A 72089-nucleotide genomic window follows, 5' to 3' on the forward strand; every position below is an offset into this window, starting at 1 on the left:
TTCCACAGTGTCCGGTGCTGTGGAGGGCTGTGACTGTCACACATTGTATCTCTGTGATTTTTTTTCTTCCTCTTTCAAACAGACACATACTCCTCTGTCCTCCAGTGTGGCAGTCATCCCCTGGGTCCTACTGCACACCATTAAAACTAAAAGATATTTTAATGGTCCATTGTAGCTCGACCAAGTCATTTTTGTATTATAATAAAATAAAATGTATTATTATAATTTTTTGTGAATTCTCAAGAGACCCTACATGTCTCGTGTATCTTATAAAAGATATCCTGGACCATTCAAAGATACCAGATGTTTGGAAGTTTAGCAATGAAAAGTTGTTTCCCTAGGTTTTTGAAAATGGATAACAACATAATTCATTATATTTTACAGAAAGAGGAACATATTGTTTTGTAATTATCATTTGTATTTCAATTGAGTTTCTCATACATAAAGGTCTGAAAAATCTCAAAGCAGAACGATTTTCTTAATATTTCTTCTATTGGTAGCTGCTTGTTATTCCATATGTTGTGGAGACAAGTTGCCCAAAAACAAATTAATATAAAAAATTTATATAAAAAAATATAAAGGTAAACACAATGTAGACAAATAATTACATAAACTTAGTTTAGACAAAAGTTCATGTATGCTTACAAGAAATTGAGATTTATGTGTTAAAATGCTGAAGAGGCTATTAAATGCAGACATGTCTATAATAGTGTGCATACAAAAAAAATCTGCATTTGTGTATTATACAATACACAATTATATTGTATTACATTTAATTAAAACATTGTTTGACATTGAACAGGGGTTGGACAATGAAACTGAAACACTGACCAATATAGTGTTGGAGGTTTCACGCCTGTATGCGCAGCCTGGTGGCGAATCTTCACTGATTTTACATTCCATCAGTAAGACCAGAGTGTGAAGGTTGAATTAGCAGAGCAATAGCAGCTGTACATAAAATATTGCAATCCACACAACATAATGGGAGACATATCAGACTTCACAAGAGGGCAAATTGTTGGTGCGCATCTCGCTGGCTCATCTGTGACTGACAGCAAGTCTTTGGGGTGCATCCAGAGCTATAATATCCAGGGTGACGCCAGCATGCCACCACGTAGGACGAACCACATCCGACAGGACAGGAGTAACTGCCGACGCAAGAGGAAGCTTTCTGAAAGGGATGTCCAGGTACTAACCCCAGGTTGTATCCAAAAAACATAAAAAATGGTCACTTGTGCCAATGCCAAATGTCAAGTGCCAATGGTGCCAACAGTGCAAATCTTGGGCTATGGATAATGCGAAACATACTGTTCTTTGATGAGTCCACCTTCACAGTCTTTCCCACATCCATGGGAGTTTCGTTGTGGAGAATCCCCCAAAAAAGCCTCAAAACCCAGACTGTTTCTGCTCAGAGTGAAGCACGGCAGTGGACCAGTGATGGTTTGGGCTGCAATATCATGGCATTCACTACTGTGCTTGATGGGCGTCACTGCCAAGGACTACCGGACCATTCTGGAGGACCATGTGCACCTAATGGTTCAAGCATTGTACCCTGAAGTTGGTACAGTGTATCAGCATGATAATGCACCAATACACACAGCATGACTTGTGACAGATGGTTTGATGAATATAAAAGTGAAGTTGAACATCTCCCATGGCCTGCACAGTCACCACATCTGAATATTTTTGAGATGCATTGATGCTGTATTGGCCGCAAAAGGAGGCCCTACACCATACTAATATATTACTGTGGACTAATGCAGGCGTTTCAGTTTTTACTGTCCAACACCTATATATATATATATATATATATATATATTTATAGACAGAGAGAGAGAGAGAGAGAGTGTGTGTTTTCAAATTTATTTATATTATATGAGCCTTTTTTGCACATTTTGTCATTTATATTCTGTAACATAGGGTCAGGTGAAATTACTGTAATATTAAATATTAACTCTGTTGTTAGGTTGTATTAAATAGGCATATATGGTTATTAAAGAATGTAGGCAAAAACTGTCATTGTACTGCTGTCTTCACTTCAGCTCAGAACAATATATGTATTGATTATAAATGCACATATAATGTCTAGCAAATTATTAATTTCTATAATGAAAATCTAACTAAAACCTTTGTGAACAGTTTTAACATACAGTGCTGTGGATCTAATGGGACATGCTTAATAAAACCACCAGCTTTTCAAGCATTTTGAAAAGTGACATCTACTGGTTAAAAGGAGAACACAACAGTACAAGTATATTATAATGATTTATTATCTTCAGGGGTTTTTTTTCAGTACTAAGCAGTTACATTAACATTAACTTTACTTCAAAGCTCGCCACAACATAAAAGAAAAAAAATATATAACAATGAAATAATATCTATTAACTGTGTAGTGCAATAGGATTATATAAAGAGCTTCAAACAAATGCTTGATAAAACAAACATCTGACCAAACAAATATAAAGGGCCATATTAGCATTAGACTTCCTTCATAAGCCGTGCTTGTCAGCCATGTATGAGCAGCTTGCATGCATATAATTGCATGAACATAAACTTAAAAGAAATTACAATTTTAGAAAAAGAAAATATACTCTTAACAAAATGAATTAGGCTTCAATCATACTTTAGAAATATTTTTTTAAATACTCTTAGTCTGTGTAAAATAAGACTATTTAATTCAATGGGAAAAATTCCAAACAAGCTTGAAAAAAGCAATTACAATATTTTATATTCTCTTCATTTTAGCCCTTTTTGAAAATGTTATGCTCTTTAAAATAAAAATGCACATTTATTCAACATTTTTCAAATGTTTAAAGGTGAACATACTAACTTGTTTTTATGACAGTACAGAAACCTGCAGCGACGGTTCTAATATGAATAACAATAAGAAATGATAGGAAGTACAGGCTACACCAACCAAAGTTTACAGTACATGATAAAGATGTAATGTAATAATCAAATATTTCTTAGACATTCTGACTAATTAACTCAAACATTCAATGCTTTTTACAGTATGTGAGCATGAAACCACATAGCATAAGTGCCATTTATAAGAAGCTATATATGTAGATACAGTTCCATGTTTTCAAATCAGCTCTAGTAATAATTGAACTTCAACTCCAGGAGGTATCGGATGCGACACTGGCTTTCCTTATAGATGAGATACTCACTGTTGTAGAAGGAACTTCTTTCGTACTGTGGCTGTTTTATGACTTTTCCCTGAGGAACTTCCACCTTTTTACCATCAAACTCAATGAAGACATTTTTCGAGGGATCTGAAGAAGAAGAAAAAAAAAGACTGAAATTGCTAAGACCTAATGTTATGCAGAATTTAACAAAATGTACAAGTCTATTAAGAGAAACAAGTAATGAGTTTTGATTATATTTGGAAAAACCTGGCTCTTGGCTTCCGCGTGCAATTACGCTGTCATAGCCAGCGGGGGCCTTCCTTAAGCTGGAATCATCCTGCGTGATGGTGTACTCTTTTCCCAAAGCAACTTCATTTAGAAACATGATGCCGATGTTGTTGGATGGATGCACTGCAAACACAATAAAAAAATATTTTAGAGATAAAAAGTGCCTAATAATGCCTACGACATTACCAATGTTTCCTGGAAATGGAAGGAATGCAGGGAAATAATTACTACAAGCTAGGGCTGGGCGGTATGACCTAAAAAAAAGAAATCCCAGATTTTTTCACAATAATTCCGATGCACGATTTAAATTGATTAGCAATACTCCTCTATAGCTTTTTTTTTAAGTCCAACTAACGTGCTATGGTCATTAAATGGCTTTCCTGAGGTAAATGTAACGTTGCGTGACATATTGTTCTCCAGCTGTTTTATGGACCTCTTTCCGCGGTTGAAAAATACTGATTGATCGATTTTATTACATTTCGGTAAGTTGAACTGTACCTGTCAAATTACCTATTGATCATTCGTGTTTATTTACTATTAACTAGTAACAGATGATCGGTTCACGTGCCACTTGAACTGAGATCTGTCATGTCACATTTATAAGAGCCAAATCTGAGACAGATCTGAGAGCTGAGAATTTGTTTCATATCAAAAGTAACCTTCTCTGTCTTGTCTGTCGGTGTCAGTGTCCTCTTTGCTTCGTGATTTTTCTCTGCGTGAGAAAATGGATGTGTGTCGTGAGAGCGTGTAAAAAGTGATTGCGTGAGTCTCATGCTGAGAGTTGCCAGCCCTGCGGATTCAGTTTGTAAATGTTTTTGGCGGGTGTGCTCGTGCTGCCACGGTCTTGTTCATTTGCCATGTTGTTTGTGTATCTCTATGGCAAACGCTGAGCCCGTTCGGAACTACGGGAGCCCAGAGGGGAGCATCAGCGGATGTTAAAGAGAAAACAGATTTTCATTCCAACAAGTCGACGTAAACTACACATTCGAGTTAATTGATCAAATCGATTTATCGCCCAGCCCTACTACAAGCAATCCTTGCCATTGTGTTGCCATGTTGTATCTAATCAAACTTTATATGTGTTTATATTCTTTTATACTGATGCAAAGAAGGTCCCGTTTCTCACCATAGCCAGCAGATTTGATGTTTTCAGAGGCAAAATAGATTCCCCTGCCCACACGTCCACCAGAATGAGGCATAATACGAAGTCCGCCCTTCAGAATGGCTGCAACCACGGCCACGCTTGTTCCATGCCAAAGCAGCTTCCGGTTCTCCAATGCATCATTTTCCCTGAAGCGCTCAGCCTACACAAGCAAATGCACACATGCACGCACACACACAGGATTTAATTAGGATAATAGGACTCAGTAATGAACAGAATTCAACACCCACTGAGGCCGAGTGCTCACTGCTGGTTTGAAATGAAATTAGGAATCTAATGGGAACCTAACAGGAGTTCTAATGGAAAAAATTACTGTGCATTTGCACTTTTTTGACATTTACTGTTACGAGTTTACTGTTTACTTTTATCGTTTACTGCTTACTATGCATAAACTTTAAACTTAAATTACGCAATACTATTCACCTCTGTATCTCTGTCAACTTCCCAGACGTCCAGTAAAGTGAGTCCTTCGCGTCCAGTGGCATTCAAGTACTTCTCAATTATCTTAAATACAAAAAAGAGAGATAAAAAGGAACTTCTGAGCATACTGCACTTATTTCAACCCATTTCTATAAATCAATTTATTTGATCAAGCTTGGTAAATGTCCATAATTGAACTCATAACTTAAAGACTTAAAAAAGCAAAGGTTAAATAATATAAAATCATTAATTATTTTTTCAATATATGTTCATGAAAAAAATCTGGAAATTCTGCATTTAAAAAAAATGTTTAAAAGTTGACAATACGTTTCAATATTTACAATTTTGCTATTATAATATTTCTAGGTCATATTCTTAAGTAAGACATTCTGACAAAAAATGTCAGTGTTATGCTGATAATAAACACTGCATCATTTATTCTTTTAAAAGTTTGTTGACCAGATTTAAAATAGATTTTGAATTCCTGATATCCAATGTGGACTATAAATGTTGCTGTGCATTGAAACCTCATATTCCTTCGATTTCTTATCCAGCAAACTTAGCTTGCATTTCAGAGACTGGTAATTCTGGTCAACTGGATGAGGCACCACGTCCTTCATTTCTTCTGTGGCTTTCTCAGATTCAGCTTTAAGACTCTGGGCAACCTCGATGTCTGCAAGAACCTACAAGATACAAGCAAAAGAAAGTTCATTCTAATCGAGATGGCAAAGCACTCTATATTGGCCATTAAAAACACACACAAGATCAATGTTTATTTTTGTAGCCAAACATTGTATGATTTAACAAATAAATCTATTCTGAGAAATATTCACATTAAAAAGTGTGACAAATAGCCCCTATTTCATGAAACCGAAACATTCTCAGTGCACAGTAACTGCTATGTATCTCACCAAAAGCATCTCCTTCTTGCCCTGAAGAACAGAATCATCAGAGATGATAGGGGGTCTGTTGCGGCCAAAGTTATGAGGAATAATGGTGAAGAATTTGTTGGTGAGTTCTTCTAACTTGTTCCGTTCCCCCTTCTTTATTGCGGCATCAATCTCCTCCAAAGCCTCAAAGCCTTTGGCTATCTGCTGCTTGCTGAGTTTCCCCAAAGGCATCTTCTTAATATCTGACAGAGAAATATGTGACACATGAAACTCCTTCACAAAAAAATGGATCGTATCCATCTCCATCTTACAGATGGAGCTCAGAAAAGTGGTAGATAGGGCTCAAATAGGCAGCAAAAAGTACCATCTTCAGTTTACAATCACAATGCAAAACCCCCCTGTGGCTTTCAGAAACACATGTAAAATGGGAAATGAATCCCTGAGTGATCTGAAGGCTATTTCATTGAGGTTTTAAAATATTACTTTTTTTTCCCAGCTATCAAAAACAAGTTATAAAAGAACCCCAGTAACATGCCTATTGAAAGGAACAGAAGAACTGGGACTTCTCAGATATTAGCTTAAATGTAGTGTGTAATTCAGCTGTTTATGAATGTAAAAGGTCTGCAAAGCTTCAAAGATCAAAGTGCACGACAAATTGCGTTATTGTATCCCAAAAAAAAATCCGATTTTGAACTGACTGAAATGAGTCCTCAGTAATTCCAATATTACTTCCTGCACAAACCTACGTAGTTTTGTATAAAATTTGCATAAAATTTAGAGAGGCCGAATCTTTGATCGAACCGTTTCAGACAGTGAGAAAAGAGTTAATGCTGCAATGAGAAAATTAAAGACCTTGGATGCATGTAAACCTACTGTTGGAGACCTCAAAAACAAAAAGGAACCTTTAAAATAGCATAAAAGGGCACTCTGAGGCCATGTGTCCACCAAAGCGCTTTTTCCCGCAGCTAGTGTATTTTTCCAATTGTTTTCAATTGGAGCGCCATGTTTTTAAAACGCCTAACGAGGCACTGATCGTCTATTTCACGCTGAATCGCTCTGCATTTTTGAACGGATGACGAGAGTTGAAGAATGTTCAACTTTGGGTACGCAGCGCTCATCACTGTCACTTTTTACCCAGCCGTCCAATCGCAGCGGAGGAGGGGCGGGACAAAAACAACACTGACCAGTGTCAACAGATGACAAGCATAATAGAAAAAAATTATTTAAAACAAGAGCCAGAGCAAATACTTTACATTGTATCAACATTTTTATATAGAAACAATACAGAAAAAAACGATCTGTAAAAATAAGATTCTATAAAATGAGATGTTTCGTATCATAGCAGGCAAAGCGTCTAAACGGAAAAAAATGCTCTCAAGCGCCCACAGCTAAGTTTTCAGCTGGCTAAAAACGCTTTGGTGGACACACGGCCTAATTATTCAAAGCTGTATCACAATATACTAACCCAGGTTCATGCTGGACATGGCTTCCTTGAACATGTCATTGTCGAAGATGAATCGGATGAGCCTTTGAGTTGCCACATCCAACGCACAAGGCAGAACGTGTTGTTCGCTTTTCACCTTCACATCTCCACCGTCTACAGTATCCACCTGCAGGAAACACAAAACATTAGAAACTGTGTCTTTAGTCTTTGGACAATAACAAGGACACGGCTTCAATTGAGGGTGTAATAAAGTAAATTCATTAAATGCTGCTTTAATGAACAAGCTAAATTACCTTCACTTCTGCATCCTGGTCCCCATCTACCTCTATCAGTGTGTACTTCCCAGAATGCGAGACAAAGTTTTCTCGATCGCTCCAGTTATTCTTGGTCTTCTCTTTGAATTTCTTTTCGAAACACTTAACGGCTGCATCAGCGGTAGATGGACCAGCTAAATTGTTCTGGCCTGACTCTCCCTGAAAACAGTGAAAGACAGGAAAAGTACATCATCCATTAGAAGCTACAAGAGCATTTATGCACATTGTGTTGTGACATATTCGATGGACAAAAGCAACGTACCACTCTGCCCCATCTTGTCCAGCAATAGTACTTCCCTCCAGACACCAAGACTTGGGTTACATAGAATTTGTTGTTGTTGTTTCCAATGTTAGTTTGGTTTAGCATGCAGTCGTAATCTTCATGAACCTGTTGGTTAAGATCACACAAGATTTTTTCGGTGATTCAGGGCAAGCAATAATTTGCACGAAAACTCACAATTCTCTCTGAACCAAAGACATCAATGGTAGTTTAAACATGATCAATTGTTGTTTAACCACTTGTTCGGTCTCACCTCAGCATTTGATAGATGACAGAAGCTGTCAGGGTTCCTCGTGGCCCTCACTCGCGATCCTGTTGCCTTCAGGGCCTCTTTGGCAGATGTGAACTTGTCCTTTGGTGGAGCTTCAGGCTCCTCCTTTACCTTCTTCTTCCCTCCAGCTTTGGTGCTTGATGTTGCCCTTCTCTTAGGTGCCATCCTCTTTCCTCTTTGTTCATAAATATAGTATATAAACATTCAATCAACAACTGATCAGCAGTTATGGAGTCAGTTAAGTAAGACGTAGTGACATACTGCAGCATGCATTACTTAATACGTTTAAAATTCATTTAAAAATTATTTTAGTTTACTTTTATTGCAATATCACAATTAATTTAAAATATAGGTGAATTTATTTCACCTTTGAGAAATGTTTTGCCACGTGTAACTTCTAACATGGACACCTGAAAATGTATTAAGAAAATATACCAGATGTTTCTTTATTTATTGTTATATCTAATCAACATTTTTCAAACACACTGTTTGGAAATTATATGACATCAAATTTTTAAATATGGTAAACAATAAATCAACACAGTCCTGCTGAGACATGTTCGGACATGCTGGAGTTTACTGTAAGTGACGTAGATCTTCCTGGCAGCCTATGAGAGGCACTGAAAATGGATTCATAGAAATCAAGGGGTGCGTCTAATAAACAATAAGAACATTTACTAACTGACAAATGTGTGCACAAATAAACATATAATGTGAAATACGTGAAATCAGAAACGCGGCGAGCTATTATTATGGCGTGTTTTGACGCACACTCCACCTGCAGCGCTATAGCTGTAGCAACACATAGTCTACAGAGCAATATAACGGTTAAAAATTATTCGAGATGTTATTATTAGTCAGATAGAATGATTCTTACCTGCTAGTGAGGGTGCTGATAAAGTTTGCAGATTCACTCTCTCACTTCGGGACTGTCTGCAGCCTGACTTCCGTGTTTCTGACACTTTACGCCACACCCCTTCCCTCACATGTCAGTGATTTCAGATATATTTTTTATTTTGAATGACAGCTTATGTCACCAAAGTTGTAGATAATGTTTTAAAACAGACACATTTCACAATTCATAAAATACACCATTTGAGATGCGATGAAAATGTTCATAAATAAATAAACATTGTTCTCATTAGTACAATTGTTTTTAGTGTACTTCTCTGACACAAAGTTTCATGGTCTTTGTGTATCTTAAAAGGGACATCCTGCAAAAACAAAATAGTTAAAATTATTTTTACTAGTATTCTATTTTTATTTTATTTATTTATTTATTTTTACATTTTTTTGCATCACATGTTGCTTCAAACACTTTAATAGCCCCAATATAACATGAGGTTGCGTAAATAATTTTAGTCCAACGTCCAACCTTTGTACTTCTCACTTAATGTAAGCTATAATGCTGGCATTGTGCTTGAATGGAAGCAGTTAAAAAATACTTGTATGTTGTAAAAGAAATGAAAATCCTCCTACTATGGACACTAATAGTCCTAATGTTTACAAATGCTAAAAATATTAAGGCAGAAAATGACTGCAGATATAACCATCACACAAAAAGAAAAATCAATTTTTTTTTTTTGTCATTTCACCACCAGTGATTGAGTGTGCAATATATCAATTACCCTTTTTGTAACATGGGTCAGTGATAGCCTATGTGGACATTGTTATTATTAAAGTATATAAATATGATGTTTTGTCTATGAGACATGATCCTTCGGTAGACTGATGAATGTGCATTACATTTGTAGTGCAGTAATAGCAGCATATGCAGTATTTTGTCTTTATTTTTCCTACTGGTTTATTTATCTTCTAACATGGTAGCTAATGAAATGACTTTATGCGTATTGAAATTAGGGACATCATTTATTGCACTTGCAAATCACCTGTACAGCGCAACAAATTAGCATTTAACATCTAAAAAACGAATTAATATTAAAACCCAATTGCCCAACACTTGATCATTTTAGTTTAACCTCACCCAATTTGATGTGATGAGCACCTACATCCTCTAGATGGAGACAATGCACAAGTTTCTGTATACCATAAACATTGCATATAAATATTTAATTCTTTTAAAGCTGATGTGTGTAATTTTCTTAATTGTACAAATGTACAATATAATATAATATAATATAATATAATATAATATAATATAATATAATATAATATCAAGTTAAAATGACCAGGAGGAGTGCTTGTATTAATATAAAACACATTTTATTTACATAAATTACAAGAAAGCACAAACCAGAATCACCATAAATCTACATTAAAAACATCTTGTATATAATACTTTAAACAGATTTACTATATCTTAACTCCATATCTCAAACAAGACTTTATTATGGTTTCCATAAAAAGAGTTTAAACTGGCATCCCACTGATATCATCTAACTAGTCAGAGAGAGAAAGAGAGAGAGAAACAAAATGGGATATTGTCACAGCACGTTGAGAACAACATAACAGGCATTCTTTATTCCGAATAGCCTCCTCAACACTAGCAAACACTTGATTTCATGACTAGTGAAGATAAGATTTATCTGTATACTGCATTTGGCAAACAAACAGGAATCCTGTTTCTCAGAGTGACGATGTTGTTGAGTCCACTACCTCTCTGCCATTACATACTGTAGGCACGACGTTGGAGGCCGAGGCTGTAAAGACATTTTCAATAATATGAAGATATCGTAAGTTGCAAAATCACAGTGTATCGCCATTGCCATTCAATAGATGTTTTCAAGTATGTGGGTGAATCTCATTAAAACATATTTTTATTTTATTAAAACATTGCATAAATAGAAAAAAATAATAATATATATATTTTTTTTTTTTTACTTTTTTTTTTACTTTTTGACATTATTTTCATCATAATTAACCACTTTTTTCCACCCAATTTTATATATTTCTTATAAATTCTCCTTATTTTTTATTACTGTAATACATATTATATATATTTTTTTGTAATGCAGCACTATCACAAATACTACCATGATGTAAATTAAAAATGTTCAATATATTTATTAATGTCACATAACATTACTGAGAATGAGTATTTTTGCATTACAGTAATGAGAGGAATTATCTGTCATTATGCAAACAAATATTTACATCATAATGCTAAATATTATTTATTTGTCACTTGATTTTGAGGTGAAATACCCATTTTAAGGGATTCACATATGCACTCTATCCTATAAGCTCATGGATGTTTCAGTGCTACAGTAATATCAATGTAATCTAATAAAGCCACATATCTGCACTCACAGGTCCAATGATACTTTATGTTCTGCTCCAATATTGCTCTGCCATCATACAATACTGAATATTTTGATCAATATCTTTCATTTCTAAAGGCAGTTCAGACATTGCCAATCCATATTTTCGACACAAAATTGATGAATATGCTTGATTTAAAGCGTAACTCTCGCCAAAATGCAACCTAGGGTCTTTTTGTTAATCTACCCGAGGCAAACTTTCATTTAAAAGCATAATTACAATGAAAGATTGACCATATTTTCGTTTTCGGTCAAATTGCCTTTTGAATGGGAGTGCTAGGGGCACTACTATGATAGTATCAAAATCGCTATTTTTAAAACACTAAGAAGGCTCGACACAACATGAAACTTTGCTCAAAGTATCATCAGGGGCTCTACACATGAACTCGAGCACTGAGAACATTGTTTGTGTACATAGAGTAACTAAAAGAAAGATTTTGAACAACTCACTGGAGCTGTTGTTGTTTCCGGCTGAATTTTGTCAGTCAAAAATAGTCGATCTCCGAATGCAACGTAACAGGGAGGAGAGTAAAGATGGAAAGCTCTTAAATCTTAGTTCCATATAAATTCACGGATAATTTGTTATTTTGTCGTTAGTGAAAATCAATATTGACCTTTGACAATATTGATATTGACTAAAATTCAGAGTCAGTTCATTCGCATTCGGAGATCGACTATTTTTGACTGTCAAAATGCCGGCGGCCGGAAACAACAACAGCTACAGTGAGTTGTTTAAAACCTTTCTTTTTAGTAAACTCTGTGTACACAAACAATGTTCTCAATGCTTGAGATCATGTGTAGAGCCCCTGGTGATACTTCCAGCAAAGTTTCATGTTGTGTCGAGCCTTCTTAGTGTTTAAAAATAGCGATTTTGATGCTATCATAGTAGTTCCCCTAGCACTCCCATTCAAAAGGCAATTTGACCGAAAATGAAAATACGGTCAATCTTAAAAGTGGCATTTCCATCCTAATTATGCTTTTAAACTAAAGTTTGCCTCGGGTAGATTCTCAAATATACCCTTTTGGCGAGAGTTACGCTTTAAACAGCTGCAGCTGTTGATTGATTATATTTACGATGATGCTAGTATATTAAAGACAGAGATCATAAATTATACTCTACCTTGAGAGAAGCTGGAGCCAGGGCCAGTGGTCACACTGAATCGAGTGGTGGCCACTCTGAGCGTGGTGACGTTCTTCTGGGGCTGGAAGAGGATGATGTGAATCTTGGGAGCGAAGAGGCAGCCCAGCACCACTGAACCACTCAGACTCACAGAGATGCACATGGTAGTGGTCTGTACCTGAGAGAGTAGACACAAAAAAAGCGATTACATTTATACCGTGATACCACCTGACTGGCGTATTCATATTCAACAGGGATGTTAACATGGGATTGAATTTATTTTTCCATTGAACTCAATTCCAAATGTGTTGCCAAAGCCTAGCGGCTAAAGATGTATCTTAAGAGGATGAATCCATGTGCAAAGCAGGTGTGTGTGCCGTGTATAAGCAATCTCATGCATACTAATACAGGTATTAGAGACATGCATCGCCAAATAACATTTTGATGAGAGAGGGGGTGAATCAACAGGAACCGTTTCTAAGATTTTCTCTGTTTTGGCTGAGATGTTTGCTTTGTATCCGTGTACATTTCATTTGGCAGGTACTTTTATCTAAATCGATGTGCATTCAAGCTATACATTTTTATCAGTATGTGCATTCCCTGGGTTTCAAATCCACGGTCATGCCATTGCTATCCTCTTTCAGTTGGGCAACAGATATTAAAAGCTGTGGTTAACAATCCTCTCAGGGTCAAGCATCGGAAAAACTTCAATATGACCTTTGTTAAATAATTACAAAACATGGTTCAGCTGCACTGAATTAAATATATTTTTTCCTCAATACCAAATGAACAAAGAGTAGCTCATTCTTTCTTCAGTACAATAGATTTAAAAGTGTTTATTTGAGTGCGGCAATGCGTCAGAATGAACCAAAATGCTTTAGGCCTTAAATAATGCATCGTTCAGAGAGATGTGCTTGGAAAGGTCTTGTATGCTTTCCCAGCAAGCCTTGCTCTTGTCTCCATAAACATGCACTTTTTTTTATAAAGAATATCACACTGAGTGAGACATGTGTTGTAATCTGATTTTCCTCCATAATTGATCATCATTATTCTTGAACGACTCAGCTACAGTAAGTACACAAACAAACACGCAGACGAGAACCCAACTGCAAATGGAAATCTGGTTTTCAAAGAGACTCAAAAAATATTACATGGCTCTAGAATAATTCATTTGGACCAATCACGGTATTCTGTTGTTTGTTGTATATAAACTAGCTACTGTTCAAAGTATGTTTTTGTAATGTTTTTGAAAGAAGTTTCTTCTGTTCACCAAGGCATTTATTTGACCAAACATAACAAACATAATTATGTGAAATATTATTACAATGTAAAATAGCTGTTCCCTAAATTAATATATTTAAAAATGTAATGTATTCCTGTGTTGGCAAAGCTGAATGTTCAGCATCATTACTCCAGTCTTCAGTGTCACAAGATCCTTCAGAAATCATTCTTATATGATGATTTGCTGCTCAAGAAACTTTTCTTATTTTGATGCCTCATTTTTTTCCCTTGATACATTTAATTGAAATGATTTAATGCGTCCTTGCTGAATAAAAATATGAATTTTTTAAAGAAAATTGAAAGGATTCCAGGATTTTGAATCCAAAATTACTTAGTATAGTCTCAGATTTTTGTAGCCGACTATTTTTTATTTTGGTTCCGCATTTGTGATTTATGTCTGATTCTGAAGATCAAATATTTATCATATAAATCTTACAAGTAGCATGTGCTTTTTCTTCTGCACATCAGTGCTGTAGTTGGTGGGTGAGAAGCAGAAACGATACAACTAAAAATGATATCTGCAGGATGAATGAGGCTGTTGCATTTCCTGTGAGTCTCTGTGTGTGGGATTGTGGCGAGGTCTCGGTCTCTAAGGCACACCTTGCTTTCTCAGCAAAGGCCCCAGCTGGGAATCATTCTCCCATGCTCTAACACATCACCTCACACACACACACACACACACACACATATATATAAAACGCGGAAACCCTGAACAGAGAATGACATCCTGTCCAATCAGAACTCAAGGAGATTCCCTTCTCTCTCCTGAGGCCTTCTGACTTGTATCTTTCTGTATCCTTTGATGGATGATGTACAACTGACCCTTACAGAAGCCCCCTACAGCCATAGCATCTCCGGATCATGTTTCTATCCTCTTTTTTTTGCTCACTGGAGCATCCAAATGCCATGTACAATGGTCGTTTTAACCAGCAGTGCTGGCTATATGCACCAGTTAGACTATTCTGGATGCACATATATAAAAATGATATATTGCAAGTATGTTTGTGCTGCACTGCAACTCATAGATTGAATTTTGACCTATCAAGGTGTAATGTTACTTCCAAACTATGTGTGAAAATAAATAACAAAACAAAATGTAAAAAAAAATAACTATTAATAATTAATATTAATAATAATTAATATTAAGTTTGTGTTGCACTGTGACCATTTAATTCACAACAGTTGAATCAGGGTGTGATGTTACTTCTAAACCACCATGGGTAATGAAATACATAAATAAATAAGCATTAAAACCTTTGGAAATTATTATATTGTTTTTGAAAATAAACATTAGGACTTTTTCTTTCAATTAAATAATGCATGCATCAAAGTGTTAAAACTGTAAGAAAATAAAACTAAATTGTTGTCAAATGTAAGAGTGTTTAATGGTGTCTGTCCTGAGGCACTTGACTGAAGGATACTCAGACCAATTGAATAGCATGTTTTCATAGGCTAGTCATTTGCCAGGAAGAAAGATCCCCACTTTCTTTGTTCTACACTGAACAGCTTTTGAGCCACATGAAATGTGAGCTTCTCCTTTCATCAGTGCAAAAGACAGGTGATCAAAGAGATTTTTCTATCTGCCATCTGAATTGGCAGGTATGGTAACAAAAAAAATCAATCAGGCAAACTCTCAGTCTCGCGCTCTCAGGGAAATTGTATATATGCTAAAAATAAAGGATAAAGTCAGTGTCGGGAAGTGATTAAGGGTTATAAGAGAAACTCATTATCTAAATGATGAAAAATATTCCATGCTGTCATTGTGTGTGCAGTGTGATTTGAGACAGCCCCTCTGATATCTTTTCCCAGAGGAGAGCCGGTAATATCCCCCCGGCACAAGATTTACTTCTCAAAGAAATCACATTGTTATACAGAACACTCAAGCACGGCATTCATTAACAATATGTCAGAAGATAGCATAGCCAAATCTCAACTATGTTGAGCATAAATTACATTTAAAGATATGTTCGGAGAAACTGTAAAATTATATTGTGGTCCTCACATACAAGATAAAAAACCGTATACCACTATATCTGTACTACTCGCTCTTGCAATTAAAAAAGAAAAAAATCGAAATGATTTCGCATAAAGTCAACTAAAAATCATTCATTAATTTGTTCATTCATTCATTAATTTTTGTTTTTGCTACTGGTCCTGGTCTTATTGTGCACAATTCATCAGAGCACTTTACAAACATTTGTACACATTCAAAAGATTGTTAAGATGTTCAGATAGCTGTTGAAAATGCTGTTGTTCTGCTTAATTTTTTTTTTTGTGGAAACCATGATATTATTTTGATGAATACAATTTATAAAGTAATTCAGGGGAACTGTTACCACAAGTTAAATAAATTCATGTTTGCAAGTTAACATTTCTTATTAATTTAATTTAACGTTTTAAGTTGCAAACATTATTGTGTTGAGTTCTGCTGACATAATAATGTAAATTTTTACATTAACTTAATATTTTGTGAAATTTCAACTCATATTCTGCATTATTATTATTTTTTTTATTTTTTTTAATTAAGTTGTAGGGATTTAATAAAGTCTTGATGACTTGGGAAATTGGGTAGTGGATTTCTAGTTCCCACCATGCTTTGCATAGGACTGGATACGGAGAATAAATGTTGAAATTAAGTATTATTTATTTGTTTTTGTTTTTTGATTTTTAGTAAAGGGAAAGACCTTGTGTTTAATGCTGTTATATTTGACATTTAAAAGAGTTTCTGTTCTGTTGAAGTTTATGTGGTTACAATTATGCTGAAGAGAAGACGACATGAAGGTAAACTACATTGGTTATATATGCAAAGATTGTGCTAATGCAAGTGACAAGTAATATCTTACTTGTTTATTAAATTGGCATGTTAAATAACATTTGCATTTAGCATGTGTTATGTGAGCTGTGGGTTGAACTGAAATAGATAAGATTAATCCAGGGCTACAAATCAAGTATTTGTATTCAACTTAAAAAAATTGTGTTTTTCTCACAAATTATTAAGTTCCTCTAACTCAATGTAGTTTGTTGGTTGAATATATGGTTAAATTGTCATAACTCAAAAAGATTGATGCAAACTGTTATAGTAAAAAAAATATATATATAATTGTTGAGTCAATAACTATTTTTTAGAATGTAGATTTTTTTTTTAAATAAAAATCTTTTATAACATTTTATAACAAAATTACTTAATGATATAATATAATATAATATAATATAATATAATATAATATAATATAATATAATATAATATAATATACTCCACAAATCCCTCTTAGTTTCAATGCTTCTACAAACCACCTGGCTCCGTTCTGTTCTACAATACTTTTCACAATCCAGTAACTGAATGAAATTCCTTCAACTTTTACACGTTTTCATCCTGCTGAATATCCTGTTGCACTCAGAAATACGCCACATTATGGAAGTAAAAAGGGTTGCAAAAGACATTTCATTTTGACTCGAACGTAAATCTTATTTAGAGGCTATTATTTCCATAGAAACAAGCTGACAAGCTATTAAATGCCATTAGGGAGGTATTGCTATGTATTGTCACAACCATGCATTGTACAACTCATATTTACTTACCCTATAGTCACTGGCAGTAACATAGAAGATTGGCTGGAAAGCCAGCCAGATTATGCACGTGGTGTACATGGTGAAGCCGATGAACTTGGCTTCATTGAAGTTCTCTGGGCACTTTCGAGTCTTAAAGGCGTAAAATGTACAGAGGATGATGAGGACACAGTTGTAGGTTAAAGACATCAGCATACTAGAATCCTTGCTGTTGCACTTCAATGTCACCACGTCTCTTCTTTCAGGACTGACCTCCTTTCTCACCCCTGGAGCCTCAACCAGAAGCCAGACCACAACCACCAGGAGCTGACAAGAAATCAGACCAGCACAGATGGCCACCTGTGAAGCTGGACTGATGAACCTCGGCCTTTGAGCTCCATCTTTAACGCCGTTGAAAATCCGAGCGATGCGATTGGTCTTGGTCAGCAACGCAGAGTAGCAAACGGCGAAGGAAGTGCCCAGGCCGAGCCGCCGTAACGTGCATACTACGGCAGAGGGTTTGCTGATGTAGATGAAGGTCATGCAATAGCAAAGGAGGACGCCTAGAAGAAGAATATAGGAAAGTTCACGTCCGCTAGCTTTCACCACCGGTGTCTCATTGTTCTTTATGAAGAGGCCGATGACAAAGAGTGTGCAGAGCATGCCAAGGCAAGAGATGGTGACCGGCCCAATAGCCCATGCGTCCTCCCAATGAATGTACTCTTCCGGTAAGTTGTAGCAGCCCGTGAGATTGTCCAGAGGCCATAGTCCAAAGCCACAATCCGCACAGGTGAATTCATCCAGGAGGTACTGGTAGGGCTGGCAGGGAATGCAAATCCAACAGCAAACGTCACCGGGCTGCATGCTCTTTATTTCGTTTTTCCTACATGGGTCGCTGCATTGGGATGTGGGCACCACTTGGCTTTCCCAAGGAATCAAGCTTGTGTTCAGACTTAAATCCCGAGCCCAATACCCTACTTTCCTATAGACATAGCCATCATTCTCTTTGTGATAATGGAAGATGTTGTAGCGGCCCAGACTGTCTCCATAAGCATCAAAGTGAACATTGTTCTCTGTATCTGCGGGGCGAAATGGAGCTGCGGACACAAAGGGCATATGATAAACATAATTTATTTCCATTCTTGGCAACAGATAAATAGATATTTTACAGCAACAAAGTGTTTTTCTTTGTAAGCAGAACATGTACAACCCAGAAAGACCTTCCTATGTCAGTCTACCCTACTTTCTTCAGCGTTCTGCCCTGACCATTTCTCATTAGGTTTTAGATGCAGTGGACTCAGGTGCGAATGGTACATTTACATAATGGAAGTCAGGAGGTTGATACATCGCCTGGTTTCTATGATGTAATTTGTCATTCTTGGAAGAACATTATAATTATATTTAGAAATAGCTGAAAAATAGCTATAGGAACCTGGCAGTCTGCCATCAATTCACTAATACAAGCAATTGACCACTCGGCACAGACATTTAATATACATCCCTTGTACTTGTTTAAATCATTTAGAAGTTAGCAAGGGGTTAATGAGGCTAATGCATGTAATAAAACACTTAGACTGCACACAGGTCATTTGTTGGATTCATGCATTAGTGTAATCTATTTTACAGCAGCAGTTTTCCCCTTGGGGAAACTTCCTAGATCCGTTTATCTTTTAAATTGATTTCTTTGACTAAACAAAGAACAGACATAAATTTATTAAGATATACTGATACAAAAAAATAATACAAAAAAATAATAGTGTCTGTGTGTGTGTTGAGATTTAAACTACTATATGAGTGCAATTTTTTAACTTTATTCCTTGCATGCTATAGTGATAACATGATAATAAGCCAGCTGGAATCCCAGGATTCAAAATGATTGAAGACTGCATAAGGGAGTCATCCATAAATATAACGATAGCCAAATCAACTAAAAAGGATGTTGAAATTGTTGGACTTGTATATTGTTTTATTTTTTATTTACAGGTATTGCCTAATGAGATATATATATTTTTTACAGTATATATATATACAGTAAATATTTACCAAAATTTTCAATTATAGAGCTTATGCCTTTATCTTATATCTTTACTGACGCATCACAGCCTCAATAATTGAAGATTTTGGTAAATATTTACTGGGTGATTATATTTTAGTCTGTTCCTTGCACTAATCTTTAATATGATTTTAGATGACTTGAAATATAGGACCAAGTCATATGAACCATCTTTATTATAGGTTTAAGGTGCTGTTTAGTCTTTTCTGCTTTTGAAAACGAACAGTGTGAACATTTTGCAGCATGAACCATCTTTTGTTTTCATAGAAGAAGAAGAAACCCTATTGAATTGAAATGACATGAAGGTGAGTTAATTACAGGATTTAATTTTGGGGTGAACTAGCTCTGATTATAAAGTGAACATAAATTATATAATCTATCACTTAAAAAAAAAAAAAAACTCACAGTCAAAATTTATCTTCAGGATGTAGTCCTTGTACAGCTTTTTTCCATTCACTGGTTTCAGGGCACTGCAGAGTTTGGTGGTATTTGAGCACAGTGCTTGTCTCATGTTGTGAAGGGCATGGGCCATAGCGTAGACAGCATTGACCACAAACATGATCTTGGACTCCTGCTCGAATTTGCCGTCCCGGAGAGAGTATTTCCCACAATTAATGTCGTGCAGGCTACACTGAAAGCGGTTTTCCCAGAACTCCCTGAACCAGGGGTTACGTGTGTTGTTGTAAGGATTGAGGTTTGTGAAGTACGCTGCGAATTCAGGGATCGGATAGGACGCCAGCTCAATGGTGAAAGCTCCATCCGCTACATTCTCGCTCCCTCTCACCACACTCTCCTGCGCCCCCCAGCCATCGCTGGCCACCCAGATGAAGGAGACGTTCATGCGCTTCGCTGCAACCAAGAGCTCTCTTGCGTCTTCACTTCTGGTGAAGAGGATTACTACTTTAGCGTTGGACTTCTGCAACAGAGATCTGATTACTCCATCGTAACTGAAGCGGTCCATGGAACGACTGACCTTGGCGGACGTAGCGATGCAGATTTGCAAGGCTCGGGCCTCTTGCTGAAAGGCGTCGATACCCGTCTCGCCGTAATCGCCCTCTGAAGCAACGGTGGAGACGTAAGTCCAGTTGAAATAGCGTAGGATCTCAGCAATGGCTTTGGCTTGGTAGAAGTCTGGGGGTACAGTCCGGGCAAAGTAATCATAACGGGATTTGTCACTCAGTTTCGCACTGGTGGAGGCATAACTGATCTGAGGAATCTGGAAAAGACGCAGGAGATTGGCCACCTGCAAAAGGACAAATGAAAAACTGTGATGAAAAACTACTGAAGTGTGTAAATGGCCACACTATTTCACTGTGATTCATGAGTGTTGGCTGTCAGTATACAGACCCTTTCCAAAAAATTAGAATATCATGGAAAAGTTTATTTATTTCCATAATTCCATTCAAAACATTAAACTTCCATAGATTATAGATTCAGGGCCCACAACCTAAATGATTTCAAGTATTTAGTTGTTTATTTGTACATAATTTGGGCTTCCAGCTCATAAAACCCACGAAAACAGGATTTCAAAAAATTTGAATATTACATGAAATCACACAGTAATTACACAGTGATACCATGGTCATTGAACCAGGTTTTGGTTATTTTGGTAGTGTGGGCAGGTGCAAATCCTGCTGGAAAATGAAGTCAGCATCTCCATAAAGCTTGTCTGCTGAAGGAAGCATGAAGTGCTCTGAAAATGTCCTGGTAGACGGCTGCGTTGAGTGGACAGCACAGTGGACCAACACCAGCCGATGACCAACACAGACTGTGGAAACTTCACACTGGACTTCAAGCATCTTGGATTGTGTGCCTCTCCATTCTTCCTCCAGACTCTGGGACCTTGGTTTCCAAATGAGATGCAAAATTTGCTCTCATCAGAAAAGAGGACTTTGGTCCACTGTGCTTTATTAAATCCAGAGTCAACGCCGCCATCTACCAGGATATTTTCAGAGCACTTCATGCTTCCTTCATTTTCCAGCAGGATTTGCACCTGCCCACACTGCCAAAATAACCAAAACCTGGTTCAATGACCATGGTATCACTGTGTAATTACTGTGTGATTTCATGTAATATTCAAAAATTTTGAAATCCTGTTTTCGTGGGTTTTATGAGCTGGAAGCCCAAATTATGTACAAATAAACAACTAAATACTTGAAATCGTTTAAGTTGTGGGCCCTGAATCTATAATCTATGGAAGTTTAACGTTTTGAATGGAATTATGGAAATAAATAAACTTTTCCATGATATTAAAATTTTTTGGAAAGGATCTGTAATTCTCATAAACGGCGTGATCAAAATGATGTTTACTTACACCCTGCAACCCTGTGGGGTTTTCATGTTCAGCCCAGTACTCAGAGTTACAAAAGATTTATATTTCAAATAAATGCTGTTCTTTTGAACGTCATATTCATCAAAGGATCCTGAAAAAGTGTATCACGCATGGTTTCAACTGAAATTTTAAGCCACACAACTGTTTTCAACATAGATCATGAGAAATGTTTCTTGAGCAACATATCAGCATATTAGAAAAATGTCTGAAAGATCATGTGACACTGACTGAAGACTGGAGTAATAGCTGCTAAAAATGTATCTTTGCCATCACAAGAATAAAATACATTTTAAAATACATTTGAATATAAAACAGTTATTTTAATATTTCAATACTACAGTTTTTGTTGTTGTTTTTTATCAGTAGGCTATATGAGGCTTCTTTCAAATATAAAAAAAAATTGTACTTACCACAAACTTCAAACAATATTGAATACACACATTTATAATATAATACTTCATTGTTCTTATGACTAAAATGGTTCAAATAATGTTATTCAAAGATTAAAAAAACATCTACACTCAAATTAAACAAAATAAAATAAACACATGCAAATCTCTAACCCTCTAACCCATTTGTATCTTTCGGTGTTGTCGTAGTTACTGTTTTGCCATAGTGCATACATCAAAATAATTAATGTAGCCTACCATCATCTGCATTTACAGAAAACGTTAGGCAGTTAAAAAAAAAAAAAACTGTAGTTAGGTCTGCCTGACTCTGCCACTTGTGTGTAATGTAATTCCTCTGATAACACAAATTATGTCCACACTTAGCATAGTGATTAGTTAGTCTCACCCTTCTCACTTGTCTCATCTCTGAGAACCCTAATGGCAACACTTCACATTTCCATTTTCTCAATAAAATAATATCATCCCAAAGGATATTACCCCAGGAAACTTGCATCCTTCTTTACATCTTTCATGGGTGCAGCATCGTCTGCAGCAATTCATGCAAGAATAGAGCAACAACTCTATTATTGCAGTTATTAAACTTAAAAAAAAAAAAAAAACTCTCATAACAGACATTTCTTTATGGAATACGCATGTACGCAAACTGTAGCTCTGTGAGAGAGTTAATTCACTGGCTAGGTGTTGATGGACACTGAAGCACTAGATCTATATGGTTTTGCACACCAATTTTTTTGCCAGCAGTATGTGAGTGTTTTTTTATTTGTGATTATGTGATATGCAATAGAGCATGACTCTCTTTGCCTCAGGCAGTTCCTTAGAAGCCTGAGGGAAAGTCAGCATGAAGACGGCAGCAGCGAATAAGAAAGCTCTTCAGGATTTCTCTGTATTGTATGTCAACACTGCATTACATGTAATTGTCATCTGACTTACAGCTTAACTCAACATCACGTAAACACAAAGTGAATAGTCAATGCATATGAATACACATCTCATACGCAAAAGAAAAAGGCTCATAAAAAGTGCTTCCCAATCCACATGGGACATTTAACAGAAGTCATTTGTAATGTAATTATTGTTGAAGCTCAACAAGTATGAAATGTCAAAGCAAATCATATCCACACAAATTGTTACATTTCCTTTGTAAAAATCTGACGAAAATAATTATATTCTTTACAATTAGGTAGTATATTAGGCCGTCTGACTGACATGTAAACCAACCAATCACAGTTCGTTTTGTTCCGCATTATGTTTAGGGGAGTTGATGTTTCTACAATAACAGGCCGGCGTGTAAAACTCTTGGAAGTAATTTAGAGAGTCTATACTGCGAACTTTACATACTTCACATAATTTTGAAAATCCAGCATTTAGTTGATCCTGATAAGCACTCATTGTCACAGTTGTAAACACAGCGGTTGTTTCCAGATGGACCGTTTAAGAACGCGACACACACGTCTCCTGGAAATCCTGTAGAATTCAACCAATCAGAAGACAACTTCGAAACTCCTGAAGTGTTTCCAATTTGTGTGCCATATACGTACATCAGACGTTCAGCCAGCGGTCCATGGGAGTGACGTCTAGACTGGGACTAATTTATCCCTAACAAATCTCCTAATAAATATCATTATAAGTGGAATCACAAACTAAGTATGTGCACGGTAAAATAAAGCAATTACCGACCACTGTTTTGGAAACAAAAATGGAATAAAGATATTAAGCACCAAGGCCACAACCTGCTCTTCACATCCTCCAGACTCAAGACTAGCTTTCTCCTTCAAACAAAAGGCAATCAATTATTAATGTAACTGCCTTTCCTCGTGTACTTTCACTTAAACGGCCACTTACTACCTAAGAACAAATACTACATTCCTGCTATGATGTCAGTAAAATTTCTATTGCACACTGCCCTACTTACTGTAAGTGCTGTACCTCAAGAATGCATAAAAGAGCAATTTTCATGTCATTCTGTGGTTACTAATGCATGGCAGTCTGTTTTGCGTCAATATTAATGTCACTTTTGACTATGTGGCACTGCTGGGGCCAAAACTAATACTATCTATTACAAAGCTCATGCTGGTCATTAGCGCAATATAAACCACAACAGGGTGATCAAGTGCTTAAACTTAAACGACTGCTCGCCTAATTAATTAAAACGTGGTCATTAAATAATGATTTTAAAATTATTTAAAAATCTTTCATGGACTGTATATTGTAAGCTAGGACAAATATAGTCCATTCTCAGCAAACAAAAAATTTTGCCACAAATTTTTTAGAACATTTTGCTAACATACCCATTAAGTTATGAAAACGTAATTTCGGAATGTTCTCTGACCATTAAAAATGTCTTGAAAAAAAAAGAAATCCTGGTTATGCAAACATTACATTTTATCTTTTTGCAGACATTATGGGAACATTCATTTTTAAATAATTAATTTACATTTTATTGCATGACATAAGTATTTGATCACCTACCAACCAGTAAGAATTCCGGCTCTCACAGACCTGTTAGTTTTTCTTTAAGAAGCCCTCCTGTTCTCCACTCATTACCTGTATTAACTGCACCTGTTTGAACTCGTTACCTGTATAAAAGACACCTGTCCACACACTCAATCAAACAGACTCCAACCTCTCCACAATGGCCAAGACCAGAGAGCTGTGTAAGGACATCAGGGATAAAATTGTAGACCTGCACAAGGCTGGGATGGGCTACAATAGGCAAGCAGCTTGGTGAGAAGGCAACAACTATTGGCACAATTATTAGAAAATGGAAGAAGTTTAAGATGACGGTCAATCTCCCTCGGTCTGGGGCACCATGCAAGATCTCACCTCGTGGGGCATCAATGATCATGAGGAAGGTGAGGGATCAGGCCAGAACTACACGGCAGGACCTGGTCAATGACCTGAAGAGAGCTGGGACCACAGTCTCAAAGAAAACCATTAGTAACACACTACGCCGTCATGGATTAAAATCCTGCAGCGCACGCAATATCCCCCTGCTCAAGCCAGCGCATGTCCAGGCCCGTCTGAAGTTTGCCAATGACCATCTGGATGATCCAGAGGAGGGATGGGAGAAGGTCATGTGGTCAGATGAGACAAAAATAGAGCTTTTTGGTCTAAACTCCACTCGCCGTGTTTGGAGGAAGAAGAAGGATGAGTACAACCCCAAGAACACCATCCCAATCGTGAAGCATGGAGGTGGAAACATCATTCTTTGGGGATGCTTTTCTGCAAAGGGGACAGGACGACTGCACCGTATTGAGGGGAGGATGGATGGGGCCATGTATCGTGAGATCTTGGCCAACAACCTCCTTCCCTCAGTAAGAGCATTGAAGATGGGTCGTGGCTGGGTCTTCCAGCATGACAACGACCCGAAACACACAGCCAGGGCAACTAAGGAGTGGCTCCATAAGAAGCATCTCAAGGTCCTGGAGTGGCCTAGCCAGTCTCCAGACCTGAACCCAATAGAAAATCTCTAGAGGGAGCTGAAAGTCTGTATTGCCCAGCGACAGCCCCGAAACCTGAAGGATCTGGAGAAGGTCTGTATGGAGGAGTGGGCCAAAATCCCTGCTGCAGTGTGTGCAAACCTGGTCAAGAACTACAGGAAATGTATGATCTCTGAAAATTCAAACAAAGGTTTCTGTACCAAATATTAAGTTCTGCTTTTCTGATGTCACATACTTATGTCATGCAATAAAATGCAAATTAATTACTTAAAAATCATACAATGTGATTTTCTGGATTTTTGTTTTAGATTCCGTCACTCACAGTTGAAGAGTACTGTACCTATGATAAAAATTACAGACTTCTACAAGCTTTGTAAGTGGGAAAACCTACAAAATCGGCAGTGTATCAAATACTTGTTCTCCTCACTGTATATAATAAATATATAATACAATATATAAATATATAATAAAATATAAAAATTTTGTGATAATTATTAAATTGAATTAACATTAGATGTGTATTAATGTTAATAGGTGACACCAGAATTGTTATACAGATATTAGACATAACCTTCTATCATAAAACTCTCTCTCTCTCTCTCTCTCTCTCTCTGTAATGCATAGCATAATGACATATAGATTCAGTCATCTCATATATAGGAATTTCCAGGGGCATTATTTTTTATTATTTTTTTTTCGATTCTCAGAGAGACGCAATATGAAAAGTTCAGCATACATTTTTCATATCTGTTGCTATAGAAACAAGTTTGGGTTGCATATGAAATGGTGCCTTTGAGAAGCAGAGGTTAATGTTGTTACTTTGTTTCCCCAGAGGTTTCCTACCTCACTTTGAGATCAGCCTCTCTTATGATTCAATGTCATATAACATTAACTTAAACTAAAACCCTGTGTTTAAACATATTAGAAGACAGCTGTCAGGTTTTCCTTCATATCCTCTAGAATGACACACCTTTACTTTGAGGCCAAATTGCAGGATTTGAGGAAAAAACACAAGCAAGGTGAAATCCACAACATATTTATTTAATATTGTATTATATATTAATGGTTAAAATGAAGCAATATAACATGTATAAAAGTAAGATATATAACTTCATGGGTGTTGCAGAAATATAACTAGAGAATATCAGTAATTATCTAAATTATAGTCTATGCTCTAATCACCTCTTAATTATAGTTCATTTTCTAATTTGCTTCTAAATTAGATTTAATAGCAGTCTTGTTTTAATTAGCTGGCTTTGTACAATAGCCGCCATCAGTCTGAAGTGCATGCAGGTGCTCACATATTTATTTATTACAGTTCAGGATTTTTTTATTCACATGTTGCTTCTGCCTGATGACATTCTAAAAGCTGCCAAACACAATAAGATGATTTTCACCAAGCCAGTGTTTTAGTATACAGTGCAGCTTGATAAATAGCAAGGATCCAGCGTACAAACAAGTTACAAACAACTTATGATAAAGTACCATGTTTTTTTGGGATAGCACGGTGAATCATTCATGTCCGCAGCACAAATGATGTGGGACAAGTTAAACACTGTTTTATACTATAACTTAAAGTATGATCAATAGTAGCAATATTGCTTGTGTTAGCAAGTACCGTTAATGAATGAATGAGATTAAATATTTAAAAACAGATGGCAGTGCACAGACACTAAAAGATCATCAAAGGTTTCAAAATGGTCACAGTTACAGTACCAGCTTAATGTTCTCAACAGGAATTTCAATCATATTTTGAGGAGCATTTCAATCCAATTGATTAGCGCTGATTAGCAGTGGGTCGCTTTTCTATTATACCAAATGGCTTTGTGTGACTTAAACACATTAGATATGGAGCTAATGCCCTTTTTCATAATGTCATGATGCAGAGACTCTGCCTTCGAGACACAGGCTAGGATTTAATTAAGAAAATCACCAGCCACATGGATTTGCAGACGGAAGAGTAAAATGGATTAATTATTCTAGAAGAGAGTCTGGCTTTGAACAGCGGGATTTGTTTGACGGAAGAAGTGGACATATTGTATGTTTGTTATTTAACACATCCAGTTGTTCACATTTCCATGTCTCCATATGTCTCAACATATTGGAAAAATATTGAATAAATTATTTAAGATGAATTTGAAAGTGTATTTAAGTACACTTTTTGAGTATCTGTACTTTACTAAAGTATAATTCTTTCTTGAAACTTTTTACTTTAACTTCACTACATTTGAAAGACAAATATCATACTTTTTACTCCACTACATTTCTGTCAAGGTCCTTAAGTAGAAAGTAACGTCAGTCAGATGAAGATTTTGGTTGGAAATAAGTTGGGTTGATGTCAGAACCCGACTGATGTTGGGTTCTGACGTAAACCCGTCTGTCCAACGTTAGAGATTAACGTCAATCTGACGTTGGATTCTGACATCAACCTGATTTTAATTTTCAACGTTGGCTTTGGTCTTCTAAATGCAAATTTTGTCATAGTTTTCGAGCACACTAGCTTATAGATCACAGCAGGCTAACATATTCATACTAAAAGCCAAAAAAACTTTAAATAGGGCAATATTTGAGGGAACAGCCAGTTGGGTGTCTAGAACCATTGTGGACGTTATTGAGTGCATTTATTCAATCTCCCATTCAATCCCACTACTGGAACTGTGTTCTAGAAATAAATTTGATATTGATATGAGGGTAGGTAGGCAGGCATAGATTCAGAGGCATAAGGTACTGTAAGTATACATACAACAATGCAACAATAATAAAACAATGCATCGACACTTACTTTTTACATTTGATACTTAAGTTCTTTTAAAAACGAGTACTTCTGTACTTTTACTTAAGTAAAAATAGGTCTTTACAACTTTTACTTGTAACAGAGTAATATTTGACCAGTAGTAGGCTAAAAGTACTTTCACTCAAGTAACTTTATTTTGTCCACCTTTGCAATCAACTCATTAGTCCCTGTTCAGTTCATTGTCCTGTCTATGTTAATGTTAAGGTGTGTTTGCAGCTATCTGTTTCCCTGTATTTTCCCTGCCTGTTCTGTGAGTTATATATATTAAAGTCTGTTTCCTGATCCCTTTGTCTTTGTGAGCTACTTGTATAACCACCTGTGACAATTATAGTGTTTTGAGTGGATGTTGCGATTTTTGACACGCTACCTGTAACTTCTAACATAAAAAACAGCAATTTATAAAGAAATGTAAAAAAATTAAATTTAAATGAATTGAAATTGAAATCCTGAAATCTGATTGAAATCTAATTTTCTTGGGAATATTGTTGTAGTTGGTTAATATTTTACATACAGGTTTTTGTCTTTACCTTCATTAATCAGTTTGTCTCACTCACTTGAGAACATTATACAGGAATCATCAGGATATACAGTACATCTTACATTTACTGATGAGCAAATAAAATCTTTCCCATAAAGACATGTTTTGGTCTGACAAAGCGCTCATGTCTTATTAATTTACACAGCTGCTTAACACTGGCCTGCTGTCAGCCACTCTATCAATATACCCTCTGCACTGCCTTCATATTGACATTTTAGAAGAGGAACGATCCAGTGGCAAAAAATAGAAAAGAGTGACTAAAAGAGAGATAAAAGGGGGGAGGAGATTACGTTGTAGCTACTGTATGGCAAGCATTAACCTTGTTTGCAAGGCTCTGGGAGCTTCTGCTCACACTAGATCCAAGCTGAGCTGGAGATAACATTGCACTATTTCCTTGGTCCAATGACTCACAGTCTCTTTACTGAAATCCATGTTTTGGGCTTCCTTTATAATGCAAGAAACAGAAGCATCTGAGCAGAGAGAGACACACACCCTGCATTATATCTGGAAGGGTTTCAAAAACGAGAAGTAGAGCGAGAAGAGAAATTGAATGTGTATTACGGACATTTTTTTCCATTCATATATCCAGGAGCCATCTGTTTACGGCTTAAGAATGAATTGATCCGACTGTCCATCTATTCATTTTTGCATAGATTATCCATATTCTCCCACTCACTTCTCACTCACTGATGCTCTTTTAACTCATATAATGTCACACACAACGTGTAGCTTGTGTAGCTTGAAAGTAGCTTGTACTTTCACACATTCCTCTCTATAAAGCTAGTGAACGGCACAGCACTGACTCTGACAATTTGTTCCCAAGCACAGAAAGTGTTACTATGAAATATGTATAAACAGAGTAGAGGGAAAAAATTTAAACCCACTTTTGCAGAAAATCTTACGGCTCAGAGACAGCTGAGACAGATCGGGACAGAGACAAATTCAGAAATGAAGATAACTCTGGGTTGTCTGCTGACAAAAAAAAAGAAAAACGTTACCTGTCAAATTGCTTTGGAATTACAGGGTGAATTCAGGGTCATTGGGACACTTTTTGCCATTGAGATGATTTGGAAAAAGTGTCCCAATAAACCTGAATTCCTATTTATTGTGAAAAATGCTATACAAATCTATTTGAATTGAACTGAATTTTTTTTCTCTTCAAGTTAATATTTCTAAAATGACTCTAATAGGAGGTAGAAAAAGATATATGCAATGATTCAATGTCCTATCTGCCTGTCAACACATGTATTTCCATACCTCCACACACCTGCTCAAATAGACATCACACGCAGGGATGGGCAGTATGTAGATACATGTATTTAAAATACGTATTTGAAATACAAAATACTATTTTGTATTTTTGTATTTTAAAGCCTTTGGAAAAAATCGAATGTAATTTGTATTTAAATACATTTAAGATGAGTATTTTTGTATTTTCAAAATACATAAAATACTTTTAGCCAGTCAACCTCTTTATCAGGGTATTGATTTTGTGCATCAACTAGTTCAGACATTCACTAGCTCCGCATTGGATCAGCGATTATTTTTTTTTGGAATAAGGTGAGAATGTCATGATCAATTCTACTTGTTGATTAAAGTTAAAATAGTGCATTATTCACTTCAGTTAACATGAAAGAATAAAAGAGCACAGACAAGTGGGAAAATAGCGTTAGCCAATCAGTCTTGACCGGTTGTTGATTTTTATCAACTAGCTTGTCAAATGTGTTTAAAGCATTACTGCATGTTAGGGCTGGGTGATATGACACAACATATCATAGCGATGATATAAAGTGTGAATTGATGGAACTTTTTCTAAATCGTTTACATAGATAGGCCTATATGTGGGGTAAGCAAATTTATCCGTGCAGCTTTTAGTGGGCAGGAATTATTGGAACGTTGGAGTGGAAAAACAAACACTGATGAATGATACACCACATAAATCTTCAGCTTTTAGTTTTATTGTACATAAAAAATAATAATAAAAAAGGGGTAAATAGTGTCAAATGAATATAAATTAATTGTAATTTTTAATTTTAGATACACTTTCTAATTTTAATAAACTTATAGAAACAAATAAACTTTACATAAAATAAACATAAAATTACTTAAAAAGCATTGGACTACCTGCAACAACAACAACAACAACAACAAAAACCTCAAAAGAGTTTGAAATTCAGTTTATGCTGTGGAATCAAAACTGATATTGAGAATTGTGAAACCATGTTATTGTTACTGTGAAGTAAAATTGAGATTTTGGTCATATCGCCCATCCATATTCTTTGCTAGATAGCAGAAAAGGTTCCCACAGTTTTACATACAGTATGAATTTTTTAATAGAGTTCACCACAAGTAATAGACTACATTGTTACCAGAAATAACAGCCTGATCTCACGGAAATTCGTACGAATTCTACGAGGTGGCTAATTCGTACGAATTCATACGACCTCACTCGTACGAATTAGTACGATTTTTGCTAAATCGTACATATTTTACGAATTGCCCAATTCGTATGAATTCATACGAATGACCTACCCCTGACCCCGCCCCTAAACCTACCCATCACGTGGGTTTAGACAAATCGTACAAATTCGTACGAGTGAGGTCATACGAATTCGTACGAATTAGCCACCTTTTTATCACTCGTACGAATTCGTACGAATTGGTCGTGAGATAGCGTTGGAAATAAGTATATAAATGGCTGCTATTTTGCATAAGTTTATTTGTAATCGCCAGAAAGAAAGAAAGAAAGAAAGAAAGAATGACAGAGATGGCAGAGATGAGGTTAGGAATGAAAAGTCAGTAGGCCTATGTAGTTTCTTCATTCAATGTGACCTAGTGATTCCAGCGACAAATAATTTGTCTGTCCACTCTAGACGCGACGCGACTGCGAGATGCGTTAAAATCAATCAAAACCCACAGCCAATCAGAACAGCGTGTGGGCAGGCTCTCGCGGCAAGTGCACATCACCAGAGAGTAATCTTGACGGCAATCACAAGAAAATGGGTAGGCTACATAACCAAATTCACAAATATTACACAATTTAAACATTATCAAAAATGCATAGGCTACTGAGTTACTAAAACAATCTTTGTCAAAGAATACACTTGTTTGTTCACAGTTTGAACGTTCTTGTTTCCATTTGTTTAATTTCAAGATCTGAGGTGAATTATCCATTCACTGAAAAAAATGATTCGTTGAATTTAATAAAAAAATGTATGGTAAGTGGTTGCACACAATTGATTTTAGCTACATTTAAACAAATGCATTAAGTTGAACTTAATCAATTTTAGTTCAACTTAATGCATTTGTTTAAATGTAGCTAAAATGAATTGTGTGCAACCACTTACCATAACATTTTTTATTAAAATCAACGAATCATTTTTTTCAGTGTTGTTGCTTTTACAGCTACAAAGCTGGGAGCACTAAATGATATTCAAAGTCACATTACACTCTTTTAACATGAAATAAAGCACATTAACAGTACCTGAGATTATCATTGCCACACTTTGTGTTTGTTGTTCCAGAGCGACGTCGCAGAAAAATAGAAACCGTTTCTAAAATAGAATCGTCGTGTGTCCCCGTTGCGGCTGGTTAGGACAAAAACTCTGATTAACATGGAAAATACACCTTTTATCGCGCGTCGCGGCGTTGTGTCGCGTGTAGTTAGGACACTGTTAGATAGATTGCAGTCACCGAGCACCTTTTACAATTCCTCCTGAACCAAAACAACGAGCTTATGCTATACGTTCACACACCATAATTTGGAAGAGATGGAAACCTGTGATGTTATTTTTTGGAGCGGTTCGTGACTCGAATTCACGGCTTTCAATGGCAACACTATCAACGCCGAAAGGAATCTGCAGCAGTCAGGTGGTACAGGTCAGTGCTCTTTAAGCTGTTTATGTTCATTATGCTTTATGACATGAGGTAGTTAAACTAGTCTCTTGTGATGCTTTTGTTTGCTCCCTGCTGTACGTGTTCATGTGTTTAGAAGGAGGTGTGGCTTTGGAGATGCTCTGAAGGGAGGGTGGGATCTTATGCTTTCAAAGCTAGCTTGCTATTGCAAGCCTCTCAGAAAATTGCCTACCCTACTTTTAAGAGTTGTATTTAAAATCACTTCAAAAAATGCCCCTTCAATTTGAATGGGCATGATTCTTCTGCTTTTATAAAGATGTCATGACTTTTTCAACATGAAAAACCCATCAGTTAGTCCCTAGAGATTGTCTCATCCTACTTTACCATGAAAACACATTCCCACTACACATCACAAAGACACGCACATTCAAACCCAAAATTGCATTCATGCTCAATAAATAAAAACACGTTGAAAACTAAAACAATTTATACATGCAGAGCTGCGTGTGAAGAATACAATATGAGGATTATGATAAATACGGTGATGATGACAAAAAATAATATTTTTGATAATGCTGCTGACATCAGTGATAATGGTGATGAAGAATGACAGCGTCGGCTCTAACAACGCGAATATTAGTGACACGGAGGATGATATGAATGATGAACTAACGCTGCAGTGACATCTTTTGTGCGGCTTTGTTTGCCTCTACATCAGAGGAGGTGGATTCCACATTCGGGATTTTGAAGAGTTCCGTTGCCAGGCAACAGCTGTGAATATGTTTGGTCAGGTGGAAGTGTGACCCGGTTAGAGAGGAGAGGATCGCTCTAATCTAACTCTGATCCTTCACCCCAGCCTGACAGAAGACTCTCTTGCTGCACGCTTGCTTTCTTTCTAACAGGGGTCTTTACTTTCATGTGCCCTTTAGGTGGCATCAAAGTCACTAGCCAGTAGCCACCATCCTAGCGCTCAATCTCACAATCTCAACAATCCTTGAGTACATGAGTTACACATTATTGATTATAATAGTCTAAATGTGAACTGATTTAATGCAGCCTGTGAGACGAACAAGCGGTTAAAATCTCATTCTGATCTGTGGGTCACAGTGAGCTGCACATCAAGTGTACACGCAAATATATTTTGGCAAAGCTGATTTTTCAGCATCATTACTCTTCAGTGTCTCGTTATTATTCAGAAATCATTCTGATATGCTGATTTGCTGCTCAAGAAACATTTCACATTATTAAAATGTTAAAAACAGTTGTGCAGTTTTTTTGTGCAAACGTGATCTTTTTTTTCTGGATTCTTTGATAAATTGAAACTTCAAAAGAACAATTTGAAATATAATTTTTTGTAACAGTTTAAAAATCTTTCACTTTTGATCAACTGAATGCATCCATGCTAAATAAAAGTATACATTTCTTAAAACAAAATCCTACTGTCCCCTATGGAAGCTTGTTTCTTCTTTTTTTTTATTTAAAAAGTCATTTTTATCTTTCAATTTTGAATTTCTTCTTGTAATTCCAAGTTTATATCTTGCAATTCTGACTTTATTTCTCACAGTTCCAAGTTTATATTTCAGTCTTTATCTAAACTCAGAATTGTGTGAACAAAATCAGAATTGTGAGATATTAACTTGCAATTTGTAGTAAAAAAAAAAGTTTATATCCCGCAATTCTGATTTTTTTTCTCAGAATTGTGTGATATAAATTCACAATTGCAAGTTATAAAGTCTGAACTGCGATTTTGAGGAAAAAAGTAATAATTGTGAAATTAAAAAGTCACAATTACCTCACCATTACCTTACCATTTTTTTATTCAGTGGCACAAACAAGCTTTCATAGATCTTTTCAACAGGAGTGTATATTTTTCATTTTTTTTAAGCATTCACATACACAAAAAACATAATTATGTTTACAGCAAGAAGAAAACATAATGGTGTAAAAAATATACTTAAAGTTGTTCATTCAACCATTTTATATAGGGGCTTTTAAAAAACAAAATCACAGATTAATGCATACAATTTCCCAGACAGATGTGTTGAAGCATTTAAAGAGATAAACTGCTGCTCATTATGGTGTCAATAAACAATATCTGTCATGCAGACAGAGGCAATGGTACAGAGAGGGCCCTTACTGTAAATCTAATTGACGCTAAGAATGCTGAACACAGTCAATTGACTTTCATCTTTCTTTGCCTATCTATACTTGTGAAATGCTCAATTACCCAAGTCATTTTTTTTTTCTTAATACTGTTGGTTTAAAAAAAAAAAACTACATTAGACTTTTATATTTCAGAGATTTCATTGCTGCTGAACTGCTTTGCTGATTTATCTGTTGTCAGTCTGTAAGCATTAGTGCAGGATACTGCTTCATTATTAGTCACAGAAAGCTAAGAACTCGACGAGCTGAATAGAGCTGTAGTTACCAGTATGAATTAATCACTAGCTATTCCTGAGGCTAAATGTTCCTCAGTACGATTACAGAACGCAGGCAATCAACAATTAACGTGGAGCTCTGAGCATTTTCTCAGAGAGGAAGTCAACTTCTATAAGACTATCATTCAGAGCATTGCAGGAACATTGAAAATTGTTGTTAATTTGGGAGTTTTCCAAGTTAAGGTGGGAGTTTTTCAAGTTAAGCCTTCTGTCCGGCGGTATCAATCCCTGGTAGAAAAAAAAGTAGCTAAATCACAGTAAGGTGGTGAGGTCAGTTGTATATATCACCAGAGGTGTTTTGTCCTACCAGCAGGGCTAAAGCCAGAACATTCATTAAGGATTCAAACAACAGACTTTTCTCACCGCTGCTGTCAGGGAAATGCTTTCACAGCCTTGAGATCAACACAAAGAGATTCAGGAAAACTACTCTATGTGGCTGGTTTGCTATGCAGTTGGTGTTCACAAAAAGTGTTTTTTAGTTGCTATGGCCTTGCTAGGTGGTTTCTAGGGGTTTCTGGGTGGTTGGTAGGTATACTAGCCCAAAATCAGTTGAGCCTTAGGCTGGGTTTCCCGATAACGTTGGCTCTTAGCGCGCTACGAAGACTCTTAAGGTATAACTTAACTGAAGGTATACCATTTCTAGTCGTGTTCCCCGAACCATACCTTAGGAAGCTGCTTAAGATATACCTTATTACGTGCGACGTTACCGGGTGCTGTCCGTGACGATGGTGCTGAATTGGTTGATATCGATGGCTCGAGAATCAATTATTCTCTCGTGCAGGGGCTGTTTATGTGAGAAAGCGGTGTTCTTTATAAAAGAAGCACTTCAGAAATAGTTGAAATTGCATTTATTAGCATTTCAAATTTTTATGTGCTTTCTTCTCTTTCCCATTTTTGTTCACTGAGGTGGAGCTGCGATGAAATATTGTTCTTGTAAATACTTTCCAGCATTTCAGTAATAAAAGTGTACATCTTACGTAGGCTACGGTGCTCGGCAGTGATCAAAAAGGATTTAAACAGTGGATTTTGAATCTCTTCTTGTAAACTCAGAGAAGTGGATTCAGACAGCAATTAAATTACCACACGACCTGTTTGTCAAAAAACAGTAGGTATTAATTTGGTCAGGGATTTTTACGCGGGTTGGGTGAGGAAAAAACACTGATATTATGGATTCGGACAGCACTAAAATCACCGACTTACCCCTGTAAATGTTAAAAATACGAGCCCATGAGAAACAATTAGCGTCCGAATAGGACTTAACTGACAGTAGGTTAGCCTATGCTTTCACTGGCCTTTAAAAGCACTCTTTTATTAAATTAATAATATAATATATATATATAATAATATAATTCAAATTCTAAAAACAATCAGTGTAATGACAATTTTATTCTTTGCATGAAAACACTTGAATTTGCCTAATTGAACACTGTCTGGGTGTTTCAAAACTTCAGAACTATATTCATATAGACCTGCAACAGTGATAAGGTAAAGCTAAGAGTGGTCCAGACCAACCTTCCGAACGTATGACTTACAGAAGGTATCCTTAACTTAGAACGTTTCGGGAAACACGTATTAACGATAAGGTACAGCTTAAGGTGTAACTTAAGAACGACGTAGCGTTAAGGAGGTTTCGGGCCAGCCCAAGTCTCTATGTATGATATTCTAAAAGATGTTTCTGCCTGTTATATAATCTGTCAGATGAAAAGTTCCCTAATGTTTTTTTTTAAATCTTACTCATTGTTTCAGAACATTCAGAGAGCATTCCAAAGTAACACTCCCAAAGTTTGCAAAATGATAAAATCTTCCCTTAACGTTTGCATAACCATTTGTAATGTAAGGATCCACTGAAGGCAAGTATTAGAGAAGCCAAGTGCAGTTTATTAAACAAGATTAAATATGAAGCAAAAACATGGCGTGGCATGAAAAACTCAAAATCTGGACATGGACATAGACATGGACATGGAAACAATAAGACACACGGCAAACATGAGGGCTTCAATACACAGACTAATGACAAGACAAGGGACACCTGTGAACAATGAACAGACGATTAACCAATGACAAGACACATGACAAACAGGGAATCACATGACAAGACACACATGACCAAAACAAGACCAAATCGTGTGCTTTGAACATTCAGAGAACATTTCGAAATAACTCAATGTTAGCAAAATATTCTAAAAACATATTTTTGGTAGACGGGCTGATTCTGTTAAAGTTTAAATCAGTTATCTGAAACTGGCGGAAAAGCATTGGGTGAAGAAAAATGGTCTGTGTTAAAATGAGTGCCAAGAATATTTCATGCAAACAATTAATAATTCAGTGCAAAGACTGAAGAAAGATACAAAAGATATCTGAGGAAGTTCAACAAGAGAAAGCTCAACAAACAAAGCCACGACTTATGATTCGACTACCACTAAAAGACGACTTCTTTCTTTCGCAAGTAGGAAGAACACGAGGTGGAACAAGACATGAAGGAAATTCGGATAAGTGATGCGTGACAGAGTCTCATCTCATCATAATATTCACATTAATGAATTGAGTGCATGTTCATGGGCCGTAATTAACAGGAGTTACTGCATATTTTTAGCAGCAGACGTCTCAGTTACATGCCATCTTGTGCTTTTTGTGCAGGAATGTAAATTTCTAGAGTGATATCTGTGGAACCAACCACATATTGCGTTGTAAACCAGTCAACATCCCTTCAGCTTTGATGTACTGTCAAGCGAATGATATATGTTTCAGATTTAAGGTGTTGGGGCTGTGCTTTGGAGCAGACACTTTAGAACAGCAACTCCATAAATAGCTGCCAGGCAAGGACATGCACTTTTTATGAGAAAGGCCCCAAATACCGACCTCAACCAAAATTACATCTCGTTCATCAGACTCTCTCTCTCTCTCTCTTGCTCGCTCTCATGCCCTAAAAGCTTCCTTAGGTTTGCATCTGTGCTGTCAAAGTCCGCCATTCTTATCGCTCCACAGGAGAGAACGCCAATAAAGAAGAGTGAAGTCTTAACATGAGAACCTCTAAAAGCTGGAAGCAACCCCCCGTCTGTTTCAGTCGACTCCACGCAGCTACCAGTGAGTTCACACTGCTGTCAAGCAAGTCTCACCTTAATAAGCCTGCTCTCATTTCACAGCCATAAATTACAGCTTAAAAATGCAGGAATGGATGCAAAGTTATCAGCTCATGGTGTGACATGAGAAAGCACTCAAGAGCATTTTGGGAATGTACAGTATAATATATATTTATTCCCTCCCATCGTAACCCAAAGTCTAAAGGCAAAAACCCGCAAATGAGCAAAATGAAGGTAATACTGAATAAAAAGCAGGAAAATAGTTAACAAGCGTCGCACAAAATTGACTCCCTTTCAATTCATTTGACAGAGTTTTAACTGAATTGGAATGCACAGGAAATTTGGAATGTCAAGAAGAAGAATTCAATTCAAAGAAATTCAACACAGCATTCTGAATGAAGCGTTCTTCCATCCTTGTCCTCAATCTGTCATTTATTAAACGTAATATATATTATATATTATAAAAATATATATTAACTAAATAGTTTGGGGTTGGTAAGACTTCTTTTGCTCTCCAAGGCTGCATTTATTTGATCAAAAATACAGTAAAACAGTAATATTAATATTTAATATATTTAAAAATGTAATTTATTGCAAAAGTTTCAGCAACATTACTCCAGTCTTCAGTGTCACATGATCCTTAAGAAATCATTCTGATAAGATGATTTGCTGCTCAAGAAACATTTCTTATTATTATGAATGTTGAAAACAGTTTTTTTTTTTTTTTTTTTTTTGGAAACCATGGTCTTTTTTCAGGATTCTTTGATGAATAATAAGTTCAAAAGAACAGCATTTATTTGAAATAAATATTTTGTAACATTATAAATGTCTTTACTATCACTTTTGATCAATATAAGGCACCCTTGCTGAATAAATATATTCATTTATTTAAAAGAAAACGAAAATATTACTCCGAAACTTTGAATGGTAGTGTACTTGTTGCTGAGTTTGAAAATGTGCATATTTTCCTCACAAAATGATATTGTATGGCATGAAAACCAATGGAATAAAGCATATAAAATACGGTATATGCCCAAGTGAAAAAAAATCTACACCAAAATGCATTTGAAATACATTTATTTAATATAGTACAAATCCATTAACATATTTACTGACATATCGCTTGAGACTTAATGATATAATTAAACTTTATTTGAAGTACTTCTGTATTTCACTATATGATCTCTGTATAATGTCAGTCTTTGAATGCAAGATATTTAAAGTGTACCTAAAATATTCTTGCAATAGTTCCATTTTAGCACAATCAAATATTCTTATTAGTATTTCCTTAGTTGAACCTCAGTCAGGACTACTTTCGGATAACTAAAGTGCAGTACGTATAACATTAGTTATTCTAATTTAGCAGACTTTAAGTATGCCGATTTAGTATACCAAAAGTACAAGTGCAGGATATTTTTATTAAGTACACAAATATGTGACCCTGGATCACAAAACCAGTCATAAGTCGCACGGGTATATTTGTGGCAATAGCAAACAATACATTGTATGGGTCAAAATTATAGATTTTTCTTTTATGCCAAAAATCATTAGGATATTAAGTCAAGATCATGTTCTATGAAGATATTTTGTAAATTTCCTACCGCAAATATATAAAACATTTATTTTTGTGAGGGAATGCAGCACAATCGCGAACATAAATGTAGAACTTTAAAGGCGATTTTCTCAATGTTTAGATTTTTTTTGCACCCTCAGATTCCAGATTTTCTAGTTATAGTTGTATCTCAGCCAAATATTGTCCTATCCTAACAAACCATACATCAATGGAAAGCTTATTTATTATAATCATACATATGATTATATGTATAATCATATAATCATATTATGAAGTAATCATAAAAAATACCCATGTGACTGGTTTTGTGGTCCAGGGTCACATATGTAAATGTATTTGTTGTATACTTAGAATTAAATAAATGTATTTCATGCAGTATGCTTTGTTTTTCAGCTCAGAAATTCTGTGTCCCACAGCATAAAGAAAATGACAGAATTTTCATTTTGGGGGGAAATATTTCTTTAAAGGAAATGATGGTTCTAAGTGGTGGAAAATGGCACAGGAACAGGGATTCCCCAGTGACATGCTTCAGAAGAGAGATGCTGGATGAGTCTCGCTCACACTAGCCCTCCAGAAAACATCTCCCACCACTGCCCAAAGTGTCCCTTTACAGCAGTGGAAAGAAAATGTGCATGTGTGTGTCTGTGTACATACGCGTGAGACACACAACAGATTCCTGACATGCAAAAAACAGGAAGATAATAAAAAAATAAATAAAAAAAAGAGGAAACAACAGTTCGAGTAGAAACGAGAGGGAGAAGATGGGGATTTCTGTACAGTGATAAAATAAAATTTCATACACTCAACTCTCTCTTCCTCCTTGTCTGTTTTTTCTGCATTATTAATGCATTCCATGTCCCTGTGCGGGCACTGCAGTAATTATGCTCGTGAAACCTTAAGAATGAACACATTTCTCTGTCTCTGTTTCCACCTCACAGAGTGACTCATATACGCCAACCGCAGCACGTATCTGACTGCCACTGATTTCAATGTGTTACTTAAAGCCTCCATTCATCAGCCAACATTCTTCTGTTGGGGGGATAAATAATTAACTTGTTATTTCAATTCAGTTAGGCTTAAATTGTCAAATGTACTAGTGGTATTTGCAGCAGATAGATCTTAATAAGCACCTCATTACCTGTCACACCAAAAGCAATTTTTTTAAGAATGTTACAATAATAAAGCAAGATTCATTTTTAGAAGAAAATGTGACTTGTTTTTGCCCCTGCAAAAGTCACCTCCACAATACAAGGGTATTATGGGTGGTTCTGGGTCAAAAGAGCTCACCCCAATATGATATTCTGCTACATCCTTAAGTGTAACTCTATGCGTTTTTTCCCACCAATTTTTTTTGTTTTACTTAAAATAATTAGTACAATTACTAAGAAAAGTAACAGAGAAACGATATCATTGAAATTACTTTCAGAATGATTTTATCCAGCTGATGAACTATAAAAACATTGACAAGCACGCGCTTAGAATAAGCTGAAAGATATCGTCTGCTGGTTTGGATGCTAATATAGTTAGCATCATTATCTTTATAGTTATCGTTCTTAATGGTTTCACATTTTTTAACACACTTAACATTAAACATGCAATTGTGAAACTAACAAAAACTGAACCACACTGAAAGGACAAAATGAAAATAAAACAGAAATAAAATGAAATTAAAAAGTACAATATCCCTGAAGGTAAGATAGGTAGCATTCTGTCAGAATGTTTGATGGATATGAATGTGTAAGACACATTTTGAGAGCATGTAAAGAGCCAGATTTATAATAGCGCAGTATTCAGTTTTTTATTCAGTAAATATCTAATAGCACAACTGCCTTTCTAGTCTGATTCATTCTCAATAGAGTGTAGCTGAACCTTCATTAGTGCAAGAACTTTCATAAAGCAGGAATGTTGATTAAGTCAATCAATTTGTATGCATATTAGATATTTTGTTCTAATTATCTTTCTAACTCTCGTTTTAATATATTTAAATCTTCAGACAGCAGATTTGTGGAGAGTGTAATCAAGCTGTCACTGTCTTGATTCCTTAAAGCTAACATCTGCAGCACGTCTGCTTCTGACATCCCAGGGAGTGTCAGGAAACGCCACATGGTTGGTGGCAAATTGGATGGGTTGAGCATATGGATGACAGGTAGCCAGACACCACCACAATTTTTTTCCTCATTAAGAGACTGCTAATTGGTCTTACTAAATGCTGCAGTATGAACCACAGAAGTGAGATTGTTAAATATACCTAGTTATGTTCACAGTGAAAAAAATATATAGATAAATACTGTCAGCTAGGGATTTTTCAGTGACTCTTTCCGCAAGTTACATTGTTATGCCAGTAGGTGGCAGCAAGGTACTGTCTATATGAGCGAGTCAGTGAATCTTTCATTTAACCGATTCCTTCAAAACACTGATTCATTCAGGAAGGAAACAAGTGACTGGCTTTATCTGAAATCACATACTCTTTTGAGTAGGCACTTATTTTGAGTAGGTACTCACTTTGTGGAATCTACAAAAGTATGTTCTGTATAGTATAAATGTGTAGTATAAGTGTAATCCGGACTTACTACATTCACCATTACAGTATGTCATTATAATGTGACCTACCAGCGTCAGTTGTGTCGTATCACTGCCATTCATATGCACACTTCAGAATCTTGCCAGAAGTAATAGGTCATCCGGGTACTTTTTGCCTGCTCTTTTATGAGTACTGTGAATTGCGACTTTTTTTGTCACATACTGTTTTTGTCGCCTAGGGAAGTATGCCATTTCGGATCCAGCCCTTGTCTTTATGTGTAAGTCATTGGATGATTAATTCAGCCAATTTGCTCAATAATGCTGATTAATCTGGCAACAATACAACTGACTGTCTCTTTGAATGAGTCATTGAATCAACTAATTTGTTCAAAAATCCTGATTCGTTGAGAAATTATTTGTTCAAAACACTGAACAAATCATAGGAATTAAACACCACAGTGTGTTGCTCAGAGATACGCGATTGTTCTTTTTTTGGAAATATTTTCAGTGCCATTGCTAAAACTTGCAGACTTAAAATCTGAGTTACCCAATCATATATTTTTGCTTGCTAAACCCTGTAAAGATTGGCATAATGAATAACAATGTAAACAATTTTTTGGAGTGACATTATTATAAACGTTCCTCAAAAGCCTGTATCCTATTTGATGCTTCACATTTTAACATAATATATGGACAATAAAGTAAACTTAAATTGCTTCAGTGAAGTTCAGTCCAGTATGCATCTTGAAATATAACTAACAATATTACATTAATTCTTACGTTAATTTCATAAATCAGTAAAGATTTTACAGCAAAAAGACATATACCACAACCTAAAGGTGGACTTTTTTTTTTTTTATTATACTAAAAGGCCTTTTACTTTCCAAAAAAGTATCTTTAGCAAAGTTTTGATCGTGTTGATATTCGAGAAGCCTTAGAAATTTGCATATCAAATATGCTACAGTTGACTCTACAGGGTTAACTGAACTATACTGCGAGCTTGTGCATATGGCTGAATGACAGCCACAGTGTGATAAACACAATATACATGCAAATGAATCATCATGCATATTTATGACATAATCTGATTATCAAGACATTTTTCTGGAAGGAAACACAAACACCTGAACAAACATTTTTAAAATAGGTGACAGGGATCAGTACCTGTATGGATACATCACTGTAGGAGCCTCCAATCACTCCAGAGATTGCGAGCGGAACATCATCATGGATGGCGTAGGATCCATCCGGGCATGTGTACTCACTATCGTCCACTTTCGTTAGCGAAGCACGCACAAATTCAAGCGACTGCTCCAGTGCGTACGTGTCCTTGGAGCAAGTGTCTAAAATGTGGGCACCTAACGTTACCCCGGGCAAAATCTGATCATCTTTATTGATCTCGTCCAGGGCTAGCAGCATTGCCTCCAGTCTCTGAATCCCTCTCTGTGCATTGATACGGCCACAGTCCTGAGCCCCCTCCCCCTTTTGATGAACAGGAAACAGGCCTCCAATCACCAGATCCCCCTCGATTATGATCTCCTTCTTGGTGATGTCAGTGTTGTAACCTGGGATAGCCAAAGCCTGGGGTGTCCTGGCCAATAGAAGCAGCAGTAGAGTGAGATGAAGCGGCCAGGAGGGACCGTGACCTCCGAAATGAGTGGACCTCTGAGCCATGGTGCACAAAGATCTAGGCGCTTTGCAGGTCAATCCCTGTTTCTTCTGTCCTCTTATGTGTTGGAAAGGGATGGTGCTCAAGCTGTGCTAAGGGAAGACTTCAGACACTTTAATGTGCATGTAAGCAATCGTAGGCAAACTCAAGCATCATCGCCATCTCCTGCTTGATCAGAATCTGTGGATCAAACAGAGAGAGAGAGAGAGAGAGAGAGAGAGAGAGAGAGCATTAGATGCTGCACTGCAATACACAACAACTGCTGTGATTTACCATTGCCCTTGGAGTTGTTTTTAACGAGAACAGTTTTCTTAGGGTGAAGAATAAGTGTAGGTGCATGTACATCCCACAATAAAAATCTAATTTGTCCTATGCACTTTTTCATCTGTCATGTTTTTCTTCCTAAAGAAATTGTCCACCCAAAAATGAGAAATATGTCATCATTTACTCACCCTCATGTCATTCCTCATATGACTTTCTTTTTTCTGCAAAACATTATATGGACAAAAAATAAATAAAATAAATAATACAATAGAAGTCAATGGGAACCAAAACTGTTTGGTTACCAACATTCTTATTTTGTGTTCCACAGAAGAAAAAAAGACAGTCATATAGTTTTGGATGGACATGAGAGTGCGTAAATGTTGACAGAATTCTCATTTTGGGTGGACTATCCCTTTAATTCAATTGAGCTATGGAAACACAATTCTTGAATATTTTGTCACAATCCAAGAAGTGGTTTACATAATCCATTTGTGTTGGAATCACATGAATAATTTCCATCTGCGTTAAGGCAGCATTGCTGAATCTGGACATGGGGATTTCTAGTTTTCAGAGTGCATTGCATAGGACAGGATAGGGAGAGTAAATGTTGAAATTAAGTGTTACTTCGTGTGTTTTTATGCAAGATGAAAAAAGCATAAACTTATTTGTATGTAATGTTCTGCTGTGTTGGCATTATGCAGCTTTTCTATCATGGTGGAGTTATTATTGAAGTGAAGAGTGAAGCTGGTGAAAATATTTAGCTTTTCTTAAAAATATATTTGCTGTTAAAATGCCAGTTCATTGGCCAGTTTCCTTATGCTTGTGCTTTCCCACCAGCACCATATATTACATGTGGTTAAAACATTACATTTAACATGCTAGTATGCACTATTTCTAGCTAGAGATTTAATTGATTAAGTTATTATCATCAAAAACATTTCCATAACATTAAGATCAAGGCAGGGGAATTAGAAGATAGCAATTATAACAATCATAAATACAGCTGTTTTATTGAATAGTTAAACTGAATTATTTCAAATTATTTATATCATTAATAAGACTCCAGGACATTTATATCACATAATAGATCACACATACAAATCTGAACAGTTAATTTTAAACAATTCCATGAGCAGCAACAATAAAATATTTACTAAAACTGAGGAGATATATATAGGATATATAGTCGTGACCCGCACAGATTTCCCCAAATAAGTGACTCCAGTGTAATTTGTTGTGTAGTTGAAATATCCTCATTTGGCTGCACTGATTTTCTCTGTAACTCTCAGAAATGAATTTCTCAGAATGTCTCTGTTATTCCATCAGGCGGCTGGATTTGTTAGCTTACAGCACTAGGTATGGCTTCCCTAAGGCCCCTTTCCCTTAGGATCCTGGCTAGTCCATTGAGCTTTGTTCACTTGTGTTTTGGTGTGGGTAAATGCTGTGTACGTGTGTGTGTGTGTGTGTGTGTGTGTGTGTGTGTGTGTGTGTGGTCCTAGTAAAACTCTACATTATGGAGACAAAATGTCTTCACAAGGATGGCAATATCCAAAATCCTTGTGGGGACATTTTTGGGTCCCAATGGAGAGAACAGCTTATAAATCAAACAAAATTATGTTTTTTTTAATGTAAAAATGATAAAGGTTTTCTGTGAGGTTGTGTTTAAGTGGAAGGGTTAGGGGATGGAATATAGAGTCTGTAGAGAATAAAAATTGTTATGTCTATGTAAAATCCCCATAAAACATGGAAAGTGTGTGTGTGTGTGTGTGTGTGTGTGTGTGTCAGGCTCTGTGCTCAGGGGACAGTGTGACCATTGTAGTGTAAAGCTAGCTCGTCTGAACTCATAGAGGATCACTATCAGACAGCTTGTAAGACAACAGCTGCTTCACACACTCACACTCACTCACACACACACACACAAGTTGGGTTTTTATGTCTTATGGGGACATTCCACAGACATAAAGACTTTTATACTGTACAAACTATACAAAAAAAGCTGCATTTTCACATTTTCGTCATTGGGACCAAAACATCTCCCCCACAAGGACATAGTGTTTTTGGATATTGCCATCTTTCTGGGGACATTTTGTCCCCATAATGTAGGGTTTTACCAGGACCACACACATAAGTACATAAGCTTGCATATATTTGACCTTAAACAATGCAGTTACAGCATGCACATCAAAACAGAATGATTTTGTAAAATATTCCCTCTGTAGTAAGCAAATTGACCAAACAGGCCTATTTTTGTTTCTCTCCCTCTCCTTTTTTTTTATCTCTCTCTCATACACAGGCATATCAATGGGGAGCATACATGCTAATTTCACACATGCTAAGAGGTGTGGAGTTTAGCTTTCAGATGCTGTGAATGATATAATTATGAGGTTTGCAGCCTCAACTCACGGAGTGTGTGAGAAGAGGGTATGTGCAGAGAGACTGCATGATAAGGTGCTTATTTACTTTTACATTACAATGACTGTACACCACTGGAATTTCAATGAGAGAAATAAAAAATAAACTACACTGATTTAACCCTCATGTTCGGTTAATATAAATACATACATACAACTGAAGTATGTGGTTGGAACTTCAATGGGAGAATTCACTAAGAATGAATTGCACCTGCTGATAGCATCATTTGCAGGTGTGTTCTGAATTGCTTCGGCGCCTGATTCACCAAAGGAATTATGCAAAGGTAACCAACATCTTTGAGAAATTGTCCTGAATGTAGTTTGAACAGCACAATTCCCCAGTTTGAAGGTCATTCAGAAGTGAGAAGTTGTGGAGGATGCTGAATCAGCAGTTTAAAATGTAAAAAGTGCGTACTATGTGCATCTGCAATATTTGCTCAGATATAACGCTCTTCTCCATCATTCGATCGTCAGATGAATACTGCTGTCATGATGAATAGAAAATATACTGAAAATAACTTTCTGAAAAGTCTTCGAGAAAAAAAAGAGGGTTAAAGCTTTGATCCTATCTGTCAAATACGTTTGGATTAGTTTAGAGGAACATATTAAAAGAATCTGAAGGAATTTAAGAGGTTCACTTTTTTAATTACTTTTATTTTACTTTTAAATTATTATTATTATTATTATTTTCACATTAATCATTAGAGACACCAGGACTCTTAAAATTAAGAGAGTAAACTGAAGTTTGTGTGGTACAGAACATTTTCATAAACAGCCCTTTTTTTATCAAATTTTTACAATACATATAATATATATATTTTTTTTTAACTGGTTTGTCTTAGTGAAACACCACGTTGGAGAAATAAAGTCTATAAATAACCTCAGGTGGGAAATACATTGTAAATTACACTATTTCTTTTCAACTGGACGTGTCATAAACATCAAATGAGAAATCAAGAATGAAGAGCCAAACAACAGTTCAGATATGACCAGCAGGAGCGGCAGTTCTTTGGAATTGGAGAATGTGTGTATCCATATCTCAACAATATATGTGTTCATCTCAGTGAGACACACACCTACTAATTAGGGTCTTCTCCCTACCCTTTGTTTCCATGGAAACTTGCCAGACAAGAATGAAAGGAGGGGGAAGAGAGAGAGAAGGAGTGAGAGAAGTGAGGCTGAAAGGGCCAATCTAGTCTGCTAGGATGGGAGTGGAGTCCCTATGGGAATTCTTGTAAAGCTGGTGTAAATTGGCTATATCTTTTTACGACATACATCCCCTGAACCGCATCTTTTAAGGATTAATACTCGCATCCCTTCGGAAACATAAAGATAATTTGAGACCGCTGTTCTTCACAACAGAGTTTATTTATTGGATGATAAGCTTAAGTAATATCTGACACTATATAGGTAGAGAGAAGTATTGTGAAAGTGAGATGAGCTTCTATTGATGTCAAACTAGGATTGGGGTGCGGTATAATGTTAAAGTGCTGAAAATGCCCCATATTTGTGAACAGGAATCAGGTCTGGGGCAAAAAGCACAGTGGATGAAAACAAGGTTGGAGTCAGTATGCAAGCATGTGAGCACTATTGTTGTCATTATTTACTCACTTGCATGTCTCCAAACTTATCTCAACAACTAATCATTTTGACATTGTCTAAATAGATGCTGATAATATCAATAAAAATAATACTAGGTAAATATTTCCTCAATATTTTACTCATTTGTTTATCAGATAGCAGTTACAAATGTTCAGTTAAAGCTACACTGTGTAGGATTTTCCCCATCTAGCGGTGAAATTGTTTATGACTACCAACTGAATATTACTTTCTAGCCCCTCCCATTCCGAGGGCGTTTTAACTCCTACGGTGGCCGTATTATTTCAAATCTGCCGGCAGTCGTCACGGTGCCACTGAGTGTCAAAACGCGAAAGGCGAAGCTTGAATTTCCAGGTATGTCCCTCTTTGGCTAATGTATTTTCAAGATGGAGGCGCAAAAATGGCTGCCGCCATTCAAGCGACTCGCTCGTATGTATTCTAAATGGCAGATTCTACGCTTACGAGAATACTTGATTAGTTGGTAGAAGTAATTACACATTAATGAGCACAAATACTTTTGATAGAACAAAGTGTTTTTTGCTAAGAATCAACTTTAGCTTTAAAATATTGAAGAAACTGGCTTTTCTCGTGACCACCCCAGCTAACAGGGAATGTTCACAGAACTTCCCTAACATTCTGGCAAGGTTCTCTCAAAGTTATGAAAAAAACATTCTTTGAGTAACATTAATAGAATGTTCATTGAACGTTATCTGGTCTTTAATAATGTTCTCACAACGTTAACAAAAATGTATTTTTAATATATCGTTCATGGAATGTGTTTTCTAAAACATTTTTGTTGATTATTCGTCAGAACGTTTCAGAGAACATTCAAAAGTAATGTTCCCATAATATTTGCAAAATGATCAAATAGAATGTTCCCTTGAAAAAATGTTGAATGAAAAAAACTGGACGTTTTGAACGTTTATAAAAAATACTCAATGGGAACATTAGCAACTAGCATTGTTAGCTGAGACAACATCTAAACGCTATAAGTCTTAGTGCAAATAAGTAATAGAATAAGTCAAGGCTTTTATGATTGCTTTCCACTATCTGACTTTGACACATTCTTTCAGACATTCAAGTCAGTTTCTGAACCCTTAAAATCAGGGTGTCAGAATTTACTGAACCTTAAAGGGATGAACTATCCCTTTAAGAAGGTAGATTGATTTAATGTTGACTTTAAGCTGTTTAGTGTATCTCCACTTACTGAAATGTCTGCATATTTACACTAGAGATATGCCACTTCGTTGTAACCGCCGTGTAACTGTGCTGAAGTGGAATATAACATTTACATTTATTCAAATTATGTAAATACTTGGCAATTAAAGACCCATAAATTTGCCTGAATATCCAGTCCAATTTTCCTCCCGTCTCGCTCTCTCTCTCTTCTCTCCACTCCTTCTCCACTATCGCTTGTATCTTCCGCTTCACCAGATGGCCTCTTCAATTTGATGCCACTGCTTTTGCCACTCTTCAAGACTTCTCCAGCCACGCAGTGTGAAGAAGCAGGGGAACTGAGAGATGCTGGCTGAGCGCGGAGGGAGAGACAGAACGCAAATAAGAGAGAGGAAGGAATGAGCAACATTAAGGAGGAGGAGGAGGAGTTTTGCAAACCCTCACAAAGTGTTAATCCATTTCAGTATTTTCAATTTCATGCTGGCAAAAAGAGCAGCATGAATATGGTAATAGCACATCTAGGAGAGAGGTCATGTAACCGCAGGGCAGACGGAGGAAAAGGTAAGAGAGAGATTCCTTACAAGGGCTCTTCTGCACTGAATAGAGAGGAGAAACTATGAAAATGAATTTTCAGATGACAAAAAAGGAAATTTCCAGGGTTTAAATCGATCCAAGAATCATGTTCTAATGCGACCAACCTGTTGCTTTATTTAAAGTAGCCCACATCACTCAACAGTTAAACCGCAATCACAGCAGTCGAATTCTGAACACTCAATTTTAAATTCCATTTTCCACAGTTAGCCATGCGATAAATGCACATTACACACTTGCAAGCAAACGACAGCTTCTCGGTCCCCGTTACGTTTGGGCCGTGGCTGTGCCAAGTCCACCCCGGCAGTGATGAAGCTGAAAACAATAAACGGACAGAATTACAACTTCAATTTCTGCTAATCACTGGATTGCAGTACCTTTTTCGACAAGCTGACAAATGTCTTTTTAATTTGGAGCTCCAAACCACAAATCCAATTCGAACAACTCCGAGTGTGAGTAACGCCACAACCCAGCAGGCACGTTATTTGATAATCATCCAAAGAGTCGGTGGCTGCAGTCCAAATGAGGTTTTGAACACCTTACTCAGGGCCCTTTGAGCGGCCACATCATCAACCATTTGAACGGGAATTGCAATCAAGTGTGTACAACAGCTTACTCCAAGGGGACAAAACGACTGTTAGAGAACACTTTCTGGAAATGAGACCAGGAAACAATCCAATGATTATCTTCACAGATTACTCGATTGCGAAATATGTCTACTTCAAAAGCCCTAAATGAAATCATTCATTTTTATTAAAGTCAACATGAAACGGAAGTTGCGATTGTCTTTTCTTCTCAATTGTGAGTGACGTAACTCCAAGTGAAACTAGAACAAGAAAAAAAATGTAGGCCGGGACAGTCATCATTGTTGTTCCAAAACTGTATGAGTTTCTTTGTTCTGCTGAACACAAAAGAAGATATTTTAAAGAATGTTAGAAATCAAACAGTTGACGGCACCCATTGAACTCCATAGTAGGAAAAATAAACACTATGGAACTCAGTGGCTACCATCAACTGTCTAGTTATCAGCATTTTTTTAACAGAAGAAATTAACTCATACAGGTTTGAAACAACTTGAGGGTAAGTGATTTTTGGGTAAACTAACCCTTTAAGTTCACAAAATGGCCTGAATCGGTCAAGCTGGAATCAATTGTTGGTAACAACTCATTTACCCAGTCCCTTAGTCGGATATTACTTTCAGAGTCCATGGCAACCAAAAGCCTATGAGAGAGAGAGAGTTTTAATGGTAAACACTCATTGCGAGTATTTGTTGATAATTTGAGACAAAAAAAGAAGGCTACTTCAGTAATACTAATAATAAAAGCCAAGCAAGTGCAAATAAAAACACTAAACATATATTACACTATTACTCTAGTAAATGTTTGTTTGGTTTCTTAAGCTGAGTATAAGATGCTTGAAGGGATTGTTCACCCAAAAATTAAAATGGTGCAATTTGCTGCAAAAATCTTTTACTCATCCTCATGTGTTTCCAAACCTGCGACTTACTTTCTGCGGCTCAACAAAAAAGAAGATATTTTAAAAAGAAATGTCCCCTTTCTAAATGTCAGTGGAGTCCAACTGTTCAAAATATCTTCTTTTGTGTTCTGCAGGAAAATAAAAGACTAAGGAACGACACAAGAACTTTCACTTTTGGGTGAACTATGCTTATAAACTGAACTTTACTGTTAGATTTGGCTGTTTGAATGAGAAGATGTTTTAAAGGAAAACGCATTTAAAATACTTCCAAATAGGCCCTTTATCAGCTTAACTTAATGCCACCGTGAAAAAGGACTTTACTGGGATGCACTGCAACTTGATCTGATTTATGGTATCTGACAATATAACAATAAAACAAAATACTCATTACAGTTCTCCTTTAAAGCTTAAGAAGGTGCATTTTAGATTATAAGAGAATGATCCTGACTTTTTCACATGGGGTACTTATTATCAGATCACAGTAAGAGACAAATAAAATTTAAATAATACCCATCCAGTACAGCATGAAGGAGACAGGAAACAGCAATTAAAATGCTGCCAATCAAATTCCCCACACACACCGAACTACTGTGAATTCAACTGCAGAAAAGATGAAGAGATTTCTCGGTTGCAAAAAGCGATTTTCACTCAAATGTTCAGCTTGTATATGCAATATATGCTTCACTCTTCATCACTTTCTCTAATTATTGTCTGTAGTGTCTTTTACAAATGCAAGGAGGACATAAGGAAATCTTCTCCTCTGCATTCTATATGGTCTCTCCTTTCCCTCTCTAAACTTGTACATTATTCATGTCCCAGTCACTGGAGACCTGTGAGATGCTGCATACAGGGTTTCCCTTTGCCTTTAAATACTTTAATGCAACCCTAATACATCACATTATGTATTTATCTGACACATACTCCCGGGAGTGTGAGTGAATGGTTCTTTCTCCCTCTTGGAAAAAGTACACAGCATAGACCCACTGTGATTAAAAACCAATCCATGCCTACATTTAGTTCTAAGCATTTGCATTTGTTTTAGTTTTCCTCCCTTTCTATTAGAAGCACACGCAAATATACACACACGTTCCCTATTGCACGGATGCACAAAAGACACACAGATCCTCCTGTCTCTGTGCACGAGTCTCTCCTGGGATCTGCATGGTCACAGAGATTCTCTGGAAGTCTTTTACCAGATGCTTGACAAGAAACACACACCATCTGCTATCAAATGTGTCTGATGCTGCTGCATTCCAGAGGATCTTAGCATTACCTCAGACAGCCATAGTGAAAATTAAGACATTTTTCACATTATAACTTTTACCGCAAAGTGTTCAGTTGATGTTCACAAAGTGGTGACAAAAAGCTGCTACAGTATAATGCTCTATGGTGTAAATGCCAGTGCACAGAGCAAATATCATTGATTCAACATTGAATCAGTGTTGAATCAATGATCTTTGCTATTTGTGGTAAGTTAAACACCACAAGAATGCACAATTTACCATACTGTGAAGAAGAAGTGGGTTATATTCATCATTCAGTTCTCACTTTGTCCATAAAGTTTAGCATAATAAAACCAAACTTTATTATGCTATTAAGAGATAAGAGTGAATTAATTTACCCCATTTCATTCAACAATCATTTAATCTGTTAATCATGTGGTAGATTAATAAAATGATGAGTGATTATCCAAGACATGATAAGATAGATATCTATTTAATGAAAACACTCGCTAAATTGATATGCCCATTGTCTTCTTGAGAAATCAGGACCAAGAGAGTCAATGCAAAATGTATTATCTATAGCTTTACTTAAAAGCAGGGTAGGGGATTTGTTATGCTGGATGAAAGTGTCTTCACATCCTGATAGCAATCACTAAGTTAAGTGGTCTAAATGTATTTATATGTATATATACCGTCTGTGGAACGCGTAGGACCATAAAATGTTCGTCCAATCACTGCATTCGGTCTGAATGCAATCATTCGATGGCCTATCTGCCTGTCAACATATGTATTTCCATACCTCTGCGCACCTGCTCACACAGACATTACACGTCATCAGTGTGTTTCATGCTGTGCAGAGTTAGACAGACGCCAGTCACCGAGCAGCGCAAGCGAAACCCGTGGCGTTATACTCGAAGTGGTTTGTGACTCGAATTTATGTGTTTCAATGGCAACACTATGGCGGAATGAATCTGCAGCAGTCAGGTGGAACAGGTCAATGCTCTTTAAGTTGTTTATGTTCATAATTATTGTAATGTTATGTGCTTTAAGATATGATCGCCGTCTCTCGTCGTGACGCTTTGCTCCCTGCTGTACATGTGTTTCGGAGGAGGCATGGTTTTGGAGACGCTCTGAAGGGAGGGTGGGATCTTATGCTAGCTTTCAAATGTTTTTTATATACTTAAGGCAACTGAGGCATTAGTATACCATCATAGAATGTTTATTAATAAACATTTGAGTGATTCTAAGAACATAAAGTTGAGTTACTGAGTTCAAAAGGGAAAAAAGCTAATTGGCTCTAAACATCCATATACAAAATCTTTTTGCTCTTTGTATCACACTTTCTCTAATTACTATCTGTAGTGTCTTTTACAAACACAGGACATAAGGAAAGCGTATTCTCTACATTCTATATGGTCTCTCCCCATCCTCGTGTTGTTTCAAATCACTACAAAACATTACTCATCTTGATTTATGTTCCACAGATGAAAGAATAGAGGTTTGGAACGACATGAGGAAGAGGGAGACCATGCAAACTCCACGCAGAAAGGTCTCCCAACTCAGTCAGGACTCGAACCAGGAACCGTCTTGGTGTGAGGTGACCGTACTCACACTTAGCCACTGTGACACCCTACTTTACACCTCCATTACTTTTACTATCTTTGTTGATGTAACCTATCAATCACTCCCACAGCAGATTAATCTCACAAGCGGTTAATCTATTTCCAGCCAAAGACACTTGTCAGCATCTGTGACTTATCCCACCACCGTAAATTCTTCTTGTCGTCCAGTCGAAAAAGCCATTAGATGAACTCTGTGTTGGCAATTCTCACTTTTATTGTGGATCAATTTTCAGTGTGGTTGTGTTACTTGCAGATAAGGAGGCACTTACATGCAATTGTGGTGATAACGCAGCTTTGCAGTGCTCACAGAGGCATCTCCACTTTGCTGGATTACTGAGACCTGAAGAATTGACTTTTATTTATCTCTTTCTCACTCACTTTTACACTTTGCTGGATCACTGAGACCTGAAGAATTTACCTTTATTTATCTCTTTCTCACTCTCTTTTACACTATTTCTCTTACATACACATATACATACGTGCAGACACGTTAAATACTGTAGTACTGATTAGGCTATATGCACATATTCGACTGATTCCTAACGGTTATTGATTCACTAAATAGAACCGGCTCAAAAGAGTCATTCGATCGAGAATCGGACTATCTCTACACAGTACGTATTTCAGTTCGCATCGACAAAACAATGCACGTTCGAGAACCGTTAACGGAATCGAACGTCATGAAAATCATTCTGTTTTGGTGTTAAAAAGGAACCCTTTTCATTCCAACCTTTCTGAGCAGAGACTTGCGTGTTGGCGAGATTCTTGACTCTCGCGCAAGTCTTCACAGCAGAGCGTGCCCGGCACGAGCTTGAATTATTTAAACTAACCAGCCTAACGGTTGTTCGCCTCAGTTTGAGTTTCTGTTATTTTTAAACCACAGCTTGTTTTGGGATGCCCTCCCTGCTCGCCAAAAGCCAAACACATATAGTGGTCGTCGTTACATGTATTCATTTCCATCTTGATTGTATTTAGAGCCTTATTTCTTAACACAAAAATGGGCGAAAACATCGATGATTACGGCATCATGTAATTTTAGGAGACAGCAGACGTGGGCAAACCTGCACATTGTGATAGAAGGCTAGCCTAGATACAATCATGCATGATTTTGAACGTTTCAGAGAGGCAACGATCAAAACCAAGGGCATGAACAAACACCATTATTACTGTGGTTCGAGAGCACTAGGTTAAACTTGAATGGTTAAAAAACACCAGGGACATAGCCACTTTTCTAACAGTTAGGCTACCACTCACTCCTCACCTGGGTTAAAAACAACAATCACAACACTGTAAAAACTCTAAAGAAACAAAAAATGTTTTACAGTATAACCCTTTTAATTGGTACCCATACAACAGCAAAACTATATAATATTAATCCGAATAGATATTTTACTTTAAAATGTTATGAAAACTGTTTTTAGAAGAGGTATGAATTAGCCTATATTTACGGACAAAATGTAAGGTAAAACGTATAGCCCCTAGCATAGCCTTCTTATAGGCTATTTCTAAAATGATATATCATGTAAATAATAAGAAAATGTTTACATTTACAGTGTATGTACACACTTGTATACTTTATTATGTTGGTCAATGTCTTAATTCTAAATCAAATGTAATATAAGCTATTTTTATTTTTTATAAAGCAACATGTTAGACATGTCTAAATATGTGATTCTTCATACTAAGTATCTCTACGTTTCAGGGTGGTGTGAATAATCGACAAGCATTGAAATTTACCCTTTAATAAAATTTGTCACGCAAACAGCGTCAACAAAACTTGTGATATGTTAATCTGAATCTATCCACTGCTTTTTTCACTTCGCGAAACTGTTGAACATACCGCAACAAACCACATTTTATACAAATAAAGTTAGAATGGTTACATGCTTTCCATACATCCACAGTCAGAGAAATGCGTTTAGAGACACACCCCGGAGCGGGAGTGTTTTGCTATTCAAAGCAATATGTGATGAGATGTTACCTGTGCGATTGTTTATCTGATCTGACGCTTGCTTTTATTGCCTTCTTGAAAACGTCTGAAACCGAAAACCTTATGCAAATGCAAAGCCAGTGCAACACATTTTAATTTAAAAGGACATTTATTTTTAATATTAGCCTATTATTGGTATTTCTTGATTGTGTCAGGTGTCAAAATGTAATGCATGTTTTTAACCAACTGTTAGCAACGCTAAGTTTATTCCTGTCTGCATTGGTCGTACTATCCGATTTCCTGAAATCACACAAGACACATTGATTTCAACAGATTAGATTCAGATGATAACAGTCTTACCTGACCTGTCCAGTTCAACTCTGATCGACAGATTCCAAGCGGATCTACTTGAAGACATCCGGTTATAAGTCCGTGTATTTTCTTCGTATCCTTGGTGACAGTTTCGTATTGCTCTAATGTTGCATTTAAAATATATGGCTGAATTCCAGCAGTGGAATCCAGATTTTATTCAGCGGGTGAAGTTTGCGTTGAGCGCGCGCCTCGGAGACGCTGTGCGCGCGTGGAACTGTCCGTGGTACTGAAAAGGCGTCGCGCGCGTCATTGGATTCCTTGAGAATTTTTGCCCCCCTCGACTGAATTACCCCAAAACGCAAAAGAATACTCGTTTCACTATGCACAAAACACTTTTTAATACTAAATATTACAGAGTGTTAAAGAAATACATTTGAGAGTCACAGCTTAACCTTTTTATGCGCAAGTTGACTCTAAGAGAGCGTGTGTTTTGATATAAGAATAGATTTGCACTGATTGGATGTCTAACCCTGAAACTATGAATTGAAAATATCGACTGGATTTCTTCAACTGAAAAATATCATGAAGTGGGCAGGTAGGCTATGCTACTGTAGATGCGTTTCCAATCTACTGACCACTGGCAGAGAAACATCCACAACAGCATTTCTAACCGGTAACAGAAACGATCACTGACCGCATATGATAAACTACCAAGACAACTATGCTGACAGCAACTTCACTCAATCTGCTCTAACTGCTCCGTCCGCGAGACACGGAATATGTAAATGCCCCAAAACACGTCAGCTGGTGTCGATTTTGTTTAATTGGCCAAGCACCAGTCAGTGACGGCGATATATTAAGGTTGGCTTGCCAGAATCACACATCATGGGATCAATGTCCCGTTTCAGGTCGATGAACAAGTTTCAACATGACACGAGTGGGCGCGCGAGGGCACGAGCTCCCGTGAGGATGCTCTCAAACCGAACATTGCGTGTCGACCTCTTACCAATCGAGCCAGTCACATCCCATCCTTGCCAAATATAACTTGAGAGAGCATGCTTGTAAAATCAGTTGGTTGTTGACCGCCAGCAACAACCTTTCTTCTGTGGAACTCAAAAGGAGATGTCAGGCACTGACAGGCAGAAATGACTGACAGCCTCAGTCACCATTTACTTACATGGCATCTTTGTTCATACAATGAGAGTGAACAGTGACTGAAACTGTCAATTTACCTGACATCTAATATTCCATGGAAAACAGACAGGGACTCAGTGAACTTTTGAATTAAAAAACTAGCCAAAATCTCATTTAGCAATATCACACCAGTAACAGTGCTATTGTAATAAATAAGCACAAATGTGATTCAGCCTCAGGTAATCACAGCTGGGTTATTATTCAGTACAGTAACAAATATATAAGTGTGTTTCTGTTTATGACACAATATGGCCACCTATTGGGTTTCTTGTTGGTCCACCAATGAAAATAGTTCAAAAAGATCATAACTCAAATGTTCCTCCTTTTCTGTGCTTCACTAAACTCACAGTTTCTCCACAAAGTGTTCGGGAAATGGAGAACTTGCCGGAGCTTTTGGATGCATCACTTGTATTGATTTGTATTGTCGATGGCAAATCCCTCACATCTCATCCAATCAGAAGTTCAAAGTAACTTGATGTATGACAAAAGAGAATACTTAGACAGAAGGGATTCCTGAGGCTTAAAATAGTTAATAAGACAGTATTCTCTTCAGCATCAGGAACACTATAGCAACAGAAAAACAACTTTTTTTTCTTTTTTTTTTAAATTGATTCAGCAAGGAAACTTTTTTTTTAAATGTGACAGTAAAGACATTTATAGTGTTATAAAAGATTTCTTTTTCAAATAAATGCAGTTCTTTTGAACTTTCTATTCATCAAAGAATGTTGAATAAAATAGTCATGCTCGAAAGTTTACATAAACCCTGCAAACTGCAAAATGTTAATTATTTTAACAAAATAAAGAGGGATCATACCAAATGTATGTTATTTTTTATTAAGTACTGTCCTGAATAAGATATTTTACATAAAAGATGTTTGTATGTAGTCCACAATACAAAATAAAAGAGCGGAATTTATAAAAAAAAGTTTACATACCCTTGATTCTTAATACTGTGTCATTACCTGGATGATCTACGACTGTTTTTTTTTGTGTGTTTTTTTTTGTGATGGTTGTTCTTGAGTCCCTTGTTTTTTCTGAGCAGTTAAACTGCCCAATGTTCTTCAGGTCCTGCAAATTCTTCAGGTTTCCAGCATCTTTTGCACATTTGAACCCTTTCCAGCAGTGACTGCATGATTTTAAGATCAATCTTTTCACACTGAGGACAATTGAGGGACTCAATCACAACTATTGAAAAAAGGTTGATGAACTATCAAACATTCACTGATGCTGCATGCAGAAGGAAACACGGTGCATTAAGAGCCGGGGGTGAAAACTTTTGAACAGGATGAACAGAACAGAAAAAAACCTTATCGACCCCAAACTTTTGAATGGTAGTGTGTATATTTCATATCTTTTTTTTTTTTACTAAAAAGGTTGCAATAGTTGTAAAAAAAATAAATAAAAAAAAATCCACTTTAGATATTATACTAACTATCTGTCAGCTAACTCTCATTAATTTGCAACTACATGACAACTAACTCTCAGAGTATAAGTAGACTGTTAGTTTAGGGTCAGGGTTAGTATAATAAGTTGACATGTACTTGCAAAGTTACTTATAGTCAGTAGAATGTCTGTCGGGGGACCATCAAAATGTGTTAGCAGATAAGCAGACAGTCAACTAATACTCTGAGAGATAGTTGACATGGCTGGTCAATTCTTTTTTTTCTTTTTTTTTGTCAGAAACAAAATTTATGACAGTAGTTATCAGATTTCATTGGTGATGTAACGTGTTATCCACTGAAGGCGAGCAGAGTTGAACCCATGCGCAGTTTATTTAAATAAGCGTGAACAGATGCAAATAATAAGAACCAGACTTGACTTCACATAAACTTGACCATAAACCATTAAAACAAAGACTCACCAACAGTGGGTTACATTTAACAAAGCTAGACAAGGCACATGACAGGTATCACATGAGGGGTACAGGGCTGTGACAAATATCAAAATAAAAGACGGGAAGGCTTTAACATAACCAAAACACGTCATGGTGGGAACCGTGAAGCAAAGGCGGATCTGGACTATGGAGCAGAGGATGAGACTATGGATGATCAGGTAGACCTGGACCGTGGAGCAAAGGACCATGGAGCGAAGGACTACATCATGGAGGATCAGTTGGTCGTTCACGGGCAGTGGAGATGGGAACCACCAGAGAAGCGCTGGTGGATCAGAAACCTAGGCAGTCCTTCTGGCCGAGACATAGGACACAGACAGTTCCTAAGCAGCATTTTGTGTCAGTCTCATGGGGCATAAAGAGTTCATGAATGGCCTTCATGGCCGTGACGTGAAAGGAAGAGAGTTCACAGGTGGACGTCACAGTCTCTGGAGGAGCTGTAGTAGTCGCCGTCTCGGAGAAAGTGTATGTGGCCCACACACACGATGACGGTGGCCACTACCGGAAGCACTGCGGATAATGGAATGTCTTCCGGGACCACTGGATCTGGACTTGGGCCCACCAGACTTGACCTGCTCACCGCTTGCACAGACCTTAGTTGTGGATCCATAACACTGGCAATTAGTCTCATCTGCCCTGAGATCCGTCATGACCCAAGCACTGCATCTGCTGGACAAAAAAAACCCACCAAAAAATCTCCAGGGGTGACCAGAGTGACCATGATGTGAGGGGACTCTGGCGTGAAAGCCATGACGTGACAAGACTCTAGTGTGGTGTCCATGATGTTATAAGACTCTAGTGTGGTGTCCATGACGTGACGAGACTCTATTGTGGTGTCCATGACGTGACGAGACTCTAGTGTGGTGTCCATGAAGTGACGAGACTCTAGTGTGGTGTCCATGACGTGACGTGACGTGTCCATGACGTGACAAGACTCTAGTGTGGTGTCCATGACGTCACAAGACTCTAGTGTGGTGTCCATGACATGACGAGACTCTAGTGTGGTGTCCATGACCGACGTGACGAGACTCTAGTGTGGTGTCCATAACATGACGAGACTCTAGTGTGGTGTCCATGACATGACGAGACTCTAGTGTGATGTCCATGACGTTACAAGACTCTAGTGTGGTGTCCATGACGTGACAAGACTCTAGTGTGGTGTCCATTACGTGACGAGACTCTAGTGTGGTGTCCATGACGTGACGTGGCAATGACGCGACAAGACTCTAGTGTGGTGTGCATGACGCGACGAGATTCTAGTGTGGTGTCCATAACGTGACGAGACTCTAGTGTGGTGTCCATGACGTGACGAGACTCTAGTGTGGTGTCCATAACGTGACGAGACTCTAGTGTGGTGTCCATGACGGGACGAGACTCTAGTGTGATGTCCATGACGTTACAAGACTCTAGTGTGGTGTCCATGACGTGACAAGACTCTAGTGTGGTGTCCATTACGTGACGAGACTCTAGTGTGGTGTCCATGACGTGACGTGGCAATGACGCGACAAGACTCTAGTGTGGTGTGCATGACGCGACGAGATTCTAGTGTGGTGTCCATAACGTGACGAGACTCTAGTGTGGTGTCCATGACATGACGAGACTCTAGTGTGGTGTCCATGACGTGACGAGACTCTAGTGTGGTGTCCATGACGTGACGAGACTCTAGTGTGGTGTCCATAACGTGACGAGACTCTAGTGTGGTGTCCATTACGTGACGAGACTCTAGTGTGGTGTCCATGACGTGACGAGACTCTAGTGTGGTGTCCATGACGTGACGAGACTCTAGTGTGGTGTGCATGACGCGACGAGATTCTCGTGTGGTGTCCATAACGTGACGAGACTCTAGTGTGGTGTCCATGACATGACGAGACTCTAGTGTGGTGTCCATGACGGGACGAGACTCTAGTGTGGTGTCCATGACGGGACGAGACTCTAGTGTGGTGTCCATGACGTGACGAGACTCTGGCATGGCGAGTGCTGTGAAATTTCAGGGTTCCTCACGCACAATTCCAACAGTAAATAAAGAACCACTCAGCAACAAGGCTGAGTCAATATAGTCAGGGAGGGTCCCTGGAATGTCGCTTTCCGATCAGATAGTTAAAAAAGTCAAATTTAATATTGCTGTGCCCTTTAGCACATTATTAAAATCCACCACATTACACTCGAGAGGTGTTTCAAAGATGGCCGCCGAGTGAAATGACGTGCCTGAAAGGGACTTTGATGTAGTTGCAAAGTTACTTTTATAGTTAGAAAGTCTAAAGTGGATTATACTTGCTATATTAATTGGTATGTGAAAATGAAAGGGGTGAAAAAACGATATATATATTAAAGAAAGAGAAAATATACTGATATACTTGAATATCTTCTGTATACTTAATCTATCTTTTTTTTGTACTGATTTCCTCTTTTCCAAAAAAACAACTACAACAACACAAACAACAACAGATCTATTACATACATACCAGTCAAATTAAACACACTCCAATCACTAATAAAAACATGCACTTTATTATTCTCACTCTTTTTCAGTTTTTTCCTACAGCAACAGACAACATTTGGAATGAATTATTATTCATGTTTTGAAGCAAACGCTACTGAATACATCATCTGTAGAACATGTTAATGAAATAAAATGTCTGATTAAGCTTCATTTAGTTGCGTTTTAAAATGTCACCTCATTTTCAGAATGTGCCTCATTTACTTGCTGCCTGAATGTAGTTCATGATTACCGTGGGAAGACAATAGAGGAAGCAACATATACAATTTGTTTTCATAGAAATAAATACAAAGCCAAAGAATAATGTGCATTTCATTAAGTCATTAATAAAAGGTTCTGAAAGGGATAACTGCTTGTTTGCTGATAACAAAGAAGGAACTTTTCGGATATTTAAGGAAGTTAATTTCAAAGACTTATGAAAAAAAAAAAAAAAAACAGCCTTTGATGATTTCAAAGACACTGACAAACTTTCTTCCTCTCACACATGCACCCACACTCACATATGCGCTCATCATTCACCCACATTCCCTCTAATCCGCTTTATCCCTCACTCCTCCCTGTTCCCGATTGTTTCTCCCACCATCACAGGCTTCTGCTGTCCATTATGGTCTTCCTCCTCTGCTTCGTTTTTCTTCTCCTCTTTCTCCTCTTCCATTTCCATGTCCAGCTCTTCAAAGGAAGAACCACTGCCTACAGACTCGCTAGACCCCTTGGCCCCTTGGTCCCCATCCTCGCTGGGATCCTCTTCCTCACCCAGGCCAGGCTGAGAGCTCTCCAGCAATGGGGCAGAGGCCTCCACCACATCCCTGCTCTCTTCAACCACTTCCTGGAACACTGAGCTTGACTTCTGCTCCAGCTCACCTGGAACATAAAGTATATTTAACAGTTTAATCAATTAACATTAACAGTTAAGCATTAACTGTTTTAAATATACATATTTAAACACGTATACGTATACATTTATACGTAATGGCTGTGGGCCCACCGGTGGGCCGGTGACACTTAAGAGTCACAAACTATCTTGTAACCAATCACGTCAACATATCAGCATATCATTAACTATCCTCTGAAGCAGGGGAGTCTCAAGAGAAGCCAGGTTATACCGGTATATTTTTCTGTTGATATGACAAAAATCGGGCACATTTAGCAATATAGCAGGTGAATTATGTATATTACGATGTTATGATGAAATAATTGCCTTTCTCCACTGACGTTCTATGATGTTCAAAGCGTTTCTAAGGATACTGATTTTTTGAAGGCAGAATGAGATGGCGAACGCGAACATGGTTTGTGTAACATTAGCAACACATTATTAGCTGTTTTATAACGTAGTCAAGCCAAAGGCTAATCATATTAATTACCGTTGTGTGTCCGATGTTGTAGAAAGCGATACATAAAACGCATTACTATTCTGATACATCGACTTGTAGACAACCCTGTATAATTCACTCTTCCACTTCTTCTGAATCAGTTTCTGGTTCAAACATATATGGCAGAATTTAACCACTATTTCCACTTGTCATTGTGAAGCATTTACTACAGTAAAATTGAAGGAGTGGATCTCTGAGCTGGTGTGTGTGAGTGGAGCCGGGGCTAATTTACATATTCATGGATCCGCGTATACTAAAGGGAGCAAGGGTGTATACATTGAAGCTATATTAAGGCATGAAAATGTTTAAATATGTCATTTTGGTGATCAAAGATAAGTTTTAAGGGATACAAATATTGACCACAGGGGGACTTTGATACCATTAGGAACTATTCTGAGTGAATATACTGTACTTTATCATTAAAAATAAGCTGAGTTGAAGAACTTGAATTATAAAAATAAAAAAAAACTGGTAGTTTAAAGTCCTGCTGTTTTCACTGATAGCCTTTGGGGATCCTTTAATGGCATTTCAGCATCAGAGGGTTCCAGTCATTTACTAACAGCAGTATAATTGCAAGAAGCTGTGCTGTTATCGTGACACACACCAGGTGAGAGTTATAATTGCCAAAACGCTAAATATGAGCTAAAACAATCCCCAAAGGCTGTGTTTGTGCCAAATAAAAAAATAATACCTCCAAAGAGATTTCAAATATTTAACTCAGAATTAAAGGTTAGAAGTCGGTAAACAGCTGCGATTCTCTTGGCTAAAAAAAGGAATTCCTTAAAGAGGAAATGCAGCTTTATGAATCGAGTTTAGTGGTTACTATACAAACATGCTAAACACGGCAAAGACTCAAAGCAAATGTGCTTTTTACTATGGCTGTATATTGATTAGATTAAAAAAATCGAATTAATTACACAAAATGATAATTTATTGGATTAATCAATAGTTAATTGCTTAATAGCAATTAAGATAATTCAAATACACTACATTATTGTGGCAGACAAGTAAAGCATTGAAAAGGCATTACAAAGCAGCTTTACAAGTCAATAGATTGATTATTTGCATAGAATTTAACATAAGCCTAATCACAGATCGAGATCTTTTTGTAAATCGAGTAAGGGGCTTTTTGTTGAAAACGGGAAGAAGGGTAACTTGAAAAAATGGACAGAAGAATAATTAAATGGCATTGAGTCTGAAAAAAAAAATCGTTTGGGCAAGAGGTCGTGATCTCTTTGTAAGGTGCAATTTAAGAGGGTCATGACTGGAATCCGTTGCTGAAACTAAATGCTTAAACTGAACAAATAAAGTGACTGAATAACAATGAGGATGGAGATGGATGAAAGAGGGATAGAAAGAAGAAGGAAGAAAGAGAATCTACACTGAGAGTCTTATACCAGCTACTTGAATAAAAACTTCCCATTCTGCCTAATTTCTTTTAATACAGCATGTGAATTTAACCTCTCGTCCCTCCCTGCCAGCATTGTTTTAGATGGATAGAAATGATCCCTCTATTATCTCCATCTCAACATATTAGATATGGCATCTCAATTAAGCACCAGCTTTCTGCTAATTGTGGAGATTCACAGAGGCAGAAAAGAGGAGCAATGAGGGGAAGACCTTTTCAAACCTCATTAGGTGCCACAACACACCTTATATTTGCCCACCACAGAAATGTCTCCTCCCTACGCTGCATGAATGGTCCTTTTTATAACAGTAATAAACTCTTGGTCAAAGCAAGAGCCTACTCCGCTACGCAAACCATGACCACAATATGAATCTATACTGTATGTTGGAACATGGAATATTTTATCTAGGATTTTATTTTTTTTTAAAGAAAAAAATAAGGGTTTATATGTATACTGTATCATTTTAATTAAAATATATATTAAATCTATAAATAGAGGAGAGGCTTCACTGCTTCATAACTGATTGGTTATCAAGGCACACGTGATCCAGGTTAGCTGTTAGCTACACTTTCTCCAATGGAAGAAAGAAAACCAGGCTTATTACATCAGAGATGGCAGAGAGAACAGTGGCACGCCGCCAGTTTCAGTGAAATATTCATTCCAGTGTCAGTTTAGCTTTAAAACACGAGCTCTGTCCCATTCTGTCATTGTTTCTGTGTGATACAGACTGAACGGAGTGTCAAAACATGCCACCGCTGTATGGCAAGATGATATGCAAACTGTGTTTCTCGACTGGATAAAAAAAAAATACAGTTCTGTCATGACAACTCTCGGAGAGATTGGCATGGCAATGAATACCATGTACTGCCAATACATTCACAGACATGCTGCATAAATGTAGCATAAATGAATGAACAGTAGTAGATCTATATAGGTGGAGCTGGGGAAGGTGGAGGGTTTCTGCACACTATTTGAATGCTGAGCCGCAGCTCACTGGCAAGCTGATGTAACAGCAACCAATCAGCTATGTAGATAATGATGTGATCGCTACTAAATCGCTACCAGCCTGCGCCATCTAGAGTGTCATGCCAGAACTAGGTCATTTTATGACAATCATCCTTCAATCTGATGGTTTACTTATCTGGATATAGCAAATGAAGACAAAATAAACACATTAAACAAGATAAATTAATCTACTGACACACCTAATTAATATATAAGCCCTAATATACAAGCAATATGTAAGTATAAAACCAAATGATGCTTAATCGGGAACTGTTACTCAAACTGTTAATTTAAAACCTACTCGTTCTTGCCCAAATCACCACAGCTAATTATAACCTCTCAGTTGGAGTATGTGAGAAACCTTTTAACAACCCAAAAGGGCACTGCTAAGATTAGACTGGGCTTTCCGGTCCTGGTGAATGTGCCTGTACTTGTCCTTCAAATTGTGCACAATGTACCCTTGGTGCTCTTGAGCACCGTGACACTGGAATTAGCTCTGTTCACAGCTTGGATGACACCCTCTAAAAGATCATTGGCACGTCGGAGAATGGTCACTTGAGAGTACAATGTGATGATCAGAGGGTCCCTAATTCACCAGCTCTATCCATTTTTTCTAATCACTTTCCTGTCCATAATAACTCACCTTATAGTCATTATCGGGTTCAGTTCTAGACAGATCTCGGCCTGCCTGAGTCGCAGAGTGTCAGACCACAGGAGATAGACACAAGAGATTAAATATGGAAAACATATTTGATTTCATGGTTTTATGTATTTTATATACATATTTTATAAAAATATAAAATAAAATCTTTATTAATTACTTATTCAATGTATATGAAGGGCCTCTTAAATTTAATTCCACCATTGTATATCACTGAACAATAGAGAAAAAACAGTTTTGGCACTAACCGGTCAAATATTTGATATGTGAGGAAGACCTTCCAGTTGTAAAAATTGCTTCCAGACTCTCCAAACGGCTTGAAATCTCAACAAAGCTGAAGCATATCTTTCCTCGGAAAGCCTCTTAAATCGCATTTGCCTGAATTAGTTTCTAAATTGGGTCCAGTGGGATTGCTACCGGAGCTTCAGGATTTTTGTTCAGTAAAATGTTTTTAGACAAAAGGGATTTTGAAAGCGGAAAGGACAATGTAATTATAGGTACAGCAAAAGAGAGTGTGAGTGAGAGTGAGAATGAGTATAATAAAACCATATACATTACATTTAATATACAATAATCAATATATATGTGTGTGTGTGTGTAATTGAACCAACAATTTGAACCTGTTACAGTTACACTGCTGCGCACTTATATAATGCTTAGGTATGTGGTATAAACAAAGGTCACTGCACATTCACATTGAACTCCAATGAGTGTCCAATGAGCTTGAAATACCTGCACTGAAATCCAAGCCCTAATGGAGGCATTTCTCAATGCGTAAATCTAAGGTTCAGTGGTTCAAGTTAAAGCAGCTAAGAAATGAAAGCGAGGGTAGAAAAGGAATGGATGGAAAGAAAGACAAAGGGTGGAAGAGAGATGTTCTGAACTGCCCTGAATCCCCCAAATGAAGGAGTTTGATTCACAACCTGCACTTGTCAGATCCAGCTGAGCAGCTGTGATTGAACGGCCTTTAATTAAGAGAGCTGCAGGCACACACACACACACACACTGAGCTTAGCTGTTGTCCCGCTGGAGTAATGACTCTGTTTAGCTGTGTAGAGCAGAAAACAGCCCTTGGACTTTAGCATCAATCTTCACAGCCATTTGTTTTACTGACCACAGATTGAACTGTGGACAACTACTGCTGTGACTGAGCAGCGCGCCTTCATTTTTCTCAGTTTCACAGAGCTCACAGCAGAGACATAATATGGCAGATAAGGTGCAACTACTGTGCAATTTCTCTGGAATAAATGCACATGATGAATGAGTCCTTATGAACACTTTCATGCAAGCGCTCACATGTCGTTTTAATGTTGCTAGCAGGTTCTGAGAGATTTATAACATCTGAAATGAGGGTAATGGTATGGGATCCCATGCAAGCAGTGGTAACATGGCAACATCATGACCCATATGTCTGTATCCATGCATGTAAGACACAACTACTATTAATTAACTATTAAATGTACTATTTTTCTTTACAAGACTGCGATTTTACTGGACAAGGGATGAAAAGGGCAATTAATGGAATGTCTACATTTTTCACACTTGTGTATAATATAGGTATATGCATCAGAGCCATGAAATCATGGAATCATACAAAACAAGTATAATTTGTAAAAAAAATATTTCACAGAGGTATAATGACTTGAATAAAAATAATAATAATATTAAAACCAATAATACGATAAATTAGTACTCTTAATTTATTTTAATATTAAATCTAATATTTAAATAAATATTTAAACATTTAATTTAGTGATATTTTGATGATTATGTTGATTTTTTTATTGTTGTTGTTATTAATCATCATCATCATCAACACTAAATATATAAAATACTAATAAATCAACCAAGTTGCTCAAATAAAATATTCACTGAATACAATTTTTTACATTTGCAGTGAAATTATGCATTTGGGTAGTTGTGATCCTTCCAAAAAATTGTCAAAAACCTCAATACTTGAAATTCATTCGCTGCGTATCCAAAAAAAGGATTACACACCGAGATTCTTGCAATCTTCTTTTAATTACAAGTGCAAAAAAAAAAATGCACATGATGAATGAGTCCTTATAAACACATTCAAGCAAGAACTCATAATCAATATAGTTACACAACTAAAATAGTTACTCAACTCATGTCGTGGAAATTTTAAACCGTATATTAAACTAACCATGTTCCTAACATCTAACCTTATTTGAGCAGGATGTATTGTACGAAATCAATGGAAACCTTGTGACTTTGACTGTGTGCGTATGTATGTATTAATAACATAGTTTGGGAAATGAAACTAGACAGTCTGTTAGAATCTTGTGATTAACAGATGAAGTCATCATTAAAACAAAGTTTGCTTTACCTAGTAACAGAGGGGTTTGCATATGAAGAACCAATCAAATAGTGGGGAAATTATGTAATGCAGCCTGACATTTATGCCATACCTCGATTCTATAAAAACTGTTGTATCTGTGTTTTACGGTGGGATTCTCAATGGAATTTGTCTGAGATCCTCCGGCCTTGCTTTCTTGGGAGAGATTCCCTGAGAACTGCTCGGGAAGATCTCCTGGCCGTGATTAAAGCATTTAAAGGACATTTGCAGGTCTGTATGTCGATTTATTCCTGCGCAGGAAGCTAGTTTAGGAAGTAAGTTAGTTTAGAGGAACAAGTTAAGACTAGGTGACTTATTGAGTGGGGACGTCGATTTGGAGACGAGACCCAGATACAGAGTGGGGACGTCAATTTGTAGACGAGACCCAGATAGTTAGGTTTATGGAAAAATCCACTACACTCAGCGTGTAATCCTTTTTTGGATCCGCAGCGAATGAATTTCAAGTATTGAGTTTTTTTTACTCTTTTTGGAAGGATTTAATTGTATCTTGAAATCATGTTAAATGTGGACTAAAAAAATGTGCAAGATCTTATTCTTTTTTTTATTTATTTAGATTTGTGGCCAAACAGGCAGTGCATTTTAGAATTTATTTCTGAGTTGTTATTGTTTTGTTCGAAATATAAATTTCATCTCATTTCACAACAAATGTGAATGTTGCTCATGCTTATTAAAAATAGCAGATGAGTCATGAAGGTGGAATTGGCATCGGAGCCAAAACAGTTCAATTCTTTTCATTCTAAGTTGATGAGTGTAGTGACATACCCGCCCCTGACTCTGTGACATCAGCGTCTTTATGCTCCACTGTTTCCTCCACGTCATCAGATGTATTCTTCTCAAGAAGTTCAGGCACGCAGAAGTCTGTCGGATTCTCCAGTGGACACATGTAATGGATCAGATCTCCTTTGCATATCTCCAGGAATGGGTACGCATTTAGACTCCTTTCCTACAGGGAAAAAGAAAAGTTAATTTAATAAAGCTGCATACTAACATATAAACAACTCATGCATATATGATTCGGTCCTGTGCAGTGCTAAAACCACAAGGGAACACTGCTTCAAACCAATAATAAAAAGAATATCAATGTTCCATGCAAGAAAGAAAATCACATGGGTTTGAATGGCAGGATGAGTGAATAACGAAAGAACTGTCAGTTATGTGTGAACTATTCCTTTTAAAGTTCCTTTTAAATCTATTTGGGAAAAAAGGGGGTTCTATTGAACAATTGGGTAACATGTATTGGCTAGTCTAATGTTTTTTTGGCAAGATAATAGCTGTAAACAACAAACAATGGGCTGAAAAATTAGTGGTGACACCAAGTTATTTGCTCTTTAATGCATTCAGTACTAATAATTTCTGTTCATTATAGTTAAGAAGGGAATGACACTGTTCTCTGCAAAAGACCTTCAATGATGTCCCACCTCATTAGAATCAAACTTAGGTCAGACCTTTACTGATCAAACACACCAGCCTTATGACAACTTTGCAGCTGGACTAGGCAGGAGTTTACACCAATTAGTCTGCTTTTAATGAAGCGGCCTAATTAAGGATAAGACCAAATGCCACTGTAATGATCTGAAAGAACAATGCAAAACAGCAAGCTGATCAGGCTGTTGCGCAAATAAAATCGCTAAGCGTGAAATTGTGAACTAACGTTAAGACATTCAGGACTATTATTTAGATATAACAGCTCTAGCATGTTTTAACAAAAGGTCAAAAGCATCTAGACGTAAATAAGCCACTGTCACTTATTAACCGAAGTTCTATATATTTATTCATTTAATTCCATTCCACCAAAGCAACTGCACAGTAAGCCATGCCTTAGTTTTATTTTTAGACATAATATATCATAAAGCTCGCATGTAACCAACAACTATAAAGCTTATTGTTCCAGATTACATTCAGATAAGAACAGATTTAAAATGCATAAAGTAAGAATGTGAGAATATTGAATATGACATGTCATAAAACATCATCAGGGTTTCCCTATATAGAACCAGAATACATGTGCAGAAAATACTTTGCAATGAATGGTAATAAAAATGCAGATGCTAGCAACATCAGACAGGGGCTGCAATATCCTTTTGTACTGTGAATGATTTGATATATATTTATATATGTGGAGGATGTTATGTGCCACCAAGCCCTCGGGAAACAGAACTTCCATAATTGCACAGGCTCTTCATGATAAGAGCTTTGTTTTGATACAGTAACACTGTTTAGAATGGCCCATAGAAATGACAAGTGCCATAATAAAACAAGGTACAGGCCAGACACAAACAAATGTACAAATGTGCACAGGCAAACTTAACAGACACATGCCATTCATTACCATTATAACTTGATGGTCGCAATAAATAATTATTAGAAAATCTCCACAAAGATATAAAGACAAACCTTTAAAATAAAAAAAATTAAGGATTAACTAGCAATGTTAAATTTGAAGGGACTGGAAAAAAGCAGCTTGAAGGATCGTTTTTAATCACAAAACGAAATAATATGTTTTTTGCATATAATTTTGCACAAAGAAAGTCAATTAAAGGTGCTGTATGCAATTTCCAGTTATTTAATGTCCGTATCGGAATGTCTGTTTTTGTTTTGGTCTGTGTGATCGCTGCCTATCTACTCAATAGTATTTCGGTACCCTGGATCGCCAATTGGCAGAAAACACGGAGTATTGTAGCCATGGAAGCCAGGAAACAAACTTGGTCAGAGATTGCAGATTCTACTCGACCTAAAAAGCTTCGGTAATAAAAACACTGCAATACATTAGCTGATCAACGTACAATGTAAGGCTCGTCGTTTTCCATTGTCAACTGTCGTCAATCTGGCAACCCGCGTTAGCGTCAAGTCTGAGGCGGAGGGGGTGGAGGAAACAGCTCTCTCCAATATTTTGAATTTGGACTGCAGTACCCATTTCAACCACTAGTTATCAATATTACATACTGCACCTT

General features: G+C 36.9%; 3 protein-coding genes across 4 annotated transcripts in view; all 3 read right to left on the reverse strand.

Annotated features, from left to right (window-relative positions):
* Positions 1 to 2255: 2255 nt before the first annotated feature.
* On the reverse strand, positions 2256 to 9178 carry parp3 (poly (ADP-ribose) polymerase family, member 3). Of its 2 annotated transcripts, XM_084426373.1 has the most exons (12): positions 9075 to 9172; positions 8565 to 8607; positions 8180 to 8372; positions 7909 to 8034; positions 7626 to 7805; positions 7354 to 7498; positions 5910 to 6130; positions 5526 to 5681; positions 5002 to 5082; positions 4543 to 4720; positions 3396 to 3539; positions 2256 to 3275 (listed from the first exon to the last, which is right to left on the reverse strand). In XM_084426373.1, exons 3-12 carry the CDS (start codon positions 8360 to 8362, stop codon positions 3097 to 3099), a joined length of 1593 nt encoding a protein of 530 aa, XP_084282499.1. In that variant the 5' UTR covers positions 8363 to 8372; positions 8565 to 8607; positions 9075 to 9172; the 3' UTR covers positions 2256 to 3096. The 2 variants fall into 2 exon arrangements, with proteins under 2 accessions (XP_084282499.1, XP_084282498.1); XM_084426372.1 differs by lacking the exon at positions 8565 to 8607 and having other exon boundaries at positions 9075 to 9178.
* A 1494-nt stretch (positions 9179 to 10672) lies between these two features.
* grm2a (glutamate receptor, metabotropic 2a) lies at positions 10673 to 44240 on the reverse strand. The gene is made up of 5 exons (XM_084426371.1): positions 43623 to 44240; positions 19884 to 20721; positions 17459 to 18522; positions 12599 to 12776; positions 10673 to 10857 (listed from the first exon to the last, which is right to left on the reverse strand). Exons 1-5 carry the CDS (start codon positions 44130 to 44132, stop codon positions 10784 to 10786), a joined length of 2664 nt encoding a protein of 887 aa, XP_084282497.1. The 5' UTR covers positions 44133 to 44240; the 3' UTR covers positions 10673 to 10783.
* Positions 44241 to 62301: 18061 nt separating this feature from the next.
* The window catches only part of tex264a (testis expressed 264, ER-phagy receptor a), a 75019-nt gene continuing 65231 nt past the window's right edge, over positions 62302 to 72089 (reverse strand). The window contains exons 3-4 of the mRNA XM_084426385.1: positions 69901 to 70081; positions 62302 to 63174 (exon numbers count right to left, since the gene is read on the reverse strand). Of these exons, the coding sequence (XP_084282511.1) occupies positions 62861 to 63174; positions 69901 to 70081 (495 nt within the window). The 3' untranslated portion in view covers positions 62302 to 62860. The remainder of the gene's footprint in view (positions 63175 to 69900; positions 70082 to 72089) is intronic.

The sequence above is a fragment of the Rutilus rutilus genome, assembly GCF_951802725.1.
Source record: "Rutilus rutilus genome assembly, chromosome: 12".
Lineage (NCBI taxonomy): Eukaryota > Metazoa > Chordata > Actinopteri > Cypriniformes > Leuciscidae > Rutilus > Rutilus rutilus.

Coding starts and splice junctions, on each gene's coding strand:
- parp3 (XM_084426372.1), bottom strand. CDS start 8,362: ATGGCACCTAAGAGAAGGGCAACATCAAGCACCAAAGCTGGAGGGAAG. Junction 6,131..7,353: donor CATGTCCAGCATGAACCTGG/GTTAGTATATTG, acceptor TTTCTCTGTCAG/ATATTAAGAAGATGCCTTTG. Junction 5,682..5,909: donor GCAAGAAGGAGATGCTTTTG/GTGAGATACATA, acceptor TGTATCTTGTAG/GTTCTTGCAGACATCGAGGT.
- grm2a (XM_084426371.1), bottom strand. CDS start 44,132: ATGGCTCAGAGGTCCACTCATTTCGGAGGTCACGGTCCCTCCTGGCCG. Junction 20,722..43,622: donor ACAGTGATGTATCCATACAG/GTACTGATCCCT, acceptor GTCCTTTTGCAG/GTGGCCAATCTCCTGCGTCT. Junction 12,777..17,458: donor TTACTGCCAGTGACTATAGG/GTAAGTAAATAT, acceptor CTACTCTCTCAG/GTACAGACCACTACCATGTG.